The sequence below is a fragment of the Moschus berezovskii genome, chromosome 13 (assembly GCF_049115385.1).
Source record: "Moschus berezovskii isolate FMDL1 chromosome 13, NW_MosBer_1.0, whole genome shotgun sequence".
NCBI lineage: Eukaryota > Metazoa > Chordata > Mammalia > Artiodactyla > Moschidae > Moschus > Moschus berezovskii.
The window spans coordinates 37,224,366-37,296,454 of NC_142472.1; positions in this window are offsets into that span (position 1 = coordinate 37,224,366).

Consider the following 72,089-nt stretch of genomic DNA (forward strand, 5'->3'; position numbering starts at 1 on the left):
TTTTCATTGTTTACATTTCTCCACATTGTATTGTTACTCAAATGATCTTATCCAGAGTTTCAGGGTGAACCAGGGTGTGGATGCTCAGGCAGGAGCCAGGGAGTTTGGAAGTAGCATACTGTGGAAACAGGAAGAATTCATCAACAGCTGGTAGCAGGACCCTGCCTTGGGGCTGAATTTCAACTTTGGTGTGAGGGAGATCTAAAGAGATGAAAAAAATCAATATAGGGTCTTAGTTTTAAGAAGCTATGATTCTTACTACTAAATAAGAAATAAAGCTCAATATCATAAGAGAAGAACTCAGTGATGGAATCTGGCATACAAGGCTGAAAGCTACATATGTAGGATGGCTCACTTTTTCCCTAATGTCCTTAGACAGTATCTCTGGTGGCAGAGAGAAATGTATTTATGCTTCTTATAATTAATAATTAAGATCCATAAAAATCTACCAGTCCTCAGATCCTGCCTTATCTTTTAACACAGATTATTTAATTCCTTTAAAAATCTGCCTGAATTGATACACAAAAATTTTTAAAAAGATTAAAAACACACAGTCCAACTGTTGTATTAATTTTGCATTTATGACATTCTATATCGAGTTGGTTTCTAAAGAAATTAGATCCAGCATTCTGACAAATTCTCAGCCTTTTGAAATTTATTACAAATACAGATTATATGTCAAGATTAAGCATGTCATTACATCCTTCTTGAGTATTTGCAAATCATGAAGCTCATCATCAACTGAGAGAAAATGGAGACTGGCAAATAGGCATAAACTGATCCAAGGAGGTTATACCATTCTTTTCAAAATTCAGAACCATTTTATGTATTCCATGCCTTCATTGTCAATTTTTAATCATCCTGTTTTATTTAGTTGGTAATAAAGTTTCCAAGAAAAAGATGCTTTTGAGATCACAGCTCTCTCAATGGATCTGCATTGTCATCTTCCCATTTTCTTAACACTAGCACCATTTTGTCCCTTCCTCCAGCTACAATGAGAACTTTGTAATATCCTTTAGTTTCTTACTACCCTCACTCAATTACCAGACTTCCCTGCAGCTCAGATGATAAGGAATCTGCCTGCAATGCAGGAGACCCAAGTTAGATCCCCGGGTCAGGAAGATCCTCTGGAGAAGGGAATGGCAATCCACTCCAGTATTCTTGCCTGGAGAATTCCATGGACAGAGGAGCCTGACAGGCTACAGTCCATGGGTTCGCAAAGAGTCAGACATGACTGAGCAACTCACACTACTACTACTCACTTAATTATGAGAAAACTACACATAGACATGCACCTAGGCACAGATACGCACCGTCACTAACAACTGCAGGTGTCTTCTCCTTGACCACAAAGATCTTTGCTTTGAGATTAACTCTATTTATACATTCTTCTGCAGTGAATGAGCTAGAACCATACATCCCTATTTTTGTTTTACAAAATAAACATAGAATGTATATTTTACTTTTGATTAGATATGTATATACTGACCTGTTGAAACAAATCTTATCAAACTTGAAAATGTCTATAGAAAAATATCTTAATGAATTATAAGCAATAATCTAATCATTCTGTAAATGAAACTGTCTATACACCTTTTTCTAATTTATCACACAAAATTGCAGTTTTAGAATCACTATTTTGAACTGATATTAAGTTAACACAATTCAAAAAGCCCCATTATGCACTTGGAATATGATTATCCATTCCGTTCCGTCGCTCAGTCGTGTCCGACTCTATGTGACCCCGTGGACTGTAGCTTACCAGGCTTCTCCGTCCTTGGGATTCTCCAGGCAAGAATATTGGAGTGGGTTACCATTTCCTTCTCCAGGGGATCTTAATTGATAGACCTTATTTATAGGGTTTTCCTGCACTTGTGATGATTTAACTGGTATATGTGTTACATAGTAACCTGAGTTTCATTTTGATATTTATTGCTGAAGAAAGCTCTTATTGCTTTTCTGTATTATTACTTGTACTAAGAGTTAAACATGACTGTGAGTCTGATCACTATTGCCGAATTGATTTTTTCAAATTATTTATTCCACGTATAAGTGATACATAATCATCTCCCCAATGAGATATTTTGCCATTCTCGTCATGTGAAATAACTAGAAATCCCCATCTTATGGATCAGTAAACAGTTGGTGTTGTTTAGTCACTCAGTCATGCTCAACTCTTTTGCAACCCCAAGTAGCCCACCAGGCTCCTCTGTCCATGGGATTTCCCAGGGAAGAATACTGGAGTGGGCTGTCATTTCCTTCTCCAGGGAATCTTCCCAACCCAAGAATCAAACCTATGTCTCCTGCATTGCAGCCAGATTCTTCACCACTGAGCCACCAGCGAACCCCCAGCAAGCAGGGATTTAAGTTAGTAATGTTGATGCCAAAATGAGCTCTCTCTATTCTGAGGTATTACCAGTATCTCTTAAGCTATTGAAATACTTTAAATTTTGAACTGGCAACCTAACTACACATGAGAAGTTCTTTCAGCCTATAAGTTAATCATGAAAGTCTGTAAGTTCCATGTGACTAGAGACTTCATCTATTTTCTTCAACTGTTCCAGGTGAGAGGCATATTGTCTCACCAGGAACAGTTATTGATACAGAATGAGCCGTTGATAAATATCTATTCAACAGATAGTAAACCAGAATGCTAAACTATTAGCATTATTTTTGAGTCTTTATTTTTATGAGAATAATGAAAGGTTGGCCAACAGATTCCAATGAATAGCAAGGAGAGATCAGAAAGCCTTCCTCAGTGATCAGTGCAAAGAAATAGAGGAAAACAATAGAATGCAAAAGACTAGACATCTCTTCAAGAAAATTACAGATACCAAGGGAACATTTCATGTAAAGATGGGCACAATAAAGGGCAGAAATGGTATGGACCTAAAGAAGCAGAAGATTTTAAAAGGAGGTGGCAAGAATACACAGAAGAGCTATACAAACAAGATCTTCATGACCCAGATAACCACAATAGTGTCATCACTCACCTAAAGCCAGACATCCTGGATATGAAATCAAGTGGGCCTTAGAAAGCATCACTACGAACTAAGCTAGTGGAGGTGATGAAATCCCAGCTGAGCTATTTCAAATCCTGAAAGGTGATGCTGCCAAAGTGCTGCACTCAATATGACAGCAAATTTGGAAAACTCAGCAGTGACCACAGGACTGGAAAAGATCAGTTTTCATTCCAATCCCAAAGAAAGGCAATGCCAAAGAATGCTCAAACTACCACACAGTTCCACTCATCTCACATGCTAGAAAAGAAACGCTTAAAATTCTCCAAGCCAGGCTTCAACAGTACATGAATCGTGAACTTCCAGTTGTTCAAGCTGGATTTAGAAAAGGCAGAGGAACCAGAGATCAAATTGCCACCCTCTGTTGGATCATTGAAAAAGCAAGAGAGTTCCAGAAAACATCTACTTAGACTTCATTGACTACTCCAAAGCCTTTGACTGTGTGGATCACAACAAACTGTGGAAAATTCTTAAAGAGCTAGGAATACCAGACCACCTTACCAGCCTCCTGAGAAATCTGTATGCAGGTCAAAAAGTAACAGAAGAGGACATGGAACAGCAGACTGGTTCCAAATCGGGAAAGGAGTATGTCAAGGCTGTACATTGTCACTCTGCTTATTTAATTTACATGCAGAGTGCATCATGAGAAATTCCATGCTGGATGAAGCACAGCTGGAATTAAGATTGCTTGGAGGAATATCAATAACCTCAGATATGCAGATGACACCACCCTTATGGCAGAAAGTGAAGAAGAACTAAAGAGCCTCTTGATGAAAGTGAAAGAGGAGAGTGAAAATGTTGGCTTAAACCTCAACATTCAGGAAATGAAGATCATGGCATCTGGTCCCATCTCTCATGGCAAATAGATGGGGAAACAATGGAAACACTGAGGGACTTTATTTTCTTGGGCTCCAAAGTCACTGCAGATGGTGACTCCAGTCATGAAATTAAAAGATACTTGTTCCTTGGAAAAAAAGCTATGACAAAACTAGATGGCATATTAAAAAGCAGAGACATTACTTTGCCAACAAAGGTCCATCTAGTCAAAGCTATGATTTTTCCAGTAGTCATGTATGGATGTGAGAGTTGGACTATAAAGAAACCTGAGCACTGAAGAACAGATGCTTTTGAACTGTGGTGTTGAAGAAGACTCTTGAGAGTCCCTGGGACTGCGGGGAGATCCAACCAGCCCATCCTAAGGGAAATCAGTCCTGAATATTCATGGGAAGGACTGATGTTGAAGCTGAAAGTCCAAAACTTTGGCCACCTGATGCAAAGAACTGACTCACTGAAAAAGACCCTGATGCTGGGAAATATTGAAGGCGGGAGGAGAAGGGGATGACAGAGGATGAGATGGTTGGATGGCATCACTGACTTGATGGACATGAGTTTGAACAAGCTCTGGGTGTTGATGAAGGACAGGGAAGCCTGCCGTGCTGCAGTCCATGGGGTTGCAAAGAGTTGGACACGATTGAGTGACTGAACTGAACTGAACTGACCAACAGGAATAAATAACCAATGCCCAGCACACTTCATTATAAATCAAAAGGTTGTTACTCCCTATGCTAAGATACATTATAAAATCTGTCTTAATATTTAATCGCTCAAATATCAAGAGTGTATCAGTCAGATACAGTTGCGTAAGTCAGATTCACTTGCAGAAAACAGCAGTCACTCTACCAACCTCAAGCAGAAGAGATTTGTAATAGTATATTAAACAGCTAAAGATTTGCTAGGAAAACTAATGAAACAGACATTAGACTGAGCCTCTAGGAAGAGCATAGGAAAACTGGGCTGCTGTAGAACTTTTTGCCTTGAATTAGGAAGTTGTAGTTTCATTCAAAGATGGGCTTGATAAAGGACAGAAATGGTATGGACCTAACAGAAGCAGAAGATATTAAGAAGAGGTGGCAAGAATACACAGAAGAACTGTGCAAAAAAGATCTTCACGAGCAAGATAATCACGATGGCGTGATCACTCACCTGGAGCCAGACATCTTGGAATGTGAAGTCAAGTGGGCCTTAGAGAGCATCACGACGAACAAAGCTAGTGGAGGTGATGGAACTCCAACCGAGCTGTTTCAAATCCTGAAAGATGATGCTGTGAAAGTGCTGCACTCAATATGCCAGCAAATTTGGAAAACTCAACAGTGGCCACAGGACTGGAAAAGGTCAGTCTTCATTCCAGTCCCAAAGAAAGACAATGCCAAAGAATGCTCAAACTATCGCACAATTGCACTCATCTCACACGCTAGTAAAGTCTCAAAATTCTCCAAGCCAGGCTTCAGCAATATGTGAACCGTGAACTCCCAGATGTTCAAGCTGGTTTTAGAAAAGGCAGAGGAATGAGAGATCAAATTGCCAACATCTGCTGGATCACGGAGAAAGCAAGAGAGTTCCAGAAAAACATCTATTTCTGCTTCATTGACTATGCCAAAGCTTTTGACTGTGTGGATCACAATAAACTGTGGAAAATTCTGAAAGAGATGGGAATACCAGACCGCCTGACCTGCCTCTTGAGAAACCTGTATACAGGTCACGAAGCAACAGTTAGAACTGGACATGGAACAACAGACTGGTTCCAAATAGGAAAAGGAGTGCGTCAAGGTTGTATATTGTCACCCTGCTTATTTAACTTATATGCAGAGTACATCATGAGGAACGCTGGGCTGGAAGAAGCACAAGCTGGAATCAAGATTGATGGGAGAAATATCAGTAACCTCATATATGCAGATGACACCACCCTTATGGCAGAAAGTGAAGAGAAACTAAAAAGCCTCTTGATGAAAGTGAAAGAGGAGAGTGAAAAGGTTGGCTTGAAGCTCCACATTCAGAAAACAAAGATCATGGCATCTGGTCCCATCACTTCATGGGAAATAGATGGGGAAACAGAGGAAGCAGTGTCAGACTTTATTTTTTTGGGCTCCAAATTCACTGCAGATGGTGAGTGCAGCCATGAAATTAAAAGACGCTTACTCCTTGGAAGGAAAGTTATGACCAACCTAGATAGCATATTAAAAAGCAGAGACATTACTTTGCCAACCAAGTTCCGTCTAGTCAAGGCTATGGTTTTTCCCATGGTCATGTATGGATGTGAGAGTTGGACTGTGAAGAAAGCTGATTGCAGAAGAATTGATGCTTTTGAACTGTGGTGTTGGAGAAGACTCTTGAGAGTCCCTTGGACTGCAAGGAGATCCAACCAGTCCATTCTAAAGGAAATCAGTCCTGGGTGTTCATTGGAAGGACTGATGCTGAAGCTGAAATTCCAATACTTTGGCCACCTCATGCGACGAGTTGACTCACTGGAAAAGACTCTGATGCTGGGAGGGAGTGGGGGTGGGAGGAGACGGGGATGACAGAGAATGAGATGGCTGGATGGCATCACCGACTCTGTGGACATGAGTTTGAGTGAACTCCGGGAGTTGGTGATGGACAGGGAGGCCTGGCATGCTGTGATTCATGGGGTTGCAGAGAGTCGGACATGGCTAAGTGAGTGAACTGAACTGAGTCTCAGAAAATTGCCAGTGAGATTGGGAAATTGGTGATTATTGTCATCATAAACTATGCAAACAGAACTGATATTTCTAAGCCTGACTCTTTCCCAATCTAGTTTGGTTCAGGACTTACAGAAATATGTCTGATTCATGGAATCTGAAGCACCTCACTAATGCTAGCTGGAAGGAATTCTGGGAAATGCAATTTTAGCATTCCAGCCTTAGCATTTTATAAAGTCACATAATTCAGTATAAATGGCTTAGAATTTTTATCTATCACCCCAAAACATGGTACTGCTCCAAATTCAGTTTTGTAATTCCTTCCTAATAAAATAGAACGTTGGTCATTAGACCAATCCAGGGTTATGGGGTATGTGAAGTCTGATGAATTTCCACATCACCCACCAGTCATGTATGAAATGGTGAAAGCAAATCCACAAACTGAATGCCACACCATAGTTAGAAAGCCCTGTTTAGTGCTATGCCACTCTCAGATTAGATATTTTGCTCTATTAGCAGTTTCAAAGCATAGAAGACAGTAGAATGCTCTAGCTGAAACAGAATTATAAACAAGGAAGTAGGGAAAAAAATGTAGCATACTTTTGGCACAACAGAAACTTCAGCAACTGGGAAGCCACGCTGGCATCCAGAACATGCTGGCTATATGATTGCTGGAAATGTCTTAATCTCTCTCTGTTTCAGTTTCCTTAACAATAAAATAGAGTAAATAAAAGTATGTCACTTACTGGGTTTTATGAGAATAATTGGATTAGAATTGTGCCTCGAACATACTCAGTACACAATAAATGTCAGCTATTATAATTAGTCAGTTAGCTAATAAACCAAATTTGTATTTAATAATTAACCTCAACACTAGGACCTGAGATTGATGCATTATAAAATGAGACACACTTAGAGTTTAATTTAGAAGAACCAGAAATACAAGAGGTTAGAAAGCATTTTATTTGAATTGCAAAAACAGCAAAAAGAGCATGGACTTGGTTTTTCGTTTTCTTTTTTAGTAAAGGCCTCAGGAAATTGAAAAGTGGAATTTCAGAGAGCAGCATTTTTGACAAGTATAAAACAAAGGAAGATCTAGAAGCCAGCATGTTGAACACAGTTGGGCTCATGTGCACCTTTGCAGCCAAGCTAATATCTAATAAAAGCCATCACAGGTTACAACTTTTTGTATGACTCAGAGGAGGTGTGGTCTTAGATAAAATGGATCAAGCTTTTTCATTTTTATTTTGATCCTATTTTTTTCTGTAAACAAATAACATGAGTAATCAGGCATCCATTCAGCTGCTTATATTTAGCATTTGAGTGATAAAAGAGGGAATGGAACAAAATTAAAAGTCAAAAAACATGAAAGCAATTCACTTTTAAAAGTAAACCCAAAGTATGCTGCCTATGTGTGTACTTGGTCATGTGTGACACTTTGCTCTGGACGCTCTCATGAACTGTGGAGTTTTCCAAGTAAGAATATTGGAATGGGTTGCCACTTCCTACTCCAGGGTGTCTTCTGATCCAGGGAGTTGAACCCACATCTTACTTCTCCAGCGTTGTTGTGCTAAGTTGCTTCAGTCCTGTCCCAACTCTTTGCAACCTTACAGAGGGTAGCCTGACACACTCTTCTGTCCATGGGATTCTCCAGGTAAGAATGCTGGAGTGGGTTGCCATGCCCTCCTCCAGGGGATCTTCCCGACCCAGGGATTGAACCCATGTCTCTTTTGTCTCCTGCACTGCCAGGTGGGTTCTTTACCACTAGCACTGACTGGGAAGCCTCATGGTACAGCATTAAAGCTAGCAATAGGAATGTGATCATCTATACATCCCAAGGTACAACCAGCATCTGGCAAGAAACAGTCAATTTATGTGGGATTTCATTTTTCTGTAAGTGCTAGAAGAATATCCATTTTAATAAAGCATTGTTGTGGAGGATTTTCTGAAGAGGAGATGTGAGATATTTCTTCCTAAATCCTCTTAGGATGATGAACTTCTTTCTTTTCATATAGCCAGGTGCTTCTCAGAAACAAATACACTTTCGTGATTATTTAATAGTCCAAGAGAAGCTTTTTATCTAGAATTGCAATAAACATCTGATTCCCCAAGTTTAAGGGAAACAATATATTCAACACACATTTACTGAGCCTCTGTTCCAAGCTTGACACTTACCAGGTGCTGTAGGAATACAAAGTTAAAGATGAATTCTCTGCTTTCAGAGACTTTCAATCTAGTTGGTGGGGCAAATTATACACAGATGAAAAGTCAAATAATCAGTTTTTATTTCCTCAGAGTATATGCCTAGGAGTGGGATTGCTGGGTCATATGGTGATTTTAATCCTAGTTTTTCAAGGAATCTCCATACCGTCTTCCACAGTGGCTGGAGGGTGGGATAAGGAGGGAGATGGGAGGGAGGTACCAGAGGGAGGGGATATAGGTATACCTAGAAGGAAATGGCAACCCACTCCAGTATTCTGGCCTGGAAAATTCCATGGGCGGAGGAGCCTGGTGGGCTTTGTCCATGGGGTTGCAAAAAGTCGGACACGACTGAGCGACTTCACTTTCACTTTCATGGGTGATTCATGTTGAGGTTTGATAGAAAACAACAAAATTGTGTAAATCGATTCTACTTCAATTAAAAATATTTTTTTTAAAAAGGGCAAACAATCAAAGTTATATAAAAAATACAAGGTAAGACTTAATTAATATAAATACTAAGTTTTACAGGTTAAATGTTATAGATATGTGATTACTGAGGCCAAATATGGAGCAAGCAAGAAAGAAATTAACTGTGGAGGGTGGGAAAATGATGGGAATTGGACAGAATTAGTAGAGAGGAAGAAAAGGACATTCCATGGGGGTGGGAAAGAGCATGAGCAAGATGCATTTGAATGAATCTGTAGAGCTCAAATTGCTGATGTAGAGAATATTCATAGGGGACCAAGAGAAAGAAGAAAGAAAATGCTGCTTGGAGACAGAGTGTGGAAGTCTTTGGATGCCCAGATAAGGAGTTGATGGATGAGGGAGTTCCACTGCAGGGCTTTCAACAGGAGAGGAAAAGATGAAATAGGTCTGGCAATATGAGCAGGATAAGCTGAATGGAGGGAGGCAAGCTGGAGAATTTTACAGAAAGTCAGCCTTGGTATACTGAAGGTCTAAAGTAGGCTGACAACTCTCAGCAGAGAGAGGGGAGTATGGAGGTAGAAGATATTTTTAACGAAGAAAGGAGAGCTTGGTGCTTATTAGGGAATAATTGGTAGCCTTGTTTTAGGTTGGCCAAAAATTTCTTTCTTAAGATAGTATGGAAAAATCTGAACGAACTTTTTGGCCAACCCGATAAAAGTGATGAAAGTATTTTTCATTCTTGATGAAACAGAAAGATGGAGAGAGACAGAGAGAAAGAAATAGGTTTGACTTATTTTCAGATAGAGTTCCAAAGGTGAAAGCTATTAACTGTGAGCAAAAATTTTGTATTTTAATTCTCTAAAAAAAAACCAAACAAAAAACAAGCAAAGGTAAATTATGCTTTTCAATCTTCTAAATAGTAACACACTGATAGGAGCTTTTTGACATTGTTAAGTTTACCAGAGAGACAGAGAGAAAGAAATAGGTTTGACTTATTTTCAGATAGAGTTCCAAATGTGAAAGCTATCAACTGTGAGCAAAAATTTTGTATTTTAATTCTCTAAAAAAAAAAACAAGCAAAGGTAAATTATGCTTTTCAGTCTTCTAAATAGTAACACACTGATAGGAGCTTTTTGACATTGTTAAGTTTACCAGAGAGACAGAGAGAAAGAAATAGGTTTGACTTATTTTCAGATAGAGTTCCAAAGGTGAAAGCTATTAACTGTGAGCAAGAATTTTGTATTTTAATTCTCTAAAAAAAAAAAAACAAAATTATGCTTTTCAATCTTCTAAACAATAACACACTGATAGGAGCTTTTTGACATTGTTAGGTTTACCATAAGTCTCTCAGATTAGCATACTGTGGAGATCTAACAACCTGTTTCTGGTGAAACAATTAATTGAAGAGGAGTAGTTAATTACTACAAAATGGTCATCAAAATAGTCACCCATTGCTGGTTCAAAGGAAAACCCACTGAGTTGAAACCACAGCAGCACTGAATTTATAGGATACCTCCTGAACCTTACTCACATTTCTAGGATTCTTCTGGATCACTCATGTAGGCAAATATCAATTTACCATCAAATCATCCTAGGAAATAAGCCTACAATAATCATTATCATGAACACAAAACAAAATAGAATGCTTGCGATTAAGTGGATTTCAGGGTGAAAAGAATGGGAAGCGCTCGCTCTGCACCAACCAGAAGAAATCTTTAGGAAGGGACTGGTTTCATTATCCTGGACCACTTTCCTTCCAGGCCAATACTTTATGAGCACAATAGAAATATCAGGCATCAAATGAAAAATATCTATGTATTCTCCATTTAAAAGCATTAAAATTTAGCATGAGAATTATACATATGGCATTATCAAATGTATTATCTGAATTATTTGAAAGGCATATTTCTATAGGTTAAAGGTTACCTTGTGGCTATGATTACTAAAAATTAACCCTAACCAATGCATCTCTACAAAAGCTAAGTGAAATATTAAATAAGGAGCTACTGACATAGGAAGGTCCAATTTTGATTACTCTGTTAGAAGCTGTTCACTGAAAACTATCCAAAGAGTTAAATGGTGGTGGAAGAAAGGTATATTCGCGAGAAAAACAAACAAACAAAAAACCAATAAATGAATGAATGCTCTTGCTGTAAGTTCTCCCCAGTGTAGAATCTGTACAATTTTTGTTGTCAATGCATATTGTGAACTCATTTTCAAAGCAGTGTCCTTTCAGTTCTGATACAAATCACTGCAAAGCAAAATGCAGTGCCCAGCTGGGAAAGCAGGTGTAAAATGGCCCAACTAATTATAGCCTTGTCAAGTAATGGCTACGAGGCAACCAGTGACTGCCCTCCTAGTGAATTTTGGGTGATTTCAACCAATTGGATAAGAAATCACACATAAGAAGAAAAAAAAAAAAAACATATAAATCACAGAGAAAGACAAGACAAGACTGGAATGTTTTTTGATCTGAGGAGAGAAAGGACAGAGCTTCTTAGTAAATGGACTGTTAAGCCAAACATACAGAGAAGAAGATAGGTAGCTTATTCAGGGCAACTTGCAGGTCCCTCACTCTAGTTTATTTGCCAGAATACTGAGTTAGACTTGATCAAAAAAGGAGTCCGCAGATGGGCAACACAGCTCTCCCATTCACCATCCTCAATAGAAGATTCAGCAGGCTTTCTAACAATCTTTTTATGAAGCTATAACTATGAAAACTCCCTGAATCGCGACCAAAAAATAAAGAATCCGTAGTACCCTGAAACATTCAACAGCAAACAAAGCTTGAATGTCTGGGACAGCAGCCGCATTTCAATTCTGATATCCTGGACCTTTTCTTTAAAACCTTCACGAAATGCAAGCAGGCTCTAAATCCCAAAGGGAAAGGCAAGTTATTACCAGGATCTATAGGGCTGCTTACTCCCCCCACGATTCTTTGCCCAGAGGCCAGGAATACAGCATTTTATCAGAGCCCTGCTCAGTGGAGTGGAGGACACATATCCAGATGGCAGAGTCACCTGCTTCCAGGCAATGCATAGAAGCAATTATTGCTCTTTGGCTTCAGTCCAGAGCAAAAATAAAGTGTTTAATGTATTAGGTCCAATCATTATATCCCAGTTGATCCAGGAAGTTTTAGATAAATCATATAATCTTTTTAAGAAAGGGTTTCATTTTGAACTATGATGGTAAAAAATACCATCAATACTTTTAATAATAATCTTACTACATTATTATTTTGAAATCTGGCAATTATTAAAAAAAAAAATTCTATATCAGTGTTCTCTAATCATAGTTTAGAATATGTCTTTGTGTCAGTAAAGACACCAAAAATGTAAACAAGAGACTGATCTATAAGACAAATAACTGTTGTTAGCTGGGTATGTTCACATTTGGAAAACAGGTCATTTCCCCTGAACCAGGATTCGTGCTCCTTCTCAGTCATGTCTGACTTTTTGTGATCCCATGGGTTGCAACCTCCCAGGCTTCTCTGTCCATGGGATTTTCCAGGCAAAAATACTGTAGTAGGTTGCCATTTTCTCCTCCAGGGGATCTTCCTGGCCAGGGATTGAACCTGCGTCTCCTGCATTGGCAGGCAGATTCTTTACCGCTGAGCCAAGAGCCAGGGTTACATGAGAATAATTCAACATTTGTGTAGCTATAATCCCTGTCTTACTAAGTTAATTAATGACAAGTGAATGAAAGTTTTTCTTAACAGAAAATTATTATTTCTATTAGACTTACAACCATCAATTGCTTATTGCTTCCCACATAAAGTATAATTCTTTAACATAATTAATGTCACTTTTTTAAAATAAAGAGGCAAAATGGCCCTCTTCTTACTTTGTTTCAAAAGTCATTTAAGAATGTATATAAAAATTAAGAAAAACAGATGAAGAAATTGAGAAGGGTGACAGTAGATATTTCCAGGTTCTGATTCAGAACTAATAATTTACTAGTAATTCTGTGTTTTCCCTCCATCCAATGGCATGCCCCCATCCCAAGAAAAATCTATTAAAATATTATATTTGAACCTGCCAAGCCCAGAAGTCTTTGGACATTTTGGCCCTGAGAGTTATATGACAGCCAACATATACAAAATAGCCAACTGCACTCCAGTATTCTCATGGAAATGAAGGACTCTCCAGATTCAAGTCACCATCACATATAATAGAAGGATGCTAAACCCTGCATTACTAGTAAGGTCTTAATAAATGAAATGTCTTTATATCTTCAGATTAATCCAGTAGTGTTTGGATGGGCTTCTCAGGTGGCACTAGTGGCAAAGAATCTGTCTGCCAAGTAGGAGATGTGTGGTTCGATCCCTGGCTCAGGAAGATCCCCTGGAGTAGGAAATGGAAACCCCAGGAGAAGGTTTCCCAGGGCAGAGGAGCCTGGCAGGCTATAGTCCAAGGGGTTGCAAAGAGTCAGACACGGCTAAGTGAAGGAGCACTGGAAACTCTGCATTAGTAGTAAAGTCTTAATAAATGAAATGTGTTTATATTTTCATATTAATCCAATAGTGTTTGGAAGATGTGCAAAAAATAAAGTATTCTAGTAAGATCCTTTCTTCTTTTTTCCACTCGTTTAAATTGTAATCCCTTATTGTCGGCCAACATGTGCCACAAGAGTTACGCATGTATTGAACTCAACAAACGTTGAGTGTTCAGTATGGACTATACTCAGGGAGTTCAGCACTGCACTCTACCATAGGCAAGCAGCCAACAGACAACTAGTTATCTCATGCTTCCTCTACTTCATCCACTGTCTCGCCTTGTTCTTATGACCTCCCTTTGTATTGACAGACAGGGGGAGTTGGTAGTAAGACGAAGTTGACAGCAATGGAAAATAGAGACAGAGAAATGAGGACACTAAGAAGGAAGAAATCAGCATGGCTTGCTTATTGTTTGCCCGGGGTGAGAGGGTGGTTGGGTGTATAGAAAAAGGACTACCAAGATTCATTTATAGCTTTCTAACTAATGAAGCTCAGAGCATGCTGATGCCATTCACCAAATAGGAAACACCAGAGGAGATGCAGCTGGAAGCCAGGGCTGGCAATCACGAACTCAGTTTTCCTTTGAATGCTACATTTAACTGGTTTTTAGAAAATTTAGAGTTGGGATATGGTTGTACGGGTCAGAAGAGTCAAGTGGACAGAGGGAACAGATGGAGATTTTCCAACAGTTAAATCATGGTTAAAGTGTGCAAGTACCTGAGATGAAGCAGGAAAGCGAATGGAGAAATGCGCCAATGGCAGGACCCTATGGATTATCAGTAATTACGGAACAGCCTCAGAAGAGAAATGCATTTGGAAGCTGAGAAATAAAAGGCAAGAGAGATCTGTGTTAGCCTATTGTTGACTGTGCTGTGCTTGTGTGTGTGCTTATACCCTCAGTCATGTCCGACTCTTGCGACACCATGGACTGTAGCCCACCAGGCTCCTCCATTCATGGAATTCTCCAGGCAAGAATACTAAAGTGGGTTGTCATTCCCTCCTCCAGACAATCTTCCTGACCCAGGGATCAAACACTCATCTCCTGTATCTCCTGCTTTGCAGGCAGATTCTTTACCTGCTGTACCATCGGACAAGCCCCTGTGTTAGTCTAGGTTGCCCCCTAAACCAGAACCTGAGACAATATTTTGGTGCAAGTAGTTTATTTTGATAACCCATTCCAGTGAATAGGAGTGGAGGGCTGGGACAAGTTGAACAAGGAGGGGGAAGTGTCAATCTGAGGTGTCTCGTGTCTCATTGAGTTCACAGCTATGGGCAAGAGATATTCAGTTCTGCTGGGGACCTCTGAGAAGCCATATATAATACAGTCCAAAATTGCCCACCCCAGGGGACATGAAGGGGCAGCATTTAGTAATACGCTCTGATCTCCAGTGGTCAAGTTGCTCCTTGGGTTATCAGTAGCCTTGCACTTCCAGGTTTATGCTTGTGTCAGGATGAATGAAAAGGTTCAGTGGTATGAGGAAGCTCTGGAACAGAAAGAGATCTATGAAGGGAGTTGTTTTCAGTTGACTGGTGTGTACAACCAGATACCATAGTACTAGCTGGAGTAAAAAGCCGAGAATGAGAGGGGTGACACAGATACGTCTGCTCCTTGCATCGCTCATATCTGCTCATGCCCCTCATTAGTCACAATCCATCACAGATGCTCTGATTATCTATAATCTCTAAAAGAAAAAACTTACTATATAAGGGTGGGTGGACAAACTCCAGTTCCAGCTAATGTTCCCAATGCCTTTATTAATATTCATCATCTTTCTTCTACCACCCACTCAAGATGTCTCTCATACTCCATTAGCACTGAAGGGTGTTCAGCTTGCTTTCTCACACAGAAGGGTGACTTCATCTATGAGAAGATGGAGCTCACAGTTGTTTCACTCTTGCTGGATTATGATTGCTGCTATTGCTTCTTTACAGTTTTCACTGGGCAGGAACTTAGGTGTACTCCTAGGGATCTGATAGCAATCAGCTCACTGCAAAGTGGCTGGTTGGGATCCTCAAGAGATGGAGTCAGCAGTGGTTTCTGCTGCAGAAAGAAAGGTGGGCCTTTGCATAGCTCTCTTCCATGACACCATGATTTATCAGTTTGATTCAAGTCAGGGAAGATAAATCACACAATAATTTGACAGAGAAAATTCAATTAAAGAATTATTGGCTATGGCTTAATTGTAGTGATCATTTAACAATGCACACATGTAACAAAACATTGAGTTATACACCGTTGTTGTTCAGTTGCTCAGTAGTGTCCAACTCTTTGTGACCCCATGGACTGCAGCATGCCAGGCTTCCCTGTCCATCACTGTCTTCCAGTTTGCTCAAACTCATGTCCATTGAGTCACTGATGCCATCCAAACATCTCATCCCCTGTCATCCCCTTTCCTCCTCCTGCCCTCCATATTTCCCAGAATCAGGGTCTTTTTTAATGAGCCAACCCTTCACATCAGGTAGCCAAAGTATTGGAGCTTCAACTTCAGCACCAGTCCTTTCAATGAATATTCAGAGTTGATTTCCTTTTAGGATTGACTGGTTTGATCTCCTTGCAGTCCAAGGGGCTCTCAAGAGCCTTCTCCAACACCACAGTTCAAAAACATCAGTTCTTTGGTGCTCAGCCTTCCTTATGGTCCAACTCTCTTAAATATATGCAATTTTTATTTATCAATTATGCTCTCAATAAAGCTGAAAAAGGAATTATTACTTGTAAGTGAGTATTTGAATAACAAGAGATTGGCTAGCAAAAAAAACAAAGGAAACCCTGAAGAATACAGAAAGAGCAAATGTAAGGAGCAGGCAGTGCCCCTAGGATGAGATGCAGCACCAAAAGAAGAAGTCCACCCCCCAAATCCAGGCCTGGGATCAAGACCTTGTTGGCGACACAGCTTGTCTCACTGCGCAGCTGTAAAGGTAGTGTGCTGTCATACCAACAAAACATGCAGAAAATCTACCCTCTGGGGCAGGTTTGAAATCTGCTCTCTATGGTGCTGGGGAAAAGTGGTTCATGGTACCCCACAATGTGCAGAAGGAGGGGGGCTGCTGAGTCTGCTTGCAGCCCTGGACTTCCCTGCGGCACAGAACTGAATGGAGCAGAGTATCCTTTTACTGACCTCGGCGCGGTGATGAGCCTGGTGGGGTCACAGAGTCATCATGTCACTAGTCCTCTCAGCACTTTGGAGCTGCCAAGAGGGGCCTGAGATAGCAACATCCTTTGAGTCAGTCCCCATAACCATTGACAGTTTTAGCTATTCATCATTTTCCATGTGCATCATGACATGAATATATATATATGAAGTTCTGAGAGGTAGAGAGCAAATAAAGTGAAAGTCACTCAATCATGTCTGACCCTTTGTGACCCCACGACTGTAGTCCATGGAATTCTCCAGGCCAGAAGACTGGAGTGGGAAGCCTTTCCCTTCTCCAGAGGATCGTCCCAACCCAGGGATTTAACCAAGGTCTCCCATATTGCAGGTGGATTCTTTATCACCTGAGCCACCAGGGAAGCCCAAAATATAGTATATCTGAGAAAATCTTTTATAAAAGCTGGCAGAGAAGGACAAAAAGGAAGTACAACTCTAGCCTGCCAAAACTCAGATTGTAAGGGGCTTGAGTGTGTAGTGTGGGGGGATTTTCAGTATGTCTATGTGGGAAAGGCAGGAAAGAAGGAAGGGAAGGGGAGAGAGAGGAAGGAGGGAAGAAGAGAAAAGGAGAAGAAAGGAGAGGAGAGAGTAAAAGAGAGGAGACTGGAAAAGGGGAGGGGGAAAGGAAGGGAAGAGAGGGAGAAATAGCCAATAGGGATGGAGAAGTGTAAGATCCAGGAACAAACTCCAGTATGGAGAAAGTTCTTTAGGAAACAATCCCACATACTGGTGGACTGATTATCCTTATATGAAATAAAACATGCTTTTACAAAGTGGAAGTTTCCCAAATGAGTTTTCCAAATGAGACTTCAGAACACACTTTTTGTATTTGCATCACATTCTTCATATAGCATCCAAGTGAGGTGCCAATCTCCAGTGAATCCCTAAATATAACTTGACTGAGTTAAACACAATGTTCTCCATCTGAACTTTTCCTTGAGTATTAATTAGAAGGTCATGGAAATAGATTCTCAGGTTCAGGCCACTAGTCCCCCGAACAACCAGATAAAAGTCTGTCAGAATGAACAACATCTCTAATGGAATTTTAAAACATTAATACGTCAGAAGAGATTATATATGTGTGTATATATTTGAATTATTATTGTTCAGTCACTAAGTCATGTCCGACTCTTTGCAACCCCATGGACTGCAACATGCCAGGTTTCCCTGTCCTTCATTACCTCCCAGAGTTTGCTCAAATTCATGTCCATTGAGTCAGTGCTATCTAACCTTCTCATCCTTTGCCGCCCTCTTCTCCTTTTGCCTTCAATGTTTCCTGGCATCAGGGTCTTTTTCAATGAGCTGGCTCTTCACATCAGATGGCCAGAGTATTGGAGTATTCAGCTTTAGCATCAACCCTTCCAGTCAATATTCAGGGTTGATTTCACTTAAGATTGACTGGTTTGATCTCCTCCTCTATATATTTTTATAGATTGTCTAATTATTATATTTTATTATATTAGTATCATACATTGTTTCCAGCTTTTATTTTCTAATAGAAAGAGCTGACAAAAGTTCTAAAGAGAAGACAGTTATCCATTCAGCATTTGATCTAATTCTGCTTTCATTATCTCTCTTGATGGGCTCTGTTTTTAATCTCATTCTGTTGATCCTTTTTTTCTGTTTCGCATATTGACACCTTATTTGATTCTGGAAAGCGCGTCTTGTCTTGTCTGTGCGTCTCAGTATTGGTATGTCTGCTGTGCGGAGCTCATAAGGATTCCTCCCTCTTTGCCAGATTTACATGCACATGTCTCTAACCCTCAGGCAACTCAACGGAATCAGGTTACTTTAATATAATAAATACTCTGCACTAGTAAATATGTAAAACAGTGTAAGCAGTATGACACCCATGGTAAAATCCAAGTAGAAACAACAATTTGCAAAAAGCTGACAAAAAATGCGATTAGTTCAGAAGCTCAAGAAGCTGAGTTTAACAGCGTGTTTTGGAGCATTTTCAAAACCACAAGAGCATCATCATGTTGTAGCATTCCTGTATCCTCAGAAGTCATCTGTGCTCCTCCTAATGGTCTAAGCAAGGATTACTTAATTGCTGTTTTTTCATCTGTGAAATATGAAGTAGTGCATTTCATGCTTTCATTCTATTGGGATCTTCTTCCTCCCAAAGAGTTCTCACTCTATTTGCATTGGTATGTGAACTTGTTCCTTCACACAAACACACACACACACACATCTTGCAAGAACAAGCAACATTTTACAACTAGGGAAAAAATGTTTCTTCAAACCTCTGTGCTTGCCCCCCTCTCTAATACCCTAAGGAAAAAGGACATTTTAGCTTAAGAGATATAGTTGTAGCTCAATCATGTTTGGAGCAATTTACTTTTCAAAGTATAACATTTACACTTTAATTCAGATTAATGGTGATTTTATAGTTTTTTTTCCCCAAAATATGCTTTACTGCAGGGCTCATTCTGGGATTTTCCCTAACACAATGAGTTATTTTGAAATAAATTGATATATACATACTGATAAGGTTTTTTTGAAACAAAATGCAGCCATACATTTGCATAGACTATGAATCTAGGCTAGCTACTTCAAATGAAAAATAGTTTTGGTGTAAAGAGTTAACAATGTTGTGAGTACCAAACTTTTAAAATTAAATTAATGACTTAAGACACCATATGATATGGCTACTGATAATTTACTGACCATAAAGGTAAAATATTAGTCTTTAAATTTTATCTGTCATTTTAAATTGTGTCAGCCAAGGTCTGTGTGCTATTAAATCCATAACATTTAAAAATATTTCCTCATTAGTGACACTGCTGCTGTTACTGTTTTCATTTGTGATCCTGGTTTATACTAATAAAATGTTATATAAAGTTCAATATCTATTGCTGCTCATTATTTTTAATCACATGGAGGTGAGCAACATGATTTGCTGAAATATGCAGACCAGAGTTCATATAACAAAGTGCTGTGACTTAAGACATATGATGATAAGGCCAGTTCTTATAATAACATTGCGTTGTGGAAGATCTGCATTGATGCAAATACACATGCATACATATGCCATAATTATTATCTATATTTAGTAACAGTAGTAGTATTAACAGGCATAAAAGGGAATGGTTAAAACATATATCCTACAGAACATCATAACTCACAGACTTTGTACATCACTGCCTAAAAATGGGGACAATGTCTTGAGACAAATGAATTCTCCCATAACTTTCCCTTCTCATTCCTTGAACTATTTTAACTATAATGGTATAAAAAGACCTACTAAATTTTGAAATTAGAAAAAAATTTAAGGTTGTCTTCTATTAAATTTTTCATTAAAAACAATATTTTTAGTTTTTAGGAGCAGGAAGCAAATCTAATGCTTCCTTCTCCCAACACTCAATAAATATTCCTATGTGAAACAGGCCTAAGTGTTGGAATGTTGTTACAGTTATTATTTTGTTTTAATGGAATCAGTCTTTTCATTTCAAAATCATGAATCTTTCATAGTTGTATTAAGTTTCCATAATCTTTTCGTTTTAAAATAAAAGATACTCAGATATTTATGAGGTATAGTTTGCATACTCTGATTAATTTCTCTTTCCTTATTTGTCAATAATATTTCTCAAACTGCTTATATAAAGGCTGACCAAGTTAGAGAAGTTGGCAGCTACATGCATTTAAAGACATTCTGAGTGAAGTGGACTTTCTGAGTGAAGTGAAAAGATAATGATCTTACCACAAAGTTTACAGGGGCACTTCCGCAGTTACTTGATTTTACAATTCTCATCTATGAAAAATGCCACTTCACGTCATCTAAATGCATAGCCACAGCGGTAGGTGAATCAAAATGAAGGATGCCCAGGAAAAGCACTCTTCCCAAAGAGGCTTCTATTTGGTTTTGATGGGTGTTAATATCAAGAATTTCATAAGGTAAATACTGGACTTCCCAGGTGACGCTAGTGGTAAAGAACCCGCCTGCCGTTGCAGGAGACGTGAGAATCACAGGTTTGATCCCTGGGTCAGGAAGATCCTCTGAAGGAGGATATGGCAACCCACCTCAGGATTCTTTCTGGGAAAATTCCAAGGACAGAGGAGCCTGACAGGCTACAGTCATAGAGTCGCAAAGAGTTGGACACAAATGAAGTGACTTAGCATGCAGGCATGCACAGCACACACACACAAGGTAAGTACTCACTTGGACCGGCCAGATTGACCAAGACTTTTTGAAGGATTTTAAAACTGCCTCCTCCACAAATATAACCTTATTGCTGGAGACTTTTTTTTTCTAGAGTTTCAATCACATAGATTTTGGGTGTAGCATGAAGGTAAAGGTACAGCCCCTCTCTCACAGAATTCTGACATTTGAGTCTGTCCAAAAGGGAATATGCTCATCAGAAAAATATATCTCTGTTGTTCTCAAGTTGTACAAACAATTGAGGATGTCTCTCCAGTCTTGGAAAGGGAGTAAAACAGTCAGAGAGAAGGTTGCACCCAAGACCTATGAAGGGAGTTTTATGGCTTCAAATAGGCATTCAACAAACATTATGAACTACTTTATGAACCAAACTTCCATGTCAGGATATAACGAGCTGGGCTATCTGATGGCAGAATTGGCCCGGCATTAAAGCCAAGCAGCTCAGCCTTTGCATAAACACCACCGAAGAAAATGGAGTTAGTAGCTTTTACAGCCTTATTTTGGCGGTGCATGCAGCTCACTACTGACTACTGTTTATGATTGATAGCTGGATTGTTTGTGTACAATTCATGTGTGTTCAGTATTTGTTGTTCTGCATATAAGGAGTTAGTTATAAAATACAAAGCAAATTGTGTTTGCAGAGTCTGATCATAGTACCTTCCATGTTTGTATTTCACTTTGGTTTCTTTTCTCTATAACATAATCTTCAAGTTAATATAGTACCTGAAGATGGAATAAACAGATACTTATTTCATTAATTCATGCTTGTGGACAGAAATGAATTTATAAAGTTATCAAAGAACTATATAAAAGTCCAGTAATTGGCAGCAGCAAGACTGCTCATCCAATAAAGTTTCACTGTTTTTCTATTTATGGTTTTGGTTTTATTTCTGTTTACTTTTTAGAAGACATGGTTTTATTTTACATTTTCACTTAGCTTATAAGGAGTATCTATTCCAAGTAATATATTTGAAAATCAGTAAAATTTTTCATACAACAGAAATCATTAGTTCATGATTACATTTTAGCCCATGACTGTCAATCATTAAAATTCATGTTATTACAGTTATTTCTAAGTTCACAAAAAGACCCCTTTGTGTGCAATGGCCTGGAGAAGTAATGTAATATATAATTATGGCCCTTCTGAAAATGCTAATTACAGGATGAAGCTAAATGTCCTCTGTACCATGACTGGAATAACCATATGACTTACTCCTGTCTCATAACTAATCAGAGATACCTATTTTGGCTTTTAGCAAAGGACCCCAAGCTGATCAATTGATTTAACTGTTTTTAAATAGATTCATGTATATGCTGGATGTGACAACTCGATTATATATTTTCAGTTTTTCATATATACTTCTTCGAAATTAGTCTCTCAAATAAAATTTAAGCAGTGCACCATAAAAAGACAAATGTGAAGCTGAATACCTCGGTGAAGGCTCACAAAATAATAGCTAGATAATGAAAGAAAGGACATACTTGAAAACAAAGGTAAAATAGCTATATTTGTTAAATTGAGACTCAATGGACATGAGTTTGAGCAAACTCTGGGAGATACTGAAGAACAGGGAAGCCTGGCATGCAGTTCATGGGGTCACAAAGAGTCGGACACGAGAGCGTGACTGAACAAAAACAAATTGTCGATTTACAAGTTTGTGTTAATTACTGCTGTACGGGAAAGTGATTCAGGTATACATATACATACATTAGTTTTTTTGTATTTTCCATTATGGTTTATCCTAGGATACTGAATACAGTTCTCTGTGCTATACAGTAGGACCTCGTTGTTTATCCATTCTATATATAACAAAGCTTACTTCTGCTAACCCCAATCTCCTACTACATTTGATCATCAAAAGCTCATCCCAAGCAAAAAGGAGACAATGAAGGGAAGCAGAATGATTCATCAGGAGAAACCACTTTTTCTTAGTGTTATGCTGCTCAGGACAAAGTCTATTTGTCACACTGCTTTTGGTATTAGAAGTGATGAATATATTTGTAGGCCTTTTAATTGCTATAGGATTTAATAAATTGTAATGATGCAAACTTTATGTTTATTAAGACAGTCATTAATTTGCACAGTAAATATGCACAGTGGGACTGGGCAGGATATTGTCAAACAAATAGAATCTGCTTTGTTAATATAAGAGAATGCTTTCTCTCCAGAATCACGTTCCTCATGGTCAGTCTAGAAACTGTGATTTTTAAATGAATGCTTTGGTTTGTGTAATACTCACCCTATAATTTCCAATCATCCGAATTTAGAAAATGTGAAAGAAGATTTTGGTGTCAGATTAAATCTTGTGCTGCATGTTCTAGAAGAGGCTATATGGTCCAAATCAGAGAGATTCAGTACCAGATTAATGAGTGAATTAATTGGTGATTTTCATAATCAACTACTATGTATAGGGGCTTCCCAGGAGGCATTAGTGGTAAAGAACCCACCCCTCAATGCCAGAGACCTAAGAAACTCAGGTTCGATCCCTGGGTCGGGAAGATCCCCTGGAGAAGGAAATGGAAACCCACTCCAATATTCTTGCCTGGAGAATCCCATGGACAGGAAGAGCCTGGTGGACTACAGTCCATAGGGTCACAAAGAGTCAGACACAATTGAGCAGCTACACTTTCTTTCTACTGTGTATGGAGCACATATCAGACCTGAAAGTAAGAATCATCTCATTCAGAGTTGACAAATTTTTTCTATGAAGAGTCAAATAGGACATATTTTCACTCTGTGGTCTACTTAACTCTTCTGTTTTATTGCAAAAGTAGCCAGAGATAATATGTAAGCAAATAGGTGTGGCTGTGTGCCAATAAAATTTTATTTACATGAATAGGCAGTAGTCAGATTTGACCCACCTGCCCTAGTCCTCCAAACTTTGAGCTAAGTAAATGGAATGGATACTCACCTTTTTATCTAAGTTTTTAAATTTATATTTTAATTGGAGAAAAATTGCTTTACAACGTTGTGATGGTTTCTGCCATACAGCAATGCAAATCATCCGTAATTATATGTATATCATGGAGAAGGGAATGCCAACCCATTCCAGTATTCTTGCCTGGGAAAGCCCACAGACAGAGGAGCCTGGCAAGCTACAGTCCATGGGGTGCAAAGAGTCAGACACAACTGAACCTACATGAACACATGCATACATATATCACCTCTCTCTGGAGCCCCCTTCCTACTGAGATTTTCATTGACAGATAAATGCATAAAGAAGATGTGGTACATAAATACACTGGAATATTACTCAGCCATAAAAAATGAATTTGAGTCAACTCTAGTGAGGTGGATTAACCTAAAGCCTTTTATGTAGACTGAAGTAAATCAGAAAAGAGAATTTTGTATGTTAATGCACATAGATGAAATCTAGAAAAATGATTTTGATGAACCTATTTGTATGGAAGGAATGGAGCTGCAAACACAGAGAATAGGCATGTGGGCACAGTGGGGGAAGGAGAGAGTGGGACAAATGGAGAAAGCATGGACATAGGTACGCTAAGGTGTAAAATAGCTGGTGAGATCCTCACCTTTGAAATGCTGCAGACAAGAGGTTTTTTCTTGTCTTGGATTCTTTTTAACCTGCTTGTGCTCCATTGGAGTAGAATATCACTTCATAATGGGTTGGGAGGACTATCAAAAAAAAGAACAGTTGAAGAGTTCTTCATGATCTCCTCCTGCAAATCCCAGCTCTTGAACTTTTCTTTCCTGATTTAATTACAGAAACACAATCTTCAATGAGATTTCTTTTTTATCTGCTATAAACTTTGGAAAGAATGAGAAAATTTCTAGCACTTTCCCATAAAACCACTTTGGTTCTCATTTTTATTCAAATAATACAACGTTCTAATTGAGCCTTATGAGCCTGGCATGATACCCATATTTTTTAAAATCATGTGATATTCAAGGGGTTTTAGTATCATTAGGGCATCCACACATACATATTAAAATATTATAAGAGAATACAGTGAAGAAAATAAAATAAGGACATTAAGACAAGGACATTGGTAATTCTGTTTTGGAAATCCACTTCGTTGGAACCACTAAGTTCGTGGATCAAACTGACAACATTGTGTATAATCAATAAATATCTCTTGACATCCCATGCAGATTTACGGAAAAGTGAAGACAAAAGACTGTAAGCAGTGTTCTTATTTTGGCAAGTTCTTCCTGGGAATTATTTACAGTAACTATCATTCTGGCAAAGAAAGGGGGGATGTTAAAAAGAAGGTAGATTCTCTAATAATTGTAGATCACAGTCATTTTTTTTTCATGGATGTGAGTTTGTTTTGCTTTCTAATTTTGTTGCTATTTCATATGCCACATCTTCTGCCAGCCACTGAACTGAGAAACAAAGAGGATGAGAATCAGGCAAGTCCGCTGAACTCTCATGTTATAGTGGAAGCTGTGCATATTAAAAATAAAGTGAAAAAGAAAATCAACTTTCAATTAAAAACAAATCTTTATCCAAAATATTTGTAACTTTCTGTCTGTCAAGGAGAACAGAAAAAAGTTTTCTATCCCCAAGCCTGCATATAAAATTCAGTTTATTCTTTCCTTATTGAAAGATAATATTTTAACTTGTGCCAAGCATTATATGCGGAGAAGGCAACGGCACCCCACTCCAGTACTCTTGCCTGGGAAATCCCATGGACGGAGGAGCCTGGTGGGCTGCAGTCCATGGGGTCGCTAAGAGTCGGACACGACTGAGCGCCTTCACTTTCACTTTTCACTTTCATGCATTGGAGAAGGAAATGGCAACCCACTCCAGTGTTCTTGCCTGGAGAATCCCAGGGACGGGGAAACCTGGTGGGCTGCAGTCTATGGGGTCGCACAGAGTCGGACACGACTGACACGACTTAGCAGGAAGCATTGTATGAGTTTCTGTGGGAGACTTTTTAAAATTAAGAATAACATGTTGTATTTAACCTCCATGAGCTTATAATTTTCTTTGGTGAAACAAAGCAAACATAAAATAAGAAAAACATAGTCTTGTGTTTAATCACTGATACATTGCTTATATGTATATATTTATATGTGCTCTTCGAGAATGGAGAGAATTATTGTCAGATGAATAAAAAGAGAAGATTTCATGAAACTGAGAAGAATGAATTCAATTTCCAATGACTGTTAGAATGAGAATAGATAATATACAGGTCCCTAAAAGTATAAAGGGGCGTCCCTGGTGGCTCTGCCTGCAAAGCAGGAGACTTGGGTTTGATCCCTGGGTCAGGAAGATCCCCTAGAGAAGAAAATGGCAACCCACTCCAGGATTCTTGCCTGGAAAATCCCATGGAAGATGAGCCTGGCAAGCTACAGTCCACAGGGTCACAAAGTGTCAGACACAACTTAGTGACTAAAACAACAATGGCAAAAGTACAAAGAGCAATTTGGACTTGACACTTAGTTAATTGGGATCTATTTCAGTATCCTGAACAGGAAAGTGATAATGAACAAATTTGAATTCATTGATTTATATCATCTCGAAATTTAAAAAATATTAAATGAAAGAGCTGCATGTATGTATACATGAAGTTCTCAGCATAAAATAAAACCTTGGCTGTTATTACTATCTCTTAGAATAATCTCTTCAATTTACAGATAGGATCTCCAGGTCCCTGAATGGTACAGTGATTTGTTCCATGTCATACAAGAGAGTTGCTTATAGGGCAGGCCTCTTTCTACTAAATCATGATTAAGAGAGATAAGCCTGGCCTGTTATGAATGGCCTTCCTGGAGTTCTACAATCTGGCAGCTTAGACTTGATGGACTGTTTTACTGGTCTTGCATACTAACAACTTAAAAATAGATGTAGAATTTAAATGGAGAAGGAAAAGACAGCAATCTGGCTTCCACTCAGGCCAAATTCTAACCCCCAAATCCCTTTTGCCCAAGCAGATATTAACATGTTTCTATTTAAGGAATTAAGCAGATTGGGTTTGAATTCTGGCTCTATCATTTAGAAAATGAGAGGCTTCTACTTTACTGAACTTCTCTGTCTCAATTTCCTTATCTTTAAAATAGAACATAGCTCATATAGATGAAAAGACTGAATTATTTGATATCTAAAAAGAGATTAAGAGAGAATCTGGCATAGAGTAGACACTCCATAAATGATAGCTATAATAATTGTCTGCCAGACTTTGCTCATTAAATTTCTTTATTTATTTTGAATCCTACCTAAATCACAGTTTCTTTGGAACTTAGAATGCTATGGAAGGAAATTTGGTTGACTACGTAGATAAGATGCATTCATTTTCTGTAGCCCGTCCTGAATTCCTAGTATTATGATATTAAAGGAGGTAAAGGAGAAAGCATGTTTGAGTGAACTCCGGGAGTTGGTGATAGACAGGGAGGCCTGGCGTGCTGTGATTCATGGGGTAGCAAAGAGTCGGACATGACTGAGAGACTGAACTGAACTGAAAGGAGAAAGTAGTAAAAGGCATACACAGTTTTAAATAAGGACAGTGATCAAAGGGGAGGATATGAAAACAGACAAGAAATGTTAACACAGCTTTGAAAATTGGACAGCAGATAATTGAAGTGTAATTATTAGAGCAGCAACACTGAAGCATAACTTCCTACAGTGAGAGCTAATTTTCATCACAGAATCCTAGAAAGGATTCCCCCAAAAAATGGAAGCATGAGTTATCTCTGAAAATGAGGTTTAATGGATTCGGCTGAAAACAGGATGACTGAAGATTTCTCTAAGGAACAATTAAAATCCTTTCCTTTGTCCCATATATCTGGGAAACCCTCAACATTCCTGTTGCCACAAAGACTTGAGAACTAACCTCCTATCTAGTCCTGCAGAAGGGCTCTGGACACAGCAGAGTTTAAAAATAGAACATCATGAATCCCATAGCTTTCATCAACTGACTGACCAAGTTCACTTTCTATGCATGCTTTTGATTGGCAGTTAATGGAACATTATCCAGTGCTCAGAATTAAAACTTCTATAAATATATTTTGATTATAAATAGTACTCAATTCAAGGTTATGGCCAGTAAAAGCCTTTCAAAGATTTTTTTACCTTCTTTATTTTCTTTGATTCCAATTAATATTCTATTTCATCAGTGTTCTATTCTTTGATTCCATCAGTAATTATTGTAGTAGTTGGCCATTGAATAGGATACCTCAAAGAAAGGCAGAACAGTCCTTGAGTAGAAAAGATTCATGTCCACTTTTTGTGTGTCCTGGATAGTGACAGACTAAATAAGTTTGCTGGGCAAATGTGGTGGGAATTCAAATGGTTGCTTTGCGGTGTTACTTCTCTGACAGCCTCAGGTAGTTTCCAAGATTCTCCCTCAGCACTAGAAGCATCTGTGTTTTCTAGAAGACAGAGGAAGCTAGTTGAGAGAGCACTGGCAGATCTGGTACTGATCTGATGGTTAGGAAAAGGAAGACAGGCATCTCATGGGGAATGAAAGCCTCATCAGATCCTACATGGTCAGATGTATGAACCCACTTGAGATGCATGAAAATCAGATAGAAATAGTTACATCTCAGCCCACAAGGATCCACAAGCTTTGTAGTCAAAGCTGTGGTTTTTCCAGTAGTCATGTACAGATGTGAGAGTTGGATCATAAAGAAGGAGCATGGAAGAAGTGATGCTATCAAACTGTGGTGCTGGGGAAGTCTCTTGAGAGTCCCTTGGATAGCAAGAAGATCAACCCAGTCAATCCTAAAGGAAATCAACCCTGAATATTAATTGGAAGGACTGATGCTTCAGCTGAAACTCCAATACTTTGATCACCTGACATGAAGAGCTGACTCATTGGAAAAGACCTGGATGCTGGGAAAGATTGAGGGCAGGAGGAGAAGAGGGTGACAGATGATGAGACAGTTGGATGGCATCACCAACTCGGTGGAAATGAGTTTGAGCAAACTCGGGGAGATAGTGAAGGGGGAAGCCTAGAATGCTGCAGTCCATGGGGTCAAAAAAAGGCGGACACAAATTAGCAACTGAACAACAGCCCACTCTGACCCTCCTCATCAATCATGTGGTACATGTGCGCCTTCAAGGACTTAGCTGTCTCTGAGCCACAAAGCAGGAACAGGGAGAAATACTGAACTAACTGAATTTAAACCTGAAAAAAACCTGGAATTTTTTTCACCGAAGTAGGGTTTCTGTGTTTGGGGGGGAAAAAAACAGGAGTTTGAGATGGAAAACTAAATGAAGTTGTATTTTTGGCAAAGTTAGATTTTTTTTTTCCACTGGAAAATTCATACCCACTGGCCTTGTAACTCCTCCTCTACTTGACTTTTCCTGGAACTCATTCCACCAGAGTTGTGTTGTGTTTCCTTTTCCCTCTCACTGTATTTTCTCTTTGGTGAGTCAGTTTTTCACATGATAGTAACTCCATCTCTGAGAATATGAATCCAAACTCTTTTCATGTTTAATCTCCATTTTCCCCTTAAATTCCAGTCCAATTTCCAAGCAGTTTCTATAGTCACTTCAAATGCTCTCAAGATGCCAAGTTGCTTTTCCTATCTTGGTGCTTTCTGCTAGCCCTGCATATTCATCCTGGCCAGCTGAGACTAAATCACAGCATTTTCCCTAGAACCGCTTCCCCTTCGCTCTTGGCTCACATACACTGGCTTTCTCTCTCCAGGACCTAGATTTCTGACTTTATACTCTGGATCTCGCGCCTTCTTCCGGCACTTTGACCTCTGCACTTGCGTGCTCTTAATTGAGTTCCTGCCTAATTGTCAGGTTCACTGGCTCTCTCAGGTTTGTACTACACCATGGTAGCAAGTAGTCTTCCCTGTCCCTTCCAATCCCACGTATCGGCCTGGAGGTGGTAAATCCTGGCATTCATAGCCCCCTTGTGTGCCATCCTCCTAAGTCGCCATCTTGGAATTCTCTTCAGAAACTTTCTTCTCGGAAACTTCCGGGTATCCTTCCTGTATCTTCCTCAGTGCCTACTTGTTGTCTTGTGTGTATGCTCAGGCACTTCAGTTGTGTTCAATCCTTTGCAACCCAATGGACTGTAGCCCACCAGGCTCCTGTCCTTTGGGTTCTCCAGGCAAGAATACTGGAGTGGGTTGCCATGCCCTCCTCCAGGGGATCTTCCCAACAGAGGGAATGAACCTGAGTTTCTTATGTGTCCTGCATTGGTAGGCTGGTGCTTTACCACTAGTGCCACCTGGGAAACCCACTTGGAGTCTTAAGTGCTCATAATTGGGTCTTCTAAGTGTATTTATGGAGAAGGCAATGGCAAGCCACTCCAGTACTCTTGCCTAGAAAATCCCATGGATGGAGCAGCCTGGTAGGCTGCAGTCCGTGGGGTCGCTAAGGGTCGGATACAACTGAGCAACTTCACTTTCACTTTTCACTTTCACACGTTGGAGAAGAAAATGGCAACCCACTCCAGTGTTCTTGCTTGGAGAATCCCAGGGACGGGGGAGCCTGGTGGGCTGCAGTCTATGGGGTCACACAGAGTCGGACACGACTGAAGTGACTTAGCAGAAGTGTATTTAACTTTGGTTTCCTCCTTTGCATTCTCATTACCCTCACCCTCCTCTTCACCCTTTGTTAACTGAAATGGCATCTGACCTGGTTGCTCCACTTACAAGTCTCCACCCCTGAAATACAAGATGTACTGCTGCATGAACAATTTCCCAGAATTTTCCTATTTATTCTCAATCTTATTCTTTAAAAAGACTTATGTGGAAAGTCAAAACAAAGCATTATTCTTTCCCATCCACCTTCAATGGCTCCCCATTGTCCACAAAACCTAGACACCACCTGTTTTTATAACCTTACGTTCACCATGTCTCCTTGAGTCTAATTTTTCAGGTCTACTATGCCCCTTGCCATGTACAATCTAACATGTACTCCTCTGTTTCTAAATATTTATCCTCCTTTTCCACCTTCCAAGAAGCCTGTTCCTCCCATGTCTGCCTATCAAAACTTTCCCCTCCTTTTATATACAGTACAAGTGTTCCTTCCTTCTTGAAGACTTTTTTGATTCTATAGTTATAATTAAATTTATTAACACATGTATGTACAATCTAGAAACAGGGGTACAGATTAACCTATTTTTTGGGCAGGAATAGAGACTAAGCCGGTGAGAATGAATGTGGATATGGATGGGTGAGAAGGAAAGAGTGGAACGAACTGAGTAGCACTGGCATATATACAGTGCCAATTGTAGAATATGTAGCTAGTGAGAACTTACTCTATAGCACAGGGAGCTCAGCTCAGTGCTCCATGATGACCTCGAGGGGAGGGATAGGGGCAAGAGGGAGGGGATATGTGCATATCTATAGCTGATTCATTTCATTGTACAGCAGAAACTAACGCAACATTGTAAAGCAAATATTGTGTTGTTCAGTCGCCCAGTTGTGTCTGACTCTTTGCAACCCCGTGGACTGCAGCATCCGAGGCCTCTCTGTCCCTCACCATTTCCCAAAGTCTGACCAAGTTCACGGCTATTGTATCAGTGATGCCATCCACCCATCTCAGCCTCTGATGCCCTCTTCTCCTTCTGCCCTCAATCTTTCCCAGCGTCAGGAACTTTTCCAATGAGTCAGCTGTTCGCATCAGATGACCAAGATACTGGATTTTCAACTTCAAATTGAGCATCATTTTACTCAAAAAAAAAAAAGTTACCTGAATTGCTTTTCCTATCTACCCTGAACTTTCTATATACCTCTACCCAGCATGGATCACACTTTAACCGGCAGAGGATTTATTCATTCATGTCTCCATCACTAGATTATTGTTTTTTTAATGATAATTCCCATGTTTTTCCCAGGACGTTTAAGAGTGTGCCTAGCACATAACAGGTGCTCAGTAGATGTACGTTGAATTCAGTATACTAGAACTTCAGAAATATACCAGGAAAAACACTATCCTTGCTTAAATCCAACTGCTCACCCTCTCTAATCTTCCTTCTTTCATTCTGTTTGTACAGTTGCATTGAGCTGGAGAAAAAGGTACACACATGTTTGGGTTTCTTGCCTTTAAGGCATAGTCCCAGAACTATCAGCCAATCAAAACAAGTAGGTGCCACTAACATAGAGACAAAAGAAGTGGCATCTGCTCTTCAAAGGTACCACATAGTAGCACTTGCAGAGAGAAGCTATTCACTTAGTCTAATTATTTATCTGTAAAGAAGCAGTGTACTCATAATCTTTATATTTAGGTTGATTCCATCATGTTCTGACATTCATTCCAAAGAGACCTCAAGAGAATTTGTGGGCTGGATGTGTTCCATGCTCCACATGTTACCATGCCTTTAGTTTAAACCTGACCAAAAACAATGTTCTTTTATCAAGGTTGATTTTTGTGCAGAAACTTTAAAGCAGCAGGAAAATATTTAAAATGAATTCTTTGCTTGCAAGTGTTTTGATTTAGAGGCTGCGAAATCCCACATTCATTTGTGTTGAGTGGATTGAAATATCTGTAACTTTCAGAACTCAGAATATGTATTCCATAAGAAGGGTTTAAGTGAGCATAAGTGATTTCTTTAACTAAAAATATAGATTATTACTTTTTAAAGTATCATTCTGAAAGTATAGTGATTTTATCCTTTTATTAAATATTTGCAATGCACTCATTAGGCAATTTCTGTGTTAGATGAGCATTAGAATGTGGCTACAATTCAGTCAGAAGCTTCACCCACCTTTAAATAAATGCCATGAGGCATATAATGTACATGACACATTTTTCTCTGTATTATTAAGGAAGATATCACTGGATTGGCTCTTTTGTGTTTCTCACATTCTGACGATAGAATAAAGTACATTAAATCAGAGAATAATGGGAAGGGTGTCACAAATGAGTCCTAGAGAGTTCATTCAAACAAAAGAGGGATGTAGAAGTCACAGAAGCTTTTTATGATCAGCGGGCTTTTTTTGACACCTCCTTCACTCAAAGCTTTGTGAATGGACCAGGAGAGTCTCCTTCCGCTAATCACTTTGCTGTGACCTTCTCTCCTGGATCTCATCTGAAGTAAAATTATGAGTTGACTCAGCTCTGCACAGGGTTAGTATCCTAATCATGTGTACCCTGAAATCCAACAAAGAATCAATTAGTGCTGATGAGGTGAGACCCCATGGTGCCTGCTGCTCTCTGTGTAGGTAAAAGATTAAAAAAAGAAATGAAAAACTATGATTGCAGCTGAGGAAATGGAGGCTCAGACTTCCAAGTCCAAATAATGGTTATGGAAACCTCTTGCCCAATTGTCTATATTCTCTTTGGGTTTAATTCCAGTAAAAGCAAAACCAAACCTATAACTTTTTTTTTTCTTCCAGACCTATAACTCTTAAATGCTATATGTGAAACACTCTTCCTGGAAATATACTATATAATGGGAATAGAATGATGGACATATCCAAATTCCATCCAAAAGGAACTTAATTTTACTGAAAGAGATAAATACAAATAGAGATGACTGTAAAACCTGGCAGAATAATAAATACTCTGAATGATATGAAAATTCTATAGGATAGTATTTTTGTGGTTTTTAGGTGGTTAAAATTAGGGGAGGTTTCACTGAGGAGTTGGTGTTTAAATAGGATCATAAATAATTGGTAAAATTTCAAGAACTGGGTGGGAAGCATTGGCATTGGAAGCTCTGAAGCAGTTTTGGAAACTGCAAAGGAGACAATGGAAAAACAAAACAGAGAGCTGTTATCTCTCTTCAAGTAAGGCCAAAAAGGCTAAATGAATTATATAGATCATTTCCATCTGTTTTACAGGAGGAATTGAATTTGTTATCCTGAAACTATGTAAGATACTATTCTTCTACTATGAACACAAAGTGCATGTTGATATGTTCCCATCATTATGTAAAAATTCAGACTGAATTGTTTGTTGTCAAGTCAAAGAGTAGGGAAGATACTTTTCTCTTTTCAAACCTAAAAAGTAAGGTGTTAAATAAGAATTACTGGATGGATAAGACATTCGTTATTAATAAGAAACCCAGTTGTGTCTATGGATTCCAAGAAAGCCTAAGTTCTCTTTGCTTCTGGTGGGATAGTCCAGGATGGATGCAGAGTGCAAAAATATGTTGCAGTCACTGAACATCTGGACTGAGAAACTTTTGATAAGAAGCAAATAAACTAAAGCACATGTACTTTCCAGCTGTGAGCATTTGAAGCAGTCTAACGCTCATATTTCTGATTTGTATGGAAGACAAGAATTTCCTTAATGTAAGCTCATGTATTCATGACTCTATGACTCTATGTTGGTACTATAAGTTCCTCTAGTTATGTAGCAACGTCTTTTCTATATTTGGAAAATGTAAAAGCTTATGAAAGATTCAGGTTTTGGAGGCTATTTGAATTCATTTTAGATTTCTCAGAATATAATTATGTCAAACCTAAATACAACCACAAATATGACCAAGTCTTAAAATTACCATGTATACCAAATCTTTTAGAATACTTCATTTGAAAGAATTTGTTTAGTTCAAGTTTTCAGGAAAGTAAAAAAATTATATGAACATTGGAGTGGAACAGCAAATGAATGAATGGCAGTATCATTTCTTTAAAAAAGAAGAAAGATGCTAACAATGAACATTGGGGTATGTCTATAAATGTCTGACCTCCTCAAAGTCTGAGTAAATCAACATTGAAATGACACAGAAATATGCAGGCCTGGCTTCATACAGATGTGCCTGAACATCACACTCAATGGGAGCTCTTCTTGTGGTGATTCCTAAAAAGATAATATGATATGGGCATCTTTCAACAAAGGGGAAGGGGCATTAATAAGATTAGCAATTAGACAATCAGACATTTTTCCAGGATTTTGGACAAGTTTCTACAACCCTCCCAGAATCAGTTTACTCTGGCACGGATTTAAACAAGAATAAAATGAAGTAAAATAGATATCATGCTAATTTCATGCTGGAACCTAGTAAGGATCCAATCAGGACTTCCCAGGTGATGCAATGGCAAAGAATCTGCCTCCCAATGCGGGAGATTCAGCAGATGCGGATTTGATCCCTAGGTCAGGAAGATTCCCCTGGAGGAGGAAATGACAATGCAAAATGGCAACCCACTCAAGTATTCTTGCCTGGAGAATCCCATAGGCAGAGGAGCCTGGCAGGCTACCGTCCATGGGGTCACAAAAGAGTCAGACACGACTTAGTGACTAAACAACAACAAAGGATCCACTAAATGTTAGTTTTTTTTTTCATCTCTTCAGTAAACAAATAGAGAGGGTTGAGTTGGTACCAAAAGATCCTTTGGCTCTGTTTTTAGGACAGCATATGGGGATTTAGCCAGGCACACAATTACAGCTCATTAACAATGACAGTTGCTTCCAGGCCAAGTTCTTTTCTCAGACCTCAACACAAATCTTTAGCATATGGCTGAAGCAGCCTTAAAGATTTAAGGGTAAACATCTCCTGTTTGTCATGAACCTATGTATTTGCTAACTCGATTACTTACCTTTTGAAAGAATAGGAAATACATATACATTAATCTTTCACACCTAAAGTACTGTTACTCCTCTCCCAGGAAACCTAAAGAATTTCTATCAGTTTTGGCAAGGCATAAGCAACCCACCTTGTTGAGAATTATGCATCCTTTTTACTTTGGATCCTTGAATTATAAATGGTTAAATAAAATTGTAACTGGAGAACAAAAATTCTGGATAGCTATGTCTTTTTGATTATTATTAACATAGGTCTCCAACATCTGTTACATCTTATTGAAATGCATCAGGGTAAACACAGCTGCTATTCCATTGGAAAGTGGGAATAAGGAATGGAGGAAGTGAGAAAGGATTTTTGTTTTCCTTTGTGAAAAACAAAAATGACCTTTTTTTTTTTATACTGTTGCTTGAGTATCCTAGGACTTTCTTGGACTTCCTGAAACTGCAGCATAGCAGACAGACAGATGTAATAAGCATAAACTTAAAACACTCTTTAGAAGAAATATATTTCAGGCATGTTGTGAACCAAGGAAAATTGTACTAAAGTCTGTTTCTGCTTCTGAAAGAAATGGGTACGTCTTTGTGTAATAATTTACAGTTTCTCTTTCTCCTTAAAAGCAGGAAAATTGGTCATACAGCACACTATTTCTTCAAAAACTGAAGTGCATGCATATACAAAGTGTCATGGTAACTAATATCTGTAGGTATGAGGTGGTCAATGGTATCACTGGACATCAAGGTGAAGCTATTCATAGCTCCTAAATCAGTGCTTCTTACCCTGTACTGTTTCTTCCACTTAGCAGCATTCATCAATCTATATTAAAGACTCAAGCACATGTTTTTAAAAAAAACATTTCCTTTACTGAACAAGTACTTTAAAATAATATGAAAAGTGAATAAAAACAAAAAATTCAAATTTTACATACTTCTGAAACATGACCTTGGAAATGACCAGATGTGCCATTTTCCTCTCCACTTTCCTTCCCTGGTTTATTTTTAGAAAGGCAAGGGCAATGTAGCATCTTGTTGTGTCCCATATATTGAAGCACAATAAATGGATGAAAAGTCAGTGCTATTCATCTCCATATTCCCCAACAACTCGGTGTAAGATATCTGTGAACTGCAATGCTGAAATCAAAGCACATTTATCATGTTTTTATTTGAAACCTTAATGCAGAATAAAAGGGGGATGAGATGGTCTATAATATATTTAGGAGACATTTCAAAAAGTGAATAAAACCTTGCTCCAGGGAAGAATCTATCATAGACAATTTAGGATCCACTGCAGTCGGAGTTGAACTTGAAAACATGCAAATGATGATGTAGCACTAAATTTCAGAAACTTGAATGATCTTGAGAGTAGATAAGAACAAGTACCATGACATAAATTGTTCAGTGTGTCAAGCTTTTCTATTTCTTTTCCTTTCATTGCAAACTTGTTTACTCTACGTGAATGCTAACACATATGAGATCGTTGGATACAAAATGGTCACAAATTTTTATGATTCAAGCACTCCCGTTCAGATTTCTAAGTGAAGAAAACCATTCTGATGGGCTGTAAGGCAGTGTAAGTAGGAAAATGGATTGGAGCAAAGCCTTCCACCTATATTGCTAAAGGCTCTTCTTAACCTGATGACGTATTTCTCTAACACCCTTGTGTATACTTGCCATTCCATTCCTATTTTTCTCATCTCACTGGGATCATTAGAGGTTACTCTGAGCAATCAGACAAGCAGTTACTGCACTGCAGTCTCAATACTAGCTAGTCAATGTAGACTCAACAGCCAATATACTTAAATCAGATGGCACCATTGCTGGTAAAGGGCATTGATGCTTGCAGAGGGTGAGAATATGCAGAAGAAACTGGGTTCCACAGCTCAGCAAGTGAGTGCCTTTGTTTATATCCATCAAAGACTTGGCTCTGGTGAATATTTAGGAAAACAATATTAATGCTGCTGCTTCAGAGGATCCTCAGGGAAATCTGATAAATATCTGATTAAATTTGTCTCCAACTTAATTACATTAAAGTCAAACTTGTTTAACTTTTTCTATGCTTGGTTATCTCCACACAGCCAAAAAGATGTTAATTGGCAACCTAGCTTCTAAATGTATTTATACCACTGGTGGTTTATTAGGTTCAAATTTTAGAATGCAAATGAGAAGAGAATGAAGCTTTTTTAAAAGTTAATTCAACTTTGAGGTTTTTGGTTTTCAATGAAGGTGATGAACCCTTCAGTTCACATTTTTTTTTCTTTTGCTATTGCTCTTTTAAGAATGTAAATTTTTGGAAGATATTAGATGTGCATAGAAGTTTTCTGTAACCCTAGACATTAGAAAATAGAGTCTAGGAAAATTTAAAATATTAGAGAGACCCCACCCAACCCACACTGGCAATATTAGAGGAGTACTTTCCCTTGAGAATTTACCACAGGGGAAAGGTCTTCACATTTGGATTGCCTTCTCCAACTCTATTATCAGTTATGTGGCTTGGGTGTACCCTTAAAGAGCTTTTAATTTAACACAAATACTTCCCTGGTGGCCCATTGATAAAGAATTCACCTACCGATGCAGAAGACACAAGTTTGATCCCTGAGTAAGGAATATCCCCTGGAAGAGGAAATGGAAACCCACTCCAGGATTCTTGCCTGGGAAATCCCAGGGACAGAGGAGGCTGGTGGGCTATAGTCCATAGGGTTCCAAAAGAATCAGACCCAACTTAGCGACTAAACAGTACAAAGAACATGACATACAAAAGAGCACAAGGGACTTCCCTGGTGGTCCAGTGGTTAAGACTCCACGCTCCCACTCCAGGGGATAGGGTTCAATCCTTGATGGGGAAACTAAGATCCCACATGCCTCAGTTTAGTTCAGTTCAGTCGCTTAGTTGTGTCTGACTCTTTGTGACCCCATGAACTGCAAAGGCCTCCCTGTCCATCACCAACTCCTGGAATTTGCCCAAACTCATGTCCATTGAGTCAGTGGTGCCATCTAACCATCTCATCCTCTGTCGTCCCTTTCTTCTCCTGCCTTCAATTTTTCAAAACATCAGGATCTTTTCAAATGAGTCAGCTCTTCACATCAGGTGGCCAAAATATTGGAGTTTCAGCTTCAACATCAGTCCTTCCAATGAGCGCCCAGGAATGATCTCCTTTAGGATGGACTGGTTGGATCTCCTTGCAGTCCAAGGGTCTCTCAAGAGTCTTCTCCAAACCACAGTTCAAAAGCATCAATTCTTCTGCACTCAGCTTTCTTTATAGTCCAACTCTCACAGGGCATGGCCAAAAAAAGAAAAGCCAAAAAACAAAACAAAAAGCCTAAAAACAATGTTCCTAAAAGTAGAAACAGTGCATTAAATTATTATATATGCAAAGAATACAACTGCCATCTATACTCCTGTTTTGTTGAGCATATTGATGGATTTCTATATCCAAATGAAACAGGACATTAAAATGGAAATTATCCTTTGTCTTCATTCTGGATAAAGCCCCAAAGTTAAGGCAAATGCTGTTCAGTGCTCACACATTCTTAATAGTGGAGCCAAAACATCTATGCACGATTTGCTAAAGGGACTGTGAAGAAAGCTGATCACCAAAGAATTGATGCTTTTGAACTGTGGTGTTGGAGAAGACTCTTGAGAGTCCCTTGTACCACAAGGAGATCCAACCAGTCCATTCTAAGGGAGATCGATCCTGGGTGTTCATTGGAAGGACTGATGTTGAAGCTGAAACTCCAATACTTTGGCCACCTCATGCGACGAGTTGACTCACTGGAAAAGACTCTGATGCTGGGAAAGGTTGGCGGCGGGAGGAGAAGGGGACGACAGAGAATGAGATGGCTGGATGGCATCGCCGACTCGATGGACATGAGTTTGAGTGAACTCCGGGAGTTGGTGATGGACAGGAAGGCCTGGCGTGCTGTGATTCATGGGGTCGCAGAGAGTCGGACATGACTGAGTGACTGAACTGAACTGGATAGAAAATCTGGTCCAGTATACCATAGACAGTCACCATCTTCAGGATATATAGAAGGGAATATGACTGATGAGAGTGTACTGGTAGAGAGGGCTTCTTTAGAGAATCTATTGTCAGAGTACTGTGTTCTCTCTCATCTAAACATTGGAAGATAGTGACATCTGTCTGCAAGAAGCTGTCTGGAAGAGCCTGTGGATGCAGAGCTAAGAGATAGTGCTGCTCTGAGAACAGCCTACATTTCCTAGCTCATTTCAGTTCAGTTGCGCAAACATGTCCAACTCTTTGTGACCCCATTAACTACAGCACGCCAGGCTTCCCTGTCCATCACCAACTCCGAGTTTACTCAAACACATATCCCAGAGTGTAGCTGAACAAAAATATTTATATTTCCTGTGGACACATCTGAACTCAGTAGAAGGGTGGGGAATTGGATCACTTCATAGAGACCCTGCCCATGAGGACTGCTTGAATGAATGATGTGGCTCTTACAGAGATGAAATAATAGAGTGAAGGACCAAGTGGAGAGCAGTAGGCAACCAACTCAAGATACATCAACCTATTATGGAGTCACAGATGGAAGACTCCCACTGGGGATTACTGAGGGGACCCTAGATTCACTTGTACCAAAAAAAGGGCCATTAAGCACCCAAAACTCCTGGAAGGCATGAGTAACAGGTTACACCTGTAAACTCCAGGTTTTTCTGAATCTTATCTCTAATCCCACTTCATCAAGAGACTGTACAGTAAAAGGGGCTAGGAGGAAAAATCAGAAGAACACCACAAAACCCTTCCTGTCTGTAATTTTCCCAATGGTACCTAGCAAAGAGGAAGCTTCTCTTATAGATTCCAAAGTTTGTCTTTCGCACCAGGTTTCATTTATTCTTGTACCTTCAAATGTTCAGTATTGTCTATCAATGTGCATTTAATTGTAATGATGATGTGGTTATGAGGCTGGTGGTGGTGATGGTGACTGTAGGGGTAATGGTGATGATGAAGTGGTGATGAAGACCACACCTAGCATTTTGAATGTTAATGTGCTAATTGTTTTTCAAGAATTATTTCATTTAGTCCTTACAATAAACACGTGAAAATAGGTTATATTGTCTCTAATATAGATGAGCTTCCCTGGTGGTTCAGAAGTTAAAGCATCTGCCTCCAATGTGGGAGACCCCGGTTCGATCCCTGGGTTGGGAAGATCCCCTGGAGAAGGAAATGGTAACCCACTCCAGTATTCTTGCCTGGAGAATCCCATGGACGGAGAAGCCTCGTAGGCTACAGTCCACGGGGTCGCAAAGAGTCGGACATGACTGAGCGACGGAACCGAACGGAACGGAATATAGATGAGCAAATTGAGCTCATCAGTTAACAGAGATCTAATAATTTTTATGTTATTCAGATTCTTAATGGATGATGCAGAATTCAAACTTGTTTGTTTAAAACATAGTAAGAATTCAAATTGAAATTATTTTCTCTATAAAGGTTATTCTTACAAGTGTAATATGCACAAGAACTATTTCTTCTGTCCACTTCAGATTTTATTTTCTCTTCTTTTTTCAATTTGCTAAGGTGAAAGTTTAGATTATTGATCTTAAATCTGTTTTTGCAATTATGCATTCATAAAGTTGTTTCTATTATTTATATTGTTATTATATTATTTGTATTCTTAATGCTTTTATGAATAATTCCCATTTTGAATATTGTTTATTCGCAAGATTTTTCTTGTTGATTATTGTTACCTGATGTTTCCCTTTTTAGAGAAACTATTTAAGGCAGCTCTGTTGAGCCTCTCAATTTTATCTTTATTTTTATTGCATTAATACCTGGTATGTATTAGGTGCTTTCTTTTCTTTATGATTATTCTGTTTATCTTGCTAACTTCTTAAACTGGCTGTATACTTGTATACTCATTGCTTTTCCTTTTTATGTAAAGTCTACTACATTTAAGGCCTCAGTGGATAATGTTTTCCATATCCCGTAGGTTTTAAGATTTTGTATTTTTGTTATCTTTCTGTAATGATGTTGTTTTTAAATGCCATGTACTCAGTGAGTGATATAAACACATTGTATATTTCAGTTTTCTAATAAAAATATTATGCATTCAATGCTATATATTCTCGCTAAGTACTGTTTTCCATGCATCCTACAAACTTTGATATTTTGTGGCCCAAAACATGATCTATCTTGGTGAATGTTCTATGTGAATTGAGAAGAAATGTGTATTCTACTGCTGTTGGCTGCCAATTAGATTCAGTTGACTGATGGTGCTGTTAGTTCACTATGTCTTTACTGACTTTCTGCCTACTGGATCCGTCAATTAATAATAGAGGGGTGTTACAGTTTCCAACTAATATAATAGTGGATTTATATATTTCTCCTTGCAAATGTATCAGTTTTTGCATCACATATTTTTGATGCTCTATCATAAGGCACATGTACATTATTGATTGTTAATGTCTTAAAGAACTTACCCCTTTATCATTATGTAATGCTCTACTTTATCCCTGATAATTTCCTTTTCTCTAAAACCTTCTTTGTAATGAATTTAGTTACTTCAGCTTTCTTTTGATGAATGTTAGCATGGTGTAACTTTTTCTATCTCTTTACTTTTAATCTATCTGTGGCTTTGTATTGAAAGTGAGCTTCTTATAAATAACATACAGTTGTTTCTGTATCCATTCTGAAAGTCTCTGACTTAACTAGTGTATTTAGATCATTGATGTTTAAAGTGATTATTGATATGTCTATACTAATATGTACAATGTTTATATTAATATGTGCAATATTTATTACTATTTTCTATTGATTGCTCATGTTCTTTATTTTTCTTTTTTATCTTCTACTCTTTTTATGCTTTCTCTAGTTTAATTGAGCATTTTACATTATTGTAATTTTTCTCCTTTTAATCATACTACTACTTATTCTTTTTCACTTTAAAAAAATTCTCTTGAGTTTGCAATATATATTTACAGCTAATCCAAGACCTCTTTCAGGTAACACTATAACACTTCACGTGGCAAGTGGCTAAGGAAAAAGAATTCTCAATTCCTCTTGCCCATCCCTTAGGATAATGATGTTATTAATTTCACTTATTCACAAGTAGTAATCACTAAATAAATTGTTTCTATTGTTTTTTGAACAAACTTTCATTGTTAGATCAATTAAGAGTAAGAAAAAAGGATTTTGTTTTACTTTTGTCTTCTTGCATGTGCTTCCTTCTTTTATGTAGATCAAAATTGCTATATCATTTGCCTTCTTTCTGTATGATTTATTTTAGCTTTTATTTCTCTTTCACTTTTAAAGGAAATTTTTTGCTGGATACAGAATTCTAGGTTGATTTTTTCCCCTTTCAACACTAAATATTTCATTCCACTCTTTTTGTTTGTGTGATTTCTGAAGAAGTCCAATGTAATTCTTATCCTTGTTCCTCTATATGTAAGGTGACTTTTTCTTCTGCCTTCTTTTAATGTTTTCTCTTTGCCTGTTATCTATTAACAATTTGAATATAGTGTAACTAGGAGTAGTTTCCTGGTCTTTAAGCTTAGTATTGTCTGAGCTTCCTAGTCTTAGATTCCTGGCTCTGTCATTAATTTTGGAAAATTCTCACCCATTAATACAACTTCAAGTATTTTCTTGTTTCTTCCTTTCTTCTCCTTTCGGTATTCTCATTATGTATATGCAACCATTTTGCGATCGTTCCACAGTTCTTGAATATTCCATTCCATCTTTTTCTTTTTACTCATTGCATTTCAGTTTTGGAAGTCTCTATTGATATAACTTCAAGCTCACTGATTTTTTTTCTCAGTTGTGTCCAATCTACTGATGAGTCCATAAAAGGCATTCTTCATTTCTATTACAGTGTTTTGCTTTTCCTACCATTTCCTTTTGATTCTTTCACAGAATTTTCATCTCTCTGCTTAAATTGCCCATCTGTTCTTGCATATTGTCGATTTTTTCCATTAGAGCCCTGTCAAGTTTAGCTAAGCTACTCTATGCTATTGCTGCCTTGGTATTTATTTTGTTTGCCAAAGTGGCTTACTGGGACCTTGAACTGACATCAGCTCCCTCATGCAAGCACATGCTCTAGATCATGGTCTATAAGCAAATGTAAGTTCCTGACAGAACTTCTCATCAGTAATCTCCCCGACCTCTATGGGCCTATCCCTTGCTCAGGTTTAGACAAGACTCCTATGGAGCTCACCAAAATTCTGTTTTTTTGTTTGTTTGCTTGAATTCAATCTGGCCTTAGCCAGGAACTTCAAATTACCCCAGCTACAGACTCTTCTAGAGGCGTGCACCCCAGGTCCTGCCCTCTCTCTGGCTGCACCCTTTCTTGACCTCCCCATGTGGCCCCCTCAAATCATTCTGTGTACTTTCTCCAGCACCTGTGAGTAATAAACTTCTCTACTTCAATTTCTCTTATAGTCTTTTGAGGAACTGCATCTGCCCCTTGTGCTGCATTTAATAAATGTTAATTTTACAAAGTCATACCAAGCCCTTAGTATGTTATCCATAGTTATTTAAAATTCCTGTTCTAAAAATCCCAAAACCTCTACCATATCTGAGTCAGGTTCCTATGCTGTGTCCCACTCTTCAGGCTGCATTTCTTTTTTTGCCTATTATCATCCTTATGTGTATTGTTGAAAGCCAGACAAGATGCAGTAAGTAAAAAGAGTGGAGGTAGACAGGCCTTTTATATGAGATTTTATGTTTTTCTAGCTAGAGGTTAGATCGTATTTCCTGTTTACTGTAGTTGTGGTGTCAGAGACTAAGTTTTCCTCTATTGTGTTTCTTTTGTCTCCACTGTTGTTTCTAAGTTTTACTATTTCTGAAGTAGGGTTTGAGGTTTGCAATTTTTAGCTGTGTTTTTAGCTGCAATGTCCTGTTATCACACAGAAGCCCTCTTGATGTGTAGGTGAGTTGTGAGGGCAGAGATGTGTTCTCCAGTGCTATGACTAGGTCTCAGTCTTTTAGTGAGACTGACCTGGGTATTTCCCTTCCCCCATGTCAAAGGCTAGAGGAGGCTGGAGTTGGGTGTTTCTTTTCCTCCAGATTTATTAGGTTCAGGTAAAATAGTTTCCCTTTAGGGAAAAAAAGCCCTCATTTAGGAAAACAGAGAGCTTTGGACATACTTCACATTTGTTCCCTTTCTTGTCCCCTTGCTACAAGCAAATGGAGATTTTTCTCATATCTTCACAGTGGAAATTTGATAGTGATCCTGGAGGCTAAAACTTTCAAAGGTATGGGGGCCCTTCCAAGACTAGCTTTGAGTTAAAAACTCCCAGGGGCCCCAGTTTTCGGGGGAGGATTTTTTTCTCAAGATGACTTGGTAGGTTGTGGTAAAAGTGATGGGGTTCACGAGAACTTAGAGTTTGAACTGTTGTCTCCTAGCATTATGCTGATACTCAGTACTTGATACCTGACTGTTTGAGAACCGAGGAAATGAAAAGTGTACGCCCAACTGAGACAGTATCTTGAGACTGAAAAATGAGGCAAGCATCTCTGTATAATCAATGAATCAGTTTATTGTAAGGTAATCTTCAGGATGGGCTTCCCAGGGGGCTCGGTGGTAAAGAATCCATCTGCCAAGCAGGACATGTGGATTCGATCCCTGGGTTGGGAAGATCCCCTGGAGTAGAAAATGGCAATCCATTCCAGTCTTCTTGCCTGGAAAATTCCATTGGCAGAGAAGCCTGGCAGGCTGTAATCCATGGAGTTGCAAAGAGTCGGGCATGACTTAGCAACTAAACAACTTACAGGGTGGGATCAATTAAACAACGATACAGAAGCGTTCACAGTCACACTCCACTCCACCAAGGGGACATTGGAATGATTCTATAGTTAATTTTAGGGTATTCGGGTACATGCTTGGAAACAGGAAGCGCATGCCTAAGTCAAGATTTATGGATGGTAACTAGGTTCATGAGCACTTAGGAATACATCAGTGAAGGTCTTCATCATCCTAATGATTATTAAACAGAATGTATTAGATACAAAGTGCTGATGACAGAGAAGTGATTTACCATGCCATGCAGTACAGTCTTGGGCAGGGCTAGTGGAAGGACAGGAGGAACTGGACAGACTCAAGATGTTGTCAGTTTTGTTAACACCTGAAGGGACTAAAAGCAAGAGCTGCTCCAATGACAAAATTTGGTAGAGTAAACCAAATGTGAGTTTTGGGCTGGCAGCAACTGACAACTCAGTGGAAGGAAACCAGACTGGTCATTACGAAAGGAATTTCATTCAAGTGGAATGTCAGACAAGGTGATTTCCACAGTGGTTATAAACTACAGAAAACCAGAAACTAAAAATGGAGCCATAAGTGTCCTGCTATAAAATACATCACTTGTATTAATGTATTGCAGGTGATGAAGAATCCCCAAGAGGAACCTATAAAAACACCAGAGAGATTTCCTCATTTGGAATCCTTCATACTCGGCAACAAGACCAGGTTACAACTGTAGTAGTCAAGTAAGCTGTTCTGCCCTGTGTCACGTTCTTTTCTAAGTTCCAACTCTGGAGGAGCAAGATGCAGCCTGGTGCATGGAATGAAATGAAGTGAAGTGAAGTCGCTCAGTCGTGTCCGACTCTTTACGATCCCATGGACTGTAGCCTACCAGGCTTCTCTGTCCGTGGGATTCTCCAGGCAAGAATACTGGAGTGGGTTGCTGTTTCCTTCTCCAGGAGATCTTCCCAACCCAGGGATTGAACCTGGGTCTCCCACATTGGAGGCAGACGCTTTACCATCTGAGCCACCAGGGAAGCCCATAGAAACAGTAAAAGAAATAGCTGGAAAAATTAAGAATCTTTACCATGTCCCATCATCCCAAGTACACCTGAAATGGGAGAGAAGTTTTAACAGGAAAGTGGTTTGAAGTCACATGATTATTAGACTGAATGAAACCATGTATTACCTAAAACTGACAATAAAAGCAAGGGGAGATGGCAGAGATTTCATCTAAGGTAGCAGTCTCTAACATTTTGGCACCAGGGACCGGTTTCACAGGTTCCATCCCTGGGTCAGGAAGATCCCCTGGTGGAAGGCACACCTATCCACTCCAGTATTCTTGCCTGGAGAATCCCATGGACAGAGGAGCCTGGCAGGCTACAGTCCGTAGGATCGCAAAGAGTCAGACACAAATGAAGCAACTTAGCAGGCATGTACACACAGCTCCACTCAGATCATCAGGCAGTAGATCCTAGAAGTTGGGAACTCCTGTTCTAAGAGGTTGAAGAGTGGTAGTATAAGTTGAGAGAGTAGATTTAAAGGAGCTTTGTTGGAAAAAGATGGAATTACTTTCTATTCATATATGCTTATTCCCTCAGCTGTTCCTGACTCTTTGAGACCCCATGCTCTGCAGCCTGCCAGACTCCTCTGTCCATGGAATTCTCTAGGCAGGAGTACTGGAGTGAGTTGCCATTTCCTTCTTCAGGCGATCTTCCTAACCCAGGGATCAAACCTGTGTCTCCTAAGTCTCCTGCATTGTCAGTCAGATTCTTTACCACTGAGTCCCCTGGCAAGTCCTTCTGCTTCTATAAACTCCAGTTAATTCAAGCCAGTTACACTTACAATAAGGCCATAGACAGCAAACATGAGGACCTGAATTAAAGTTGATTGTGTTACTGAAGGATTTGGTATATAGGAGCCTTAAGAGTGCTAGAATGTTTGCATCTAATGTGTGAGGTGAAGCCATAGTACTTCTAGGTCTGTTGTGTATCACTGGGGCCAGTTTTTGGCAGAGGAAATAAGTACTTCTTTTATGAGGTAAGACTGCCAAGCCCTCTTTAAACAGATGGCTGTTATTTCATTATTCAACATATCTTCCCTGGACACTTCTCTCTGTGACAATTATTGCTGCAGATATAATACTCTATCTGGGAGAAATTATAGTTATAGTTTTTGAGAAACAGTATCCAGAGGCTGGAAGGATTTTACTCTATTTCTTTATCCACCTTCCAATCTGCATCTGAAATTATATTGGACATAAACTAAGACTGATTTCCATCATTGATAGTTCACAGAGAATTACATAAACCATTTCAATTGATTGATCTTAGTGCCTTAGTACTGGCTATCTCAAATCCTTTTTGGAGTGAAGTAGAGATACCTAGTTGGCTATATAGCCATATATATATAGACATGTGTGTGTGTGTGTGTGTGTGTGTGTGTGTGTGTGTGTGTGTGTATATATCTTTCAATGAAAAACAGAATTTCACAGTTGAGAAGAATAATCAAGTTCATCTATGTCTCTTCTAATAGAGGAAAGCCGTTCCATGTGACTGATACAGATATTTTGTAAGCAGAGTAGGATGCTGGCTTTAGAACTCTATTTTATACAACCTCGGAGCCTTGCTTATTCTTTGGTAGACTTTTTCCAGGACAGTAATTCCCTACACAATGTTAGATAAGGCATTGGATAACTCTAGTCTTGTAATATCTGGCAATTAGCCATCCAAGACCTGCCTCTTGAGAAATCTGTGTGCAGGTCAGGAAACAACAGTTAGAACTGGACATGGAACTACAGACTGGTTCCAAATCAGTAAAGCAGTACATCAAGGTTGTATATTGTCACCCTGCTTATTTAACTTACATGCAGAGTATATCCAGAGAAGGCAATGGCAAGCCACTCCAGTATTCTTGCCTAGAAAATCCCACGGAAGGCGCAGCCTGGTAGGCTACAGTCCATGGGGTCGCTACAAGTCAGACATGACTGAGCGACTTCACTTTCACTTTTCACTTTCACACATCGGAGGAGGAAATGGCAACCCACTGCAGTATTCTTGCCTGGAGAATCCCAGGGACGGGGGAGCCTGGTGGGCTGCTGTCTATGGCGTCACACAGAGTTGGACACGACTGAAGTGACTTAGCAGCAGCAGCAGCAGCAGCAGAGTATATCATGAGAAATGCTGAGCTGGAGGAAGCACAAGCTGCAATCAAGATTGCCAGGAGAAATATTGGCAACCTCAGATATGCAGATGACACAACCCTTATGGCAGAAAGCGAAGAACTAAAGAGCCTCTTGATGAAAGTGAAAGAGGAGAGTGAAAAAGTTGGCTTAAAGCTCAACATTCAGAAACCTAAGACCATGGAGTCTTGTCCCATCACTTCATGGAAAATAGATGGGGAAACAATGGAAACAGTGGCAGACTTTACTTTTGGGGGCTCCAAAGTCATTACAGATGGTGACTGCAGTCATGAAATAAAAAGATGCTTGCCCCTTGGAAGAAAAATTATGACCAACCTAGATAGCATATTAAAAAGCAGAGAAATTACTTTGCCAACAAAGGTCCATCTAGTCAAATCTATGGTTTTTCCAGTAGTCATGTATGGATGTGAGAGTTGTACTATAAAGAAAGCTGAGTGCTGAAGAACTGATGCTTTTGAACTGTGGTGTTGGAGAAGACTCTTGAGAGTCCCTTGGACTCCAGGGTGATCCAACCAGTCCATCCTAAAGGAAATCAGTCCTGAAAATTCATTGGAAGGACTGATGCTGAGGCTGAAACTCCAATACCTTGGCCACCTGATGCGAAGAACTGACTCATTTGAAAAGAGCCTGATGTGGGGAAAGATTGAAGGCAGGAGCAGTAGGGGATGACAGAGGATGAGATGGCTGGTTGGCATCACTGACTCAATGGACATGAGTTTGAGTAAACTCTGGGAGTTGGTGATGGACAGTGAGGCCTGGTGTGCTGTAGTCCATGGCGTCGCAGAGTCAGACACGACTGAGCAACTGAACTGAACTGAACTGAGCCATCCAAGAGAAGACAGTGTCACTTTCACAATGATTCTGAAATAAGTCCTAGGAAGAACTTCTGCTTTTCGTGGAATTCATGAGTGTGGTATCAGAATTAGGATGTCATAGTAATCAGTGTCAGAAGCCAAAGAACCCAGAATTCACAGCCAGATGCTGGACTCATGAAAACAGTGCCGTGACCCAACAACTGGGGTGCAGGATATGGGACACTGGGGAATCTAGATAAACCAAATCCTAGATATTTTTCGAGTAACTATTACATGAAAGCCACTGGGAATTGTAATTAAATGAAAAGATCATACGTAGACTTTATTCCGAAAGAGGGAATAAACTACTAGAGAGACATAAGAGAAAGGCATTATGAGAATATACATGAGGAAGAGAACACTGAAGATTTAGGGATGTTCAAAGGATTTATCACAAAATGTTTCATCGAACAGGTGAAATTAGAAATGTGTCTTGAAGAATGGGTAAGATTTTGATAGGCACACTTAGAGGTGAAATGAGAATTTTTAAGAGTTGCTATACAGCACCAAGAGCTCAGTTTGGTGCTTTGAATGACCTAGAGGAGCAGGATGGTCAGGGTGGGATAGGGGCTCAAGAGGGAGCAGATACATATATACTTATGGCTGATTCACAGTGTTGTACAGCAGAAACTAGCACATTGTAAAGCAATTATATTCCAATAAAAAATAAAATAAAGGTGGATAGAGATCACAGGCCCTGTTATGCTAAATTTCAAAAGCAGTTTCCCAGATTTTGGAAAACTGATGTTAGAAAGTGCCAGCAGTATGGCTGATTTATAGTACCTGACCCTTGAGACTCTTAATATGTATAGAGAATGTGTGGGGGGCAAAGGCAAATGTGCTTTATCCCTGAGTCACAGACAGATTGCTCCAAAGCCAGCCCACACCAAGGGCTCAGGAAAGGTTAACAGATGAATTTTTGTCAGAGACTGGCGAGTGTGTGAGGGCATTCAAAATCCAATGTTATACAAGATGTTTTGGGTTTTTAGACACTGAAAACAGTACTAACAAAGCATTTTGGGGAGGAAATGTACATTTTAGAGAGCAATCCCTTCAACATAATGATGGGAATTCATTGTTCAGGCTTCCTTAACTTTTAAGTGAATTTAGAGTTTGGGGTAGCAACTTAGGGAGTTACTTAAGCTTAATATATCATAGTAACTATAAATGGAATATAACCTTTAAAAATTGTGAATCACTATGTTGTATACCTGAAACTTACATAATATTGTACATAAACTATATCTCAATTTTTAGAAGTTGTTCTCTATAGTTGCAGTCATTTTCAGATAAAAGCTACCATTTTTAGGAAAAAAAATGAATTTTTAATTAACATGAGATATTATTTTACTCTGGCCTATGACTTTCAGCCATAAGTCAGTTTGTTAGCACTGCAACAATAAAATATTTTCATTCAACTTGCTGTAGTTAAATTCTGGTTTACAGTGTAAACTAACTAAATGGTATTTTAATGATTATCAATTATTTCTTCCACGGATATTTTCTTTTCAAAACTTGTTTTTGTGTGTAGGATGGATATCATTGTAGATTCTCAGTCACTATATTAGCTGTGTGTCAGAAGGCTCTTATGCTATAAATATGGACATTTTGGATACCATTTTTTGCTCAAATATCAAAATGACTTTTTGTATTTCATCATGTCACAGCAACTTCAGAATTGGTAGCAAGTGTTTCATGCGTTGCTATTGAAAAAACAGCAGGAATCTCAGTTTGGTGCCAAATTGTAGCCATTCACTCATTTGCCATTTGGCAAAGGATTTCATCTATCATAAATGTACCCTAGCGACGGTAATGATTCCTTTTCAATTTCCTAATTCCAAACACCTAGGAAACCTGGGTTACCATAGAAATTACTTTTCCATTTATGTATAATTTAACTCAGCTAGGTTATTATTTGAAGAGATTCCAAATTTGATCACTACAATCACAATCTTTTCTATAATGAATTCACACTTCTAGGATCCTACTCTGGCTTAAAGTTACAACTTTGTACAATAGTACATTTGAAAATGTGAGACATAGGGGGATTTTCAGTCTTTAATGTGCATTCTAATCACCTGGAGACCTTGTTCAAATGCAGATTCTGATTTAGTGGATCCAGGCTGGGGCCTGGGATTCTGCATTTCTGAGAAGCTTCCACATAATACTGATGCTGTTCATCCTGGCTAGGATCACACATTGAGGAGCAAAGGAATGAAGAATCTATTTTGTTGTTCTTAAGAAAGTTAAGTGTTTTAAATTATTTTAATAATACTCTCTATTTGATGTTTGGGAATATATCAAAGTTTGCTTCTTTCTGTTGATCACAAATTAGTTAACAGAGCACAGATATATATGATAATATCAATTTGAGAACTGAGAATAATGTAGTTTAAGTAACATAATAGGAACCACCATATAGTCATATCTCTTTATCACAAGCACTTGAAGATCAAGTCAGTAAATGTCTTCCTCTTGAAATTTTAAGAACAGCGTTTATCATAGGTATAAATTCTGCTGATATTGTCTCTTCAATACAGAGATGCAATAAAGAAATATCTCTAGTAGAAGAAATGTTTATTTCATAATACAAAAACATGTGGAGTTCTTTCAGAATTTATTTTTCTTCTGACCTCCAATTTAAATATAGAATACGGTTTTCATAACATTAAGAATGATGCCGGTGTCTGAATCCAAAAGTATTCTCTTGATGCTAGCTGGTAAAGTGTTATTTCTACAAAGCTAAAAATATTTCGCAACACCACCCCTGCAAAAACAGGTAGAAATACACAGGTATGATTCCTATCTTTTGGAAGCTGAATAGCTCTTCTCCAAGGAAACACTTACAGAGCATGAATCAAGGCCTTCTTTTCAGGGTAACTGGAGAGACCCTTGTGAAGACAGTGAAACCGACAAATAAGTTTTAAGGGTCTGTCAATCACGGATGCCTTTGCTGAGACTAAAGCATCTAGTTTACCTGTTCCACATTCTTGCTTTCTGTAACCAAGTCTCAGTGGCTCAAATTGAAAATATAAGCAAGACAATCAAAATAAACAGCTTTTGCATCTCCCAGCTGAATAGCAGTAATAATTTTAGATACTGTTTCTCCAATAGCTTAATACCAGTAATGTCATCTCCCATTTGAAATAATGTTCTTGTGGAGTAAATAACTCTAAAGCACATAAGGTGACAGTACCATGGGCTTAAAATAAATACTCTGGATTATTCCTTAAGGAACCATGGAGTCAAAGGCAGACAAGCCAAGCAGAAAAATCTGTGCTTTAGTTTCACAGGAAGAGTAAGGTGGCTTAGGCAAAGCTTCTTTTGCACCCCCAGTCCATTAAAAAACAAAATCTTCAACAATCCTTATATCCAAAAGAAAAAAAGGAAAATTTACACTTATCCATCTCTATAATACATTATATACTCAATTTTAGAAGGGTCAATATTTTGATGAAATTTCAGTTTTTCATTTCCAACTGATAGACTTTATTTTTACAGTCTCCCATCATTTTCTATCCTCATGCTAGATCTCTCAAAGAGACCTGTATTTGCCTTTTCTCTTCTTTTGACTTTAGAAAAGCTTAGGCTGCATAGAATGTGACCATTCATGTCGGTGGCACCTGTCTTTCGATGGTTCTCCATCACTTAGAGTTCAAATACCATCAGTTCAGTTCAGTTCAGTCGCTCAGTCGTGTCCGACTCTCCGCGACCCCATGAATCACAGCACGCCAGGCCTCCCTGTCCATCACCAACTCCCGGAGTTCACTCAAACTCATGTCCACAGAGTTGGTGATGCCATCCAGCCATCTCGTTCTCCGTCGTCCCCTTCTCCTCCCACCCCCAACCTTTCCTAGCATCAGAGTCTTTTCCAGTGAGTCAACTCGTCGCATGAGGTGGCCAAAGTATTGCAGTTTCAGCTTTAGCATCAATCCCTCCAATGAACACCCAGGATTGATCTCCTTTAGAATGGACTGGTTGGATCTCCTTGAGTAGCATAATAACCTTGTCATGGTTTAGATTGCAGTTTGTATCCTCACTTTGGCCTCAGTTTCTATCATCCTCTCCACATCTTCTCACTCACATTATGGAAGAAACCCTGACCCTAACACAAGGGCAGCAAGGAAGCGAGAGGTAGAGTCCACACCCATGATAAACCCACGACAGCTCTTGCTTTCAAAGTCTTCATCCCTAGAAACCAGTTTTAATCTGTATTCACAAACTTTAAATAGTGCCTCTTCTTCTTAGGAAGTGACGTTCTTTGGAAGGGAACCTATAACTTTAAATATTACTGGAGATTTGAAGGTATAAATCATTGTTCTCCTTTTAAAACTCACTACTCCTACCAATTTATTTACATCTTTTTCTCTCCATCAACACCTTGTGCTTCCTATAATCAGATGCATATTATATTTATGCTTATTACAAAACAATTAACTTAGGATTCAGCATATAATATTCTTTAAAAAAGTTTAACACATACATGGATGTGATACTGTTTCTCCTGGCAGATTGTGCGTACAAGAGTTAGGAATTAATTTGTCATTTTCACTAAAGGTTTGTCAACAACATATAGATCTCTTTAAAAGGTGTAGCCTTGAAGTTGTGTAGATTTTAGGTGCTTAGTGCCTTGAAACATGTGGCATTTTTTTAAATTATGAAATATGTTTATACATTAGAAGAGAGTATAAAACCTATATGTGTATTTTAAAGAATAATGAGTAAGCCAACATGAAAGTAGCCAAAATGCTCTCTCTTTTTTTTTTTTTTTTTAATGAGAAAGGAGTAGCTTTATTGCTTTGCCAGGCTAAGGGGACTATAGCAAGCTAACAGTTTCAAGACTATGCCCTGCTTCCTGGGAAGTTGGAAATGTCTTATAGTTTTAGGATGGAAAATGGGGCTGAAGATAAGGATCAGGGTTGATATTATCCTGCATTCTGCTCCTTCTCCTGGGGGCATTGAAATCATTAGGGCTGGCTTTAAGTGATTCCATGACAGATTCTGGTGGTCCCCAAGGTCACTGTCCCTTGACATTCTTTCTGGAATGAAGAATGCTCCCAGAGGAAAGGAGTATTAGGGAATATTGTCTTGGATGGGTAAACATCAGGTGTAGCTAGAGGGCAATCATTTTCAGATTGCAATTAAGCAAGTAAAAATGGGAGCACAAACATCTGTAGGTTGAATGGGTTGACAGAACAAGGACTGGATAAGGACTAACTCATTAGTTTCTGCTACACCAATGCCCCACTGCTAGTTCATTCCTTCCATTTCAATGGAAAAAGAGTATTGGGCATTGTTCTCATCTGGCTGCTTCCTGATGAGAGGGGATGGGAGAGGGAGGACGAAAAGGGGATCTTCTTGTGAAAGGAAAGAATATTCTTATGCCAGCAAAATGCTCTTTAAGAAATAAGCACTACCAGTAATTTGCAAGTCTCTGATCCAGCTTTCTTTGATGACATATCCTTCTTTTCCTATACCTACTATCTCTAGGAAAGGTTGGGGGCGGGAGGAGAAGGGGACGACAGAGATGGCATCACCGACTCTGTGGACATGAGTTTGAGTGAACTCCAGGAGTTGGTGATGGACAGGGAGGCCTGGCGTGCTGTGATTCATGGGGTCGTGGAGAGTCGGACACAACTGAGCAACTGAACTGAACTGAACTGAACTGAATCCTCACTGATGTAAGAACAACTTTGTTGCTGTTTATGATTTTAGCATTTTCTATATGTTCTTTCTAATAATGTATTATTTGATTTTGCTTGCTTTTGAATCGGATATAAATGGAATTATACCATATGAATATTTTAAGTTATGTATCTTTCATTCACTGTTATGTTTGTGAAATTTGATGTCTGCCACTGTAGTAAATTCATTTTCACTGCTATATTATGTCATTGAATGACAGTATTCCACTTTATATATTCAATCTAGTCTATTAAGATCTATGCTGCTGTAAATGCAAATGTATTCTGTATGCATAAATAAGAATTATCTAATTTTTGAAACAGTAATAGAATTGCTGGGTTGTGGGGCATATGTACTTCATAGGTAAAATCAATGATTTTAAAGGAAATTTTGCAATTTATGATTCATTGAGCAATGTATGAAAGTGTCTGTTGATTCATGTCCTCTCTAATGTTTGATAATATATAGACATAACGTTTTTACTAGTTTAGTGTGTGTGATATGGCATTTAATTCTAATTTTTATTTTTAATTTCTTGATTATTACTGAATCTCAGTATGTTTTCTCTTGGTTGTTGTTTATTCAAATTTCCGCTTCTTTGAAGGGCCTATTCAACTATATTACCCAATTTTCTATTGAACTATCTAAAATTTTCTTCCAGATGAGCTTGCCTTGTGGCTCAGATGGTGAAGAATCAGCCTGCAATGTGGAAGACCTGGGTTCAATCCCTGGGTTGGGAAGATCTCCTGGAGAAGGGAATGGCTACCCACTCCAGCATTCTGGCCTGGAGAATTTGGGGTTGCAGAGTCGGACACAACTGACCTACTTGCACTTACTTTCCAGATGTTAGTCATTTCTAAACTTCATGTATATAAATATATTCTCAGATTTTGTGGTTTGACTTTTTACTTCCTATGGAGTGTCTTGAGCAAAAACCCTTACTTTTTATATAATCACACATTATTCTAATTTTGCTTTGCACTATTAGTATTTTAGTCTATCCAGATTTGATTTTTTGGTTTCATAAGAGTTAGAAACATAATTTTCTTTCCCTCCCCGCAATGTATCACCACCACCTACTGCAGTGTCCACTGTATTTCCCCTACTTGATTTCCAATAGCATGACTGTCAAGTAACAAGTATGCATGTATATGAAATCTATTTCTGAGCTCTTATTTCAGTTTTTCATTGGTCTTCTTGTCTGATGGGATGACAATTAGAGAAGAGAGAAATAGCACAAGAGAAAAAGGAAAGAGCCACACATATTTTATTTTATTTTTCAAGATGTGCACTTATGATTTTATTTTTATTTTATTTTTTTTTGTAATTAATTTATTTTTTATTGGAGGCAAATTATTTTACAATATTATATTGGTTGGTTTTGCCATACATTAACATGAATTCACCCTGGGTTTACATAAGTTCCCCCTCCTGAACGCATTCAGTTAAGTTCAGTTCAGTTCAGCCACTCAGTCGTGTCCGACTCTTTGCGAGCCCATGAATCACAGCACGCCAGGCCTCCCTGTCCATCACCAACTCCCGGAGTTCACTCAAACTCATGTCCATAGAGTTGGCGATGCCATCCAGCCATCTCATTCTCTGTCGTCCCCTTGTCCTCCCGCCCCCAATCCCTCCCAGCATCACAGTCTTTTCCAGTGAGTCAACTCTTCGCATGAGGTGGCCAAAGTATTGCAGTTTCAGCTTTAGCATCAGTCCTTCCAATGAACATCCAGGACTGATCTCCTTTAGGAAGGACTGGTTGGATCTCCTTGCAGTACAAGGGACTCTCAAGAATCTTATCCAACACCACAGTTCAAAAGTATAAATGCTTCGGCGATCAGCTTTCTTCACAGTCCAACTCTCACATCCATACATGACTACTGGAAAAACCATAGCCTTGACTAGATGGATCTTGGTTGGCAAAGTAATGTCTCTGTTTTTTAATATGCTATCTAGGTTGGTCATAGCTTTCCTTCCAAGGAGTAAGTGTCTTTTAATTTCATGGCTGCAATCAGCATCTGCAGTGATTTTGGAGCCCAAAAAAATAAAGTCTGACGCTGTTTCCACTGTTTCCCCATCTTTTTCCCATGAAGTGATGGGACCAGATGCTATGACCTTTTTTTCTGAATGTTGAGCTTCAAGCCAACCTTTTCACTCTCCTCCTTCACTTTCATCAAGAGGCTTTTGAGTTCCTCTTCACTTTCTGCCATAAGGGTTGTGTCATCTGCATATCTGAGGTTATTGATATTTCTCCCATCAATCTTGATTCCAGCTTGTGCTTCTTCCAGCCCAGCGTTCCTCATGATGTACTACTCTGCATATAAGTTAAATAAGCAGGGTGACAATATACAACCTTGACGCACTCCTTTTCCTATTTGGAACCAGTCTGTTGTTCCATGTCCAGTTCTAACTGTTGCTTCCTGACCTGCATACAGATTTCTCAAGAAGCAGGTCAGGTGGTCTGGTATTCCCATCTCTTTCAGAATGTTCCACAGTTTATTGTGATCCACACAGTCAAAGTCTTTGGCATAGTCAGTGAAGCAGAAATAGATGTTTTTCTGGAACTCTCTTGCTTTCTTCATGATCCAGCAGATGTTGGCAATTTGATCTCTCGTTCCTCTGCCTTTTCTAAAACCTGCTTGAACATCTGGAAGTTCATGGTTCACGTACTGCTGAACCTGGCTTGAAGAATTTTGAGCATGACTTTACTAGCATGTGAGATGCGTGCAATTGTGTGGTAGTCTGACCATTCTTTGGCATTGCCTTTCTTTGGGATTGGAATTAAGATTGTTTATTTTTTAACACCAAAAGTACCACTTAATGGACTAATTGGGCAGAACTGTAAGTCAGATAAACAAAATCACCTACATGATTTGGAGAACCCAGTAAAAAATGGAAATAAAAGACCCTTTGTTAAAAAGTATTAAGAATTTCAAGCAGGTACTATCAGAGCATTGAACCAAGCATGGGCCCCTTCTGAGAATGGGGCCCTGTGAAGCTGCACAGATCACATAGCCTTGAGGTCAACCCTGCAGATAAAATGTGATGAGCTAGTTCATTTTTCCTATGAGAAATATAACATGATGCAAGAGTAAGACCCAAATTATTACAGAAAATAGCTTTCCATTATGAAAACTAGATATCCAAAAGAAAGGAAACACCTAGCATGGAATCAGGTAGAATTTTTAACACTAAATTACATATAATACTACTCAATATTCCTGTAATGTCAAGTACTCTAACAACTAACAAAGAGGAGAATTAGTTTTTAAGTTTTATACTTTTATTCCTTTTCTTTAAAAGTTTGAACCTCTGACTTTTTACATATTATTAAGAGATGGAGCCAAAGTAAAAACAACACCCAGTTGTGGACGTGACTGGTGATAGAAGCAAAGTCCAATGTTGTAAAGAGCAGTATTGCATAGGAACCTGGAATGTTAGGTCCATGAATCAAGGCAAATTAGAAGTGGTCAAACAGGAGATGGCCAGAGTGAACATCAACATTTTAAGAATCAGCAAACTAAAATGGACTGGAATGGGTGAATTTAACTCATATGACCAATATATCTACTACTGAGGGCAAGAATCCCTTAGAAGAAATGGAGTAGCCATCATAGTCAACAAAAGAGTCTGAAATGCAGAACGTTGATGCAGTCTCAAAAATGATAGAATGATCTCTTTTTGCTTCCAAGGCAAACCATTCAATATCATGGTAATCCAAGTCTATCCCCTGACCAGTAATGCTGAAGAAGCCGAAGTTGAAAGGTTCTATAAAGACCTACAAGACCTTCTAGAATTAACACTCAAAAAAGATGTCCTTTTCATTATAGGGGGCTGGATGCAAAAGTAGGAAGTCAAGAAACACCTGGAGTAACAGGAAAATTTGGCCTTGGAGCACGAAATGAAGCAGGGCAAAGGCTAATAGAGTTTTGCCAAGAGAATGCACTGGTCATAGCAAGCACTCTCTTCCAGCAACACAAGAGAGGACTCTACAAATGGACATCACCAGATGGTCAATAACAAAATCAGATTGATTATATTCTTTGCAGTCAAAGATGGAGAAGCTCTATACAGTCAGCAAAAACAATACCGGGAGCTGACTGTGACTCAGATCATGAACTCCTTATTGCCAAATTCAGACTTAAATTGAAGAAAGTAGGGAAAACCACTAGACTATTCAGATATGACCTAAATCAAATCCCTTACGATTATACAGTGGAAGAAATAGATTCAAGGGATTAGGTTTGACAGGTAAAGTACATGAAGAACTATGGATGGAGGTTTGTGACATTGTACAGGAGACAGGGATCAAGACCATTCTCAAGAAGAAAAAATGCAAAAAAGCAAAATGGCTGTCTTAGGAGGCCTTACAAATAGCTGTGAAAAGAAGAGAAGCAAAACAGAAACAAGAAAAAGAATAGCAAGGAGAGATAAGAAAGCTTTCCTTGTTGATCAGTGTAAAGAAATATAGGAAATCAATAGAATGGGAAAAACTAGAGATCTCTTCAAGAAAATTAGAGATACCAAGGGAATATTTCATTCAAAGATGGGCACAATAAAGGACAGAAGCAGTATGGAACAAAGAGAAGCAGAAGATATTAAGAAGAGGTGGCAAGAACACACAGAAGAACTGTAAAAAAAAAAGATTTTCATGACCCAGATAATCACAATGGAATGATTATTCACATAGAGCAAGACATCCTGGAATGTGAAGAAAAATGGGCCTTAGGAAGCATCACTATGAACAAAGCTAGTGGAGGTGATGGAATTCCAGTTCAGCTATTTCAAATCCTAAAAGATGATGCTGTGAAAGTGCTGCACTCAAGATGACAGCAAATTTGGGAAACTCAGCAGTGACCACAGGACTGGAAAATATCAGTTTTCATTCCAATTCCAAAGAAAGGCAATGCCAAAGAATGCTCAAACTACCACACAATTGCACTCATCTCACACGCTAGTAAAGAAATGCTCAAAATTCTCCAAGCCAGGCTTCAATAGTACGTGAACCTTGAACTTCCAGACATTCAAGCTGGTTTCAGAAAAGGCAAAGGAACCAGAGATCAAATTGCCAACATCTGTTGGATTATCATAAAAGCAAGGGAGTTCCAGAAAAACATCTATTTCTGTTTTATTGACTATGCCAAAGGCTTTGACTGTGTGGATCATCACAAACTGTGGAAAATTAATAAAGTGATGAGAAAAGCAGTCCACCTGACCTGCCTCCTGAGAAATCTGTATGCAAGTCAGGAAGCAACAGTTAGAATTGGACATGGAACAACACACTGGTTCCAAATTGGGAAAGGAGTACGTCAAGGTTATATATTGTCACCTTGCTTATTTAACTTATATGCCCAGTACATCATGAGAAACGCTGGGCTGGAATAAGCACAAGCTGGAATCAAGGTTGCTGGGAGAAATATCAATAACCTCAGATATGCAGATGACACAACCCTTATGGCAGAAAGTGAAGAGGAACTAAAGATCTTCTTGATGAACGTGAAAGAGGAGAGTGAAACAGTTGGCTTAAAGCTACACATTCAGAAAACGAAGATCATGGCATCCGGGCCCATCATTTCATGGCAAATAGATGGGGAAGCAGTGGAAACAGTGTCAGACTTTTTTGGGGGTGGCTCCAAAATCACTGCAGATGCTGATTGCAGCCATGAAATTAAAAGATGCTTACTCCTTGGAAGGAAAGTTATGACCAACCTAGATAGCATATTAAAAAGCAGAGACATTACTTTACCAACCAAGGTCCATCTAGTCAAGGCTATGGTTTTTCCAGTGGTCATGTATGGATGTGAGAGTTGGACTGTGAAGAAAGCTGATCACCAAAGAATTGATGTTTTTGAACTGTGGTGTTGGAAAAGACTCTTGAGAGTCCCTTGGACTGCAAGGAGATCCAACCAGTCCATTCTAAAGGAGATCAGTCCTGGGTGTTCATTGGAAGGACTGATGCTGAACCTGAAATTCCAATACTTTGGCCACCTCATGCGAAGAGTTGACTCACTGGAAAAGACTCTGATGCTGGGAGGGATTGGGGGCAGGAGGAGAAGGGGACGACAGAGAATGAGATGGCTGGATGGCATCACCGACTCGATGGACACGAGTTTGAGGGAACTCCGGGAGTTGGAGATGGACAGGGAGGCCTGGCGTGCTGTGATTCATGGGGTCACAAAATGTCGGACACAACTGAGTGACTGAACTGAACTGAAAGCACTGCAGATGGTGACTGCAGAACTGAAATTAAAAGACACTTACTCCTTGGAAGAAAAGCTATTACAAACCTAGACAGCATATTAAAAAGCAGAGATATTTCTTTGCCAACAAAGGTCCATCTAGTCAAGTTTTGGTTTTTCCAGTAGTCATGTATGAATATAAGTGTTGGAGTATAAAGAAAGCTGAGCACCAAATAATTGATGCTTTTGAACTGTGGTGCTGGAGAAGACTCTTGAGAGTCCATTGGCCTGCAAGGGGATCCAACCACTCTATCCTAAAGGAAACCAGTCCTGACCATTCACTGGAAGGACAGATGCTGAAACTGAAACTCCAATAGTTTGTCCCCCTGATGCGAAGAACTGACTCATTTGAAAAGAGCCCAATGTTGGGAAGGATTGAAGGCAGGAGAAGAAGGGGACAACAGAGGGTGAGATTGTTGGATGGCATCACTGACTCAATGGACATGAGTTTGAGTAAACTCCGGGAGTTGGTGATGGACAGGGAAGACTGGTGTGCTGCAGTCCATGGGGTCGTAAAGTCAGACACTTCTGAGCTTCTGAACTGAACTGAACTAATACTTTTGCTTGAATGTCACACCATATTACAAGTAACAGTCTTAGATTCAGTGCCATAACACAGCAAACTGAATATATTCTTTACATAGTTCCCTGGTGTGTTTACTTTATGATGTCTTAAATAAATGTTGAAAAGAATTTATAGCTCCCCCATACCAGCTCATGTGCCAAGAACACTTAACTGAAAGATTATTCGAATTAGTGCCTGTGGATGTATCCTCTGATAACCTCTGATTGGATGTTTTAGTACTTGCTAAAGGAATAAGCTATTTGTAATGTTAAAAGTTGGTTCAATTTTGTATAGAATATATTAAATAATGTCTCTGTTATAATGCAGTATTGTTATGGACTCTGGTATCCCATTTAATTAAATTTTAAAGAACACAAAATATTGCAATTTTTTTTTCTTCATTTTTTAATTAGTATATGATTTCTTTACAATGTTGTATTAGTTTCTGCTGCACAACATCATGAATCAGTCATATGTATATATTATATTTATCCCCTCCATCTTCAGGCCTCTCCCACCACCCTAGGTTATCACAGAGCACCAAGCTGAGCTCTGTGTGCTATACAGCAGCTTCCTGCTAGTTATCTACTTTACACATGGTGATGTGTATATGTCAGTGCTATTCTATCAATTCATGAAACAACTTTCTACCATTCTTACATTAAAAAGACCTTTCTGATCTTTATAATTCTCTACCTTTACTTTGTAAAAGAGAATTTCAACACTACTCGACCTTTTCTTTATAGTTTGGTTATAAGTGTAGGCTTTACTTTGAACAACAATTATTGCGCAGGTTGTAACAGCTCAGTCATCTGTGGATGTAGTTGTTGAACTTAATTTCATTGATTCTTCTGCTCACTGATTCTGAGTTAGATTGTCAACTACTGCTTGAGCATATTCATATGCTTTCAGATTATGCCCTATTATAATTTGATTTCCTTAATATGATTAGGAAAGTGCTTATTAATTTATTAGAATTCTGTGTCAAATAATTCAGAGGCTTCAAAGAAGCAACCAACCTAGACAGAAGTACATGAATTTTAGTACTAGCTCTTTTGACTGATTTAGATCACTAACCAACCTTCCATTCTTAACATTGAGAGTCACTGCTAAGTTCTGAATGTGCCAAATAAAAAACTCTACTGATGCATTTGGTATTGTAATGAGTAGTTAATTCTCTGTATCTGGCTTATTCTTAGTGTACGGACTTCTTATTCCTCCAGTATTTATTACATTTCTTTCCTGCTGCCTGGATTTTTGTAGCTCCTGTGCCCAAATCAGTGCCAAATAACTCAAGTTAATTTGTTCATGTGTATGTATAATTACAAGGAAATAACAGTTATTGTATATCTACCCATGAATAAGCTGATTATTTATCTACACACAAACATACACAAATAAGAGGAATTATTACTATCTTAGAGATCATAAAACCAAACCTTTAAGAAAATATAAAGAAGTTATAAAAATCACCCATGTTTATACATCCATCACAGACTAACAAAGCATGCACCAGTTGGAGAGATTCAACAAATATTTCTTAAATAAGTGAATGTTATTCAATGCATTTAATGTCTGGCTTCAAAATACCAGAGAATATCACAACATAAAGGAGATAAGCAGGGATAGTGACTTTAGTTGAAAGCAGATTTGGAATTATTCTTTGCTGTTGTTTAGTCACGAAGTCATGTCCCACTCTTTGTGACCCCTTGGACTGTAGCTCACCAGACTCCTCTGTCCAGGGGATTTCCCAGGCAAGCATACTGGAGTGGGTTGCCATTTCCCTCTCCAGGGGATCTTCCTGACCCAGGGATCAAACCAGTGCCTCCTGCATTTACAGGTGGGTTCTTTATCACTGAGACACCAGGGAAGCCCTGGGATTATTCTTGGTTTTCATTTAATTATGATAAGCTTTCTATGGCAGAGATGATATCAAAAATAAATGTACTAAATAACAAAAATTTTAGAAAGATTCAAAATGAGTCTCAGAGTTATAACCCACAACATTCCACCATCAAAAGAAAGCAAGATAATCCAGCATGTGTGCCTATAATTCTGGTTAATATTTACAAATAAATAATCTGTGATAGGGAGTTATTATAACTGCAGAAACTGTTAAATTCAGAAATGTCAGTTTTCTGTGCTAAAGACTATTGAATAAGATTGAATCGTTCCTATTCAAATCAACTGATACTCAGAAGGCTTTATTTGTATAGAATTGTTTCAAAAGAAAGAAATCCCAGTTTCTTTCTTTATTTATTGATGGTGGCTTTTCTGCCATCTAATTTTATTGAGATATAATTGACATATAGCATTGACTAAGTTTAGGCTTCCCAGGTGGCACAGTTGTAAAGAATCCATCCACCAGTGCAGGAGGTGCAAGAGATGGCTTTGATACCTGGGTCAGGAAGGTCCCCTGGAGTAGGAAATGGCAATCCACTCCAGTATTCTTGCCTGGAAAATTCCATGGACATAGGAGCCTGGCAGGCTACAGACCATGGAGTTGCAAAGAGTCAGACATGACTGAGTGACTGAGTATACACACACAGATTAAGTTTAAGGTTACAGCATAATAATTTGACATATATATCATCAAATGATTGCCACAAGTTTAGTGAACACCCGTCATCTTGTATAGATATAAAATAAAAGAAATATAAAAATATTTTTTTCTTTTTGATGAGAACCTAGGATTTACTCTCTTAACAGCTATCATTTACAATATACTGCTGTCTTAATTATATTAATAATGATTGCAGCCATGAAATTAAAAGACGCTCACTCCTCGGAAGGAAAGTTATGACCAACCTAGATAGTATATTAAAAAGCAGAGACATTACTTTGCCAACAAAGGTCCATCTAGTCAAGGCTATGGTTTTTCCCATGGTCATGTATGGATGTGAGAGTTGGACTGTGAAGAAAGCTGATCACCGAAGAATTGATGCTTTTGAACTGTGGTGTTGGAGAAGACTCTTGAGAGTCCCTTGAACTGCAAGGAGATCCAACCAGTCATTCTAAAGGAGATCAGTCCTGGGTGTTCATTGGAAGGACTGATGCTAAAGCTGAAACTCCAATACTTTGGCAACCTCATGTGAAGAGTTGACTCACTGGAAAAGACTGTGATGCTGGGAGGGATTAGGGGCGGGAGGAGAAGGGGACAACAGAGAATGAGATGGCTGGATGGCATCACCAACTCGATGGACATGAGTTTGAGCAAACTCCAGGAGTTGGTGATGGACAGGGAGGCCTGGCGTGCTGTGATTCATGGGGTCACAAAGAGTCAGACACGACTGAGCGACTGAACTGAACTGAACTGATGCATATTAATGTATTGATACTTATTTCATTGGCAAGAAAGCTACCGTATGACCTAGCAATCCCACTACCAGGCATATACTCTGAGAAAACCATAATTCAAAAAGTCGTATGAATCCCTGTGTTCATTGCAGCACTATTTACAATAGCCAGGACATGGAAGCAATCTAAATATCCATTGACAGATGAATAGATAAAGATGTGGTATATATGTATACAATTGAATATTACTCAGCCATTACAAGGAAAGAAATTGGGTCATTTGTAGTGATGTGGACCCAGAGTCTGTCATAGACAGTGAAGCAAGTCAGAAAGAGAAAAACAAATATCATATATTAATGTGTATATATGGAATCTAGAAAAAAATGGCACAGATGAACTTACTTGCAGGGCAGGAAGAGAGATTCTCAGAGAGAACTGATGTGTGGCCATGGGGTGGGCGTGGATTGAATTTGGAAAGCAGCATTGCTTATATACATGACCATATAAAGAACAGTAGGAAGCTGCAGTATAGCACAGGGAGCTCAGCTCAGTGCCCTGTGATGACCTAGAGGGATGGGATGGGAGTGGGGAAGGAGAGAAACTTGCGAGAGGGCATATATATACACATATAGCTGATTCACTTTGTTGTACAGCAGAATGTAACACAATTATATTCCAATTATAAGAAAAGCAATTATACCCCAATTATAAAATAAGAATGATATACCCTTAGCAGTAGATGGGGTCACAAATACACATGGCAACAGACCCCGATTAGATCTTAACTGCTTCTCTCCACCCTGCTCATGCCTGAGTTCTGGAAATGTCAATCTTATCCTTCAACTCGGCACCTCAGTAATTACTGCACTTGCTCACAACTTAACATCAGTCTATTTATTCAGATCAGTAAACATAGCCATGGTGGTTATTAAGTTTTAATTCTAGTAGGGGAATTGAAATTCTTTTTCTTATTTTTCCCAACTGATTTTTTCTTTGGACTCAGAAAAAATATAAAATTTCCCCAAAATTCTGGAAAAGAATCCCTTTGTAGAAACTCTGCACCACCCTCTATTCTCTCTATCTGGAGTCCCTCTAATCATCAGGGCTCTCACAATTCCATGGAGTAAATTGGCTCATTCCTTACCCCTCTGCAGATAATTAGGTTAAATTTTCTCTATTTTCCTAAATTGATTATTTTCCTTTTGTTTTTCATCTCTCCACAATTCGTTGAATGTCTCATCTACTATTTTATTTTTTCTAGTTATTTTTGTTCTTAATATCTTTATGCAAATATTGGTGATATTTGGGGGGGTTGAAAAGAGACAAAAGGGAGATATGATTCTATCATTTTTACTCATGCTCTTTCTCACCTTTTCTGTGGGTTAACTTACCTACCCATAGCTGATAAAGAGAAAACTTATGGATCACACAACTCTACCTTATACCCTACACATCACAGATTAGAGAATAGTGAACTCTAGCCCCAAGATGTATCTGTCAGATTCTCTCATTCAGATATTTTAAATTGTATTAGTAAAAAATACACAGCAAGAGTAATCTCTAACATGGAAAGAACTGACCCTTCATTTTTATGTATCCTCACTTTTTTCATTCATTTTTGTGTGCTCAGTCATGTCCAACTCTTTGTGACCCCATGGACTGTAACCCTCCAGGCTGCTCTATCCAAGGAATTTTACAGGTGAAAATACTGGAGTAGGTTTCCATTCCCTTCTCTGGGGGATCTTCCTGACCCGGGGATCGAACTCACAACTCTTATGTCTCCTGCATCTGTGGGCAGATTCTTTAACACTAGCACCACCTGGGAAGCCCATTCATTTATTAGCAGCTAATTAACTGAACATCTATTATGCACCTACTTACAGAAAAGTCTGGCAGGCTACAGACCACGGTGTGGCAAAGAGTCAGACACAACACTTTCACTTTTTCACTTCACTTTGTGTAAGTACTATGATTACAAAATGAATGATTCATACTCTCTGCCATCCAGTCTCATCTAAGGCATAAACAAGTCAACAGATAATTATCCTATTATGCTTAACATGGATATATTTACCAAATGTTTATAAAACAGAGAAAGAAGTGCTTATTTTCCAGACTATCAAGAAAGGCTCACAGAGCATTGAGCTGTGACATTGAGCAAATAAAATGGAGGTGGACAGTAAAGGGACCAAAAAAATTTAGATGCAGCAAAGTGTATATGCAGCATCCAGAGGTGAGAGAGAAAAGGATGGGCTCAGGATGAGCACAAAATACCACAGGACGGAGAATAAGGCGCTTGGGTGGAAGGTACCATGTTTGGAGGTTACTGGTGCAGACTGGAAAGGATAATGAAGGAAAAGTTGGCATTTGCTATGAAGACAGGAACTTTTAGACACGAGAACGGTATGATTTTATTTGAATTTTTATAAGATGATAATGATATTGTGGGGGTTTTGTGAGTAGCTGAGAGAGGTGCCAGGTTGAAGTTTCTAAGGAAGTTCTCACATTAAGTCAGGAGAGAAGACAATGGTCCAAGAGGTACAGGCTTTTCTTAAGTGTATTTTTCACATTCTTCAAGTAGACTTTCCTGTCCACTCTACAAGTCTGAGTGATATCTCACTCTCTGGTTTTATAGCATCCTACAATTATCACACACTTTATCAAAATTCCATATTTAGTTTTCGGCACATTGAAAGCAATGGTGATCTAGTCTTATTCATATCTGTATATTTAAGACCTAGTGAGACTTCTGGAGACTACATGGGTACCCAAAAAGTATTTATTGAGTAAATGAATAAATGCAAGATAACTTTCTGAGACACCTCAAGCAGTCACTACACTCTCCCAACTGCTAGGACATAGGAAATGATGTATTGATGTCTATAACATAAACACACGAGCATCTCAAGAATGGTAGCCAGACCGCCAGCAGCTATATCATCTGGGAATTGGCTGGAAATGCAAATTCATGGAGCCCATCCTAGTCCTGTTGAATCAAAAACTCCAGAGTCAGGGGACCAACAGTTGGTGTTAACAAGCTCTCCAGGTCATTCTGATGCAAGCTAAAGCTTGAAGATCACTGATATAACCCATTCCAAAAGTAACCTAGGCCCTTGCAAAAAGATTATGTGGTCTTTTACTGCACTTAAAATCCTATGTTCTGTAGCCACAAGTCTGTAAACAAGGTTCCTCAGGACTAGAAGGGTATGAAATGAAGACGTTTATTGTCACTATCCTGAGTGGAAAACTCAATAATCAATACCCATCTAGTTATAAAAGATCTACATGCTAATTTATTTCATGAACAAGAACTCGTTGCATGGGATCATCTCAATGACTCTCCTGGGAAGTACAATTGAAGCACTTCAGTCCTTAAGCAGACAGTTCTGACTTACATTGAATAGATGTGTCAAATCATACCACATTGCCACATTGACATTCTATGGACTTCTTTGGTTCAATTCTCTAATAAATGGAAATGTGGCAATTGCTGTGTTGGAATCAGTAATATCTCATCAAAATGTGTACTTGATCGATTTTATTTTCATTTCTTTTGGTAACTGCCAGAATTCTAGCTCTGTCAGCCAGACCAGTGTGATGTCCTAATCTCAATCTGAGTTAAAGTCTTTAAAGAAAACAGTGCCAAGATGGCCATAATTTTTTGATTAAGCCCATGAAAGTCATAGTGTTAATAAAGACATGCTATTCTTATTCAAGCAATGAGTGACAGTAACAGTCACTCTAGGAGCGCTTATTCAAGAACAATTTCTTTTGCTCACTTTTTCACATCCTTAGTATTTTAATCACTTCTTGTCCTTCTATGTTCCACCTTCACAGTGAATATACATTACATAGCTCAAGCATACTGATTTTCACTTCATGAATCTATAAACCCTATAATTCTTACCCAAAACCTGGCAGTTTAACCTGTCTTTGGAGGAATGATTTAATAACAGAGACATGTAATGAGAGCTCTTATCGCTAAAATGTCACTGTATTTACAAAATATACTACAGGGCACTTACTAATATACTACAAAGTGCTATCATAAATCATTTAGCCTAGGCTACGCTTTAGAAAATACATTAATAAAGTAGAAATGGTTCAGTATCCTTGCTTTACAACACCCATTTTTTTTCTAATCTGAAATGTTTCAAGTGCTCTCAATTACCACTTTATGTCTTTTCTTTATTTAATACTCTCTTGTTAATAGTTTTTATCAAGCATTAACATGAAAATAGCCTACTGTACCGGAGAAGGCAATGGCAAGCCACTCCAGTACTCTTGCCTAGAAAATCGCATGGACAGAGGAGCCTGGTGGGCTGCAGTCCATGGGGTCGCTACTAGTCCAACACGACTGAGCGACTTCACTTTCACTTTTCACTTTCACACATTGGAGAAGGAAATGGCAACCCACTCCAGTGTTCTTGCCTGGAGAATCCCAGGGACGGGGGAGCCTGGTGGGCTTCCGTCTATGGGGTCACGCAGAGTCAGACACGACTGAAGTGACTTAGCAGCAGCAGCAGCAGCAGCAGCATACTGTACACTTTTACTATATTTATAGATAATACTAGATGTGTCCAGAATTAAGGAGAAAAAGAAAGGTAGAAAACAACTATTGAATAAATGCTAATTATAACACGTCCATTGATCTTTATTTACTATGTGACAAGAATAGCATATAACCTCACATGCCCAGTATGGGTAGGGTGCTGAGTAGATACTTAATACTCACAAGAAACCTGTGAAGTAGGTATTAGGGGTTTCATTTAGTAGGACAGGAAACTAAGGCACAGATAAGGTAAGCATCCTACCCCCAGGACTAAGGGCTGGCAGTGGTGGTGGTTTACTTGCTAAGTTGTGCCCAACTCTTGTGACCCCATGGACTGTAACCCACCCTCTATCCATGGGATTTCCCAGGCAGAATAGTGATGTGGGTTGCAATTTCCTTCTCCAGGGGATCTTCCAAACCCAGGGATAGAACCCACGTCTCTCACATCTCCTGCATTGGCGGGTGGATTCTTTACCACTGAGCCAACTCGGAAGCCCCCTAAGGGCTATCAGGGAACTCTGAGATCTATAACCTCAGAAGAATCAGAAAGAGTGTTCTGAAAAGAAATTAGAATTTGACTAAGAGAGTGAAAGTGTTTGCTTTTCTCTGACATCTTTGAAAATACTATGAGAGACCTAAATGGTAAGGAAATACAAAAAACAGAGGATATATGTAAATATACAGCTGGTTCACTTTGCCATACAGCAGAAACTAATATAACAGTGTAAAGCAATTATACTCCAATTTAAAAAAAAAGAAAGAAAATACTGAGAGAAACAATCACAAGCACAGGCACCACGAGCCTGTGTTCCTTTACCGAACACTCTGCCTGTATCCACACTTTTGGCCCTCAGTGAGGAAAACCTAATATTCCAGGCTTGGGGGTGTAATATACAAATTAGAGAGTGTGACGAAGGCAGTTTCTTTTCTACCTCCATTCTTATCCTGATTTTTCTTTACAATTATAGGAATTTAAATCACCTTAGGCCTTAGAGTTTCAAAATTGCTGCAATCAAGACCTAGTAAAATTTTCATCATTAAAGTTTCTTTCCTCAAAAAATAAAGATAACCAGACAACAGCTACTTCCCCATAAAAAGAAAAAACTTCTGAATCACTCTTGATGAAAATGAAATCAAGATTCTTATCAAAACTCTAGATTTACCTACCAATACAAAGATGTGTAAGAGATAAAGATACATATTAAACAGTGCTGCTACTGCTAAGTCACTTCAGTCGTGTCCGACTCTGTGTGACCCCATAGACGGCAGCCCACCAGGCTCCCCCGTCCCTGGGATTCTCCAGGCAAGAACACTGGAGTGGGTTGCCATTTCCTTCTCCAATGTGTGAAAGTGAAGTCGCTCAGTCGCGTCCGACCCTTAGAGACCCCACGGACTGCAGCCTACCAGGCTCCTCCATCCATGGGATTTTCTAGGCAAGAGTACTGGAGTGGCTTGCCATTGCCTTCTCCGTATTAAACAGTAAATAGGATATAATCAGCAAAATGCAGAATGTGAGACATTCTGCAAAACAAAAGACCTAATTTCTTCAACAACACAATTACAAGGAAAAAAGAAAAGAGATGATGGAGAAACTTTAATATTAAGAAGATAAATCAACCGGTTTCAATGTGTGGACCTTGTTTATATACTGATGGAAACTTTAAAAGAAATTATTAAAATATCAAAGGAATGCTTGATGATATTATGGGATTGTTAATTCTTTAAGATATGATCATGAAGTATTAAAAATTATTTTTGAAGAGTCCTTAGATTTTAGACATATACTGAGATATTTATAGGTGAAGGTAACATGACTTTCTGATACTTCCTGCAAAAAACTCCAGTGATTTTATGAAAAAGTGGAAAACATGGAAGTATAGGTAGAGTATTACTGGTCATCTGAGGATGTTTGCTGCAGCGAAGCATGGGTAGTATATGAAGTATTCATGCTGCTATTGCTGCTAAGTCACTTCAGTCGTGTCCGACTCTGTGCAACCCCATAGACGGAAGCCCACTAGGCTCCCCTGTCCCTGGGATTCTCCAGGCAAGAATACTGGAGTGGGTTGCCATTTCCTTCTCCAGAAGTATTCATTACTATTCATTATTCTCTACTTTTGTGCATACTTGAAATTCTCCAAAACAAATTTTATAAACATTGTTTTATCTACTATAAAATCAACTTACTATGTGTTTCCCTTGAAATAAATAGTGATCTGAAGGGGAAAAAGATGTTACAATCTCAACAGAGGTAAGTTATACAAGTACATGCCATAATTTACAACTTAGTTTCCTGAGTGAATTCTATTATACTATTTTTAATATTTCAAGAAAACTAAGGAAATCACTACTCCAAAGTTATGCAGGCCATCCACCATACCAAGTTACTTATGTTTTGACTGAAGTAATATCAACTCAGTGTTACTCATCTAGTTGTCTTATTTTTTTTAATATATTAGTTAAAATTTGATAGAATAACTCTTTCACAATAGTGGCATTCCATGTGAGGTTGAATGATTTAATAATTGGTTTCTTTAACTAATTATTGTTAAACCTTGGTGCTGTGGACAGAATTGTGGCACCTTGATTTTAGACTTTTCAGCCTCTAGAATATCAGAAAATTCATTTTTGTTGTCTAAACCTTCCAGTTGATATTACTTG